The 72,089-nt window shown below is 42.5% G+C and overlaps 1 protein-coding gene and 1 non-coding gene across 6 annotated transcripts; one reads left to right on the top strand and one right to left on the bottom strand.

Moving 5' to 3' along the window:
• Positions 1-18,633: 18,633 nt before the first annotated feature.
• STIL (STIL centriolar assembly protein) lies at positions 18,634-69,069 on the bottom strand. 5 transcript variants are annotated; one of them, XM_056122396.1, is made up of 17 exons: positions 68,989-69,069; positions 67,658-67,765; positions 66,319-66,431; positions 65,936-66,123; positions 64,011-64,053; positions 63,806-63,869; positions 61,688-61,771; positions 60,035-60,121; positions 57,272-57,422; positions 48,761-48,870; positions 43,332-43,446; positions 42,187-43,131; positions 32,476-32,638; positions 30,883-31,114; positions 27,748-27,958; positions 25,302-25,549; positions 18,634-19,534 (listed from the first exon to the last, which is right to left on the bottom strand). In XM_056122396.1, exons 1-17 carry the CDS (start codon positions 69,030-69,032, stop codon positions 18,748-18,750), a joined length of 3,693 nt encoding a protein of 1,230 aa, XP_055978371.1. In that variant the 5' UTR covers positions 69,033-69,069; the 3' UTR covers positions 18,634-18,747. The 5 variants fall into 5 exon arrangements, with proteins under 5 accessions (XP_055978371.1, XP_055978372.1, XP_055978368.1 ...); XM_056122397.1 differs by having other exon boundaries at positions 27,748-27,925; XM_056122393.1 differs by having other exon boundaries at positions 63,806-64,053.
• LOC130031176 (small nucleolar RNA SNORA26) lies at positions 43,760-43,885 on the top strand. The gene has a single exon (XR_008793627.1). It is a non-coding gene; the product is annotated as a small nucleolar RNA SNORA26 (small nucleolar RNA).
• Positions 69,070-72,089: the final 3,020 nt, after the last annotated feature.

Raw genomic sequence — 72,089 nt, 5'->3', positions numbered from 1 at the left:
TTGATGTTGAACTTCAATTTCCTGCTGTAAAATGGAGAGAGAATACCTACCTCACAGAGTGATGGGGATTCAATAAAATGACCTTTAGAATGTGGCAGTGAAAATGAAAATTTGTAGAAACTCCCCTGCCCAGGATAACAGCATCTGCACCCACACTGACATTTTCGGTCCCCTCCCCTTTTCGCTATTCTGTCCTTTCCCTTTCGTTTCTTGTTGTAATGATGAGGGTCACAGAGTCAGTTATGGTTCTCTCCGGGTGTTGTACACCTGGTTGTTGTTCCCCAGAAGCTGCAGACTCTGGGGCCAGAGTGATGGTACAGTGAGTAGGGCATTTGCCTTGCACCCGGCCAACCTGAGTTCAATCCCTCGCATCTTGTATGGTACCCCAAGCACCGCCAGGAGTAATTTCTGAGTGCAGAGCCAGGAGTAATCCCTGAGCATCGCTGGGTGTGACGCGAAAAGAAAAAAAAACAGAAACTGCACACACAAAGGTGGTCCCAGAAATCCCACACAGCATGAGCATGCCAGGGATCAGACTCAGGCCTCGTGGCAGCCTCATGGCTCTACCACTGAGCTCCCCCCTGGCCCTCTCTATCTTTCTAGAGAAGGAAATGAAGAGAGGTCCATCTTGGTCAAGTTTTCCCATGGCCGGGAGGGAAAGTACCCACAGGTGAGTACTGAACCTCCTACCGGCTGTGTCTTTTAGCATCTCTGGTTGTGCCCCCTTTGGGGGCCTGAGAACTGGAGCATGTCTCATGTGTGATCACACACTGAGCCTAGTGAGTCCAGAGTGCGTCCCCACAGGGCTTCATCAGGATGACTCTGAAAGGAAGCTTAATTCAGCACAGCCTCTCCCTCCTGCTTTCCTTGGAGAAATTGCTCCCAGGTTTCTGATAGAGAATCCGATTTTTGGACCTGTTGCCTGGAGATCAGAGAGCCACCCATTGCTGGGCATGAACTCTGGGTCCCTTCAGTCCCATCTCTCACATAAGCCCTTGGCTGACTCCAGCTCTGAGCCACCCTTACCAAGTGACCCTCTGCCTTTGTGCTGTAGCCCTCACTGCTGTCTCTCCTCTCACAACAGCCATTTAAGACTCAACCTTTTCTGCCCCTTCTGCCCCAGGCTTGCTCATCACCAACACACCCCTCCACTGTCCTGGATGCCTTTGTTTGCTTTCATCACTTCATAGAAAGGGCGGGACGTCCTATGATTCAGAGCTAAGAACCTGGGCATGGGATTCTGGTAGCATGTCTGCCTTGCACGAGTGAGGCCATGAGTTTGATCCCCCATACTGCTCTATTTCTCTAAGTACAATCCCCCATTCTGTCCCTTGCAATGCAAACAACTGTGAGACATGTGCACCCCACACCCCCAGCCTCCAGAAAGGAAGGGAGGGAAGCAATTACATTAAAGCAATGAGATGACTGTGTAGCTCAGAGCCCTATCCTGCCAGGTACCTATTGCCCCATTGAACAGCCATTGTTATTCTTTGGGTCTCTAGGGAAATAAAAGGGTGACTGCTCCTGTATTTGGAGCCCAGCAAGAGAATGCTCCCTTGAGAAGTGGTGCCTTACTGAGGGCTGAGTAGAGGTGCCACTCTGGCTTCTTGACAGGGTCCAAAGATTGAAGTGGTTCTTCATGAAGGGGGACAGAAAATCTCTGACTAGGTAGGGCAGGTCTGTACAATGGGTAGGATGGGGGAAAACCGTTGTGTTTATTTGTTTGGGGGATAGCTATTAAACCACCAGGATCAATGGACATTTCTAGGAAGTTCTATGGATGCAAGTGAGAGTATAGGAAGGATGTGTAGAGACCAGTTCTGAGGCTAATGTGGTAGTCTAGAGAGGGCTTGTAGAAGAGAGGGCAAGAGGTGGTTGAAGGGAGACATGTATATTGAATATTAAAGCAGATCTGTAAGAATGGGGTTTGAGAAAGTGGGGGAGCAGGAGAAATCCAGGCTCCCCTAGTGTCTGGTCCTGGTGTTGGCAGGACAAGTGGTGTTTCTGGAGACGGCACCCAAGGAGGTGAAGAGAGAGGTTCAGCCTTGTTTGGAACTCCTTGAGGGCACCAGGGCTGCAGAAAGAGATGGCATAAGCAGACAGGGGTAGCACAGGCAAGAGGAAATGTCACAGGGGAGCAAGGATGGCACAGGTGAGGAGGGATGACACAGGTAAGCGGGGATGCGACTGGTGAGCAGGTATAGCACAGGCAAGTGGGGATGGCACAGGCAGGGCAGGGATGGCACAAGTAGGTGGGGATGGCACAGGTGAGTGGAGATGGCACAGGAGGATAGCCTGGGGGATAGGACGGTACAGGTGGGAAGGGATGGCATAGAGGAGGCACAGGGAGCAAGGAAGGCACCCAGGATGGGGATGGCACAGGGCAGATGGAGATGGCACAGAGGGGCGAGGATCACACAGATGAACAGAATTGGCACTGGGAAGCAGATGGCACAGGTGAGTGGGGATGGCACAGGTGAGCAGTGATGGCACAGGTGAGTAGGGATGGCACAGGCAGGCAGAGAGGGCACAGATAGGCAAGAATGGCCCAGGTGAGTGGAGATGGCACAGGTGGGTGAAGATGGCACAGCGAGTGGGATGGCATAGGGCGGGTGGGGGCTATGGTGCTATGTTAATGCCTCAGTCAGCCCTGGTGCAGCTGCAGCTCAGGGTCTCCGTCCCCACCCCCCTCCATTAGCGATTCTGAATCCTCCTGGACACTTTACCTGCCTCTGCCTCACCCCCACCCCGCGGGGAGCGGGCTTGTGACGTCTGCACCTCCCGGTCGCCAGTTTCCGACTGTCGGTGGAAAAACGGAAACTGCCAGAGCGGCGCCGCCCGAAATAGCATCTGGTGCCTGTTGGTCAGCGCGGTCCGAGCTGAGCTCCCGGAGCGGGTGACGCGGCCGCCAGGAAATGCCGCCCCTCCTCCAGTGCAGGGACGGGAAGCGGGGCTGGGGGCGCTGGGGCTCTCCTGGACCCTGCAGCCCCGCCCACTGTGTCTCCAGCCCACCCCAGGGGCTGCTTTCTCCCTACTCCCAAATTCGAGACTTTTTGTTATTTTTGGATTTCTGCCTCCCCTCTCTCTGGGCATCAGCTAACCCCTAAGCTTTCTTGACAACCCCCTTTGTCCTGGGAAGGTGGTATATGGTGCACCCCTATGTGACCCTGCTGGAGTCATCCAGTTAACCCTTACACCTCCAAGCAGGGAGCCCCAGACCTTCCCTTAGCAGGCAGCTAACTAGAGCCACTGAGAGAGGTGTCTATGGGCCTAGGGGACCAGGGTCAGTCTCTGGGTGGCCTGGTTCCTCACTTGCCAGTCACATAGTTTCAGGAAAGTTACTTCATCTCTGAATTTTATCTCCTCTGCAGAAGGGAGAGGGGATTGACCTTGCATTGGAGCATGGTATATGTTTTTCTTCTTTTTTTTTTTTTCGGGGGGGTCACACCCGGCAATACACAGAGGTTACTCCTGGCTCATGCACTCAGGAGTTACTCCTGGTGGTGCTCAAGGGACCCTATGGGATGCTGGGAATCAAACCAGGGTCGGCCGTGTGCCAGGCAAACGCCCTACCTGCTATGCTATGGCTCCTGCTATATATTCTTAAACCCATTTAAATTTGATAATAATAATCCCTGAATTTAAAGAGATGCCCATTTCCCCCTTTTATCATCCATATGACCACTGCCTCCATTTAGGGATTGGCCCCCTTCCCTGGGCCAAGCCATTCAGTTGGAGAAGGCCAAGTTTGGTAGGGGGTTACATTTTATAAAGGGATTACCTTCTGCACCTCAAAGAAAATGGTAACCAAAATACTAAGACACTCCCCCCACAAACCGGGAGACATTATTTGCACATCACTCACTGATAAAGGGATAATATCCCAAATATATAAAACAGTGATAGAAATATAGAAATAAGAGTTCGACCCCATCAAAAAATGGGGAGAAGATGAACAGAAACTCCCTCAAAGAAGACACATAAATGCCCAAAAAGCATATAAAAATGCTCTATATCACTAATCATCGGGGAGATGCAAATCAAAGTAACAATGAGATATCTCCTCACACCACAGAGACTGGTCCATATCACAAAGAACAACAACCACCAGTGCTGGTGTGGATGCGGGGAGAAAGGGACTCTCATCTACTCCTGGTGGAAATGTTGACTGGTCCAGCCTTTCTGGAAAGCAATATGGACATTCCGAAGAATATTAGGACCTGAGCTGCCATTTGACCCCACAAATCTACTTCTTGGAATATACTTCAAAAACAAAATGGAGAAAAGACATTTGCACACTATGTTCCTTGCAGCAGTATTCACAAGAGCCAGAGCCCAGGTGCCTAAGAGCAGATGCCTGGATAAAGAAACTACGGTGCATATACACAGTGGAATATGACTCAGTTATAAGAAAAGATGAAATCATGCAATTTTGCAGCTACATGGATGGATCTGGAGAATATCGTGTTGCGCTTAGTCAGAGGGAGAGACCAACAGAGAATGACCTCTCGTATGTGGAATATAAAGAAACAAAGTGGTGGAAAGCAAGTGTGCAAAGACAATGGAAATAAAGAACAGGAGAATTGGTAGGAAATATGCAGTTGGGGGGGCAGAGGAATAGGACAGGAAAAGGGTTACAGGTATGGTGGAGGGAAGTTCAACCAGAAGGAGGAGAAGTTGGTGCTGGTAGGTGGTAAAGTGTTATGCATAAAACACTATCAACAATAGTACTGCAGACACAGGGGCAAAAATCATATATATTTTTAAAAGGCATCTCATAGAGGCCGACTGGTGGGTGGAAGGCAAATGAGGGTGCAGGAAAGAGAATGGTGGCGAAGGATTGTGTTGAAACATCGTGTGCCTGAAACCTAACCAGGAATAACTTTTTAAGTCAAGAAGACTAAAAATATGTTTTAATTAGCCATTTGGGGTTTTTTGTTTGTTCTTAAAGAAGAAAATCAAACTTGGAAAGGGGGAGATTCCCCTTTCTACTTCCAAATTCCAGGACTGTCACACAGCTTGGCAACCATGAAGAAGCCCTCCCTCCAGGCCCGTGATCAGCAAACTGACCTGCAGCAGCAGGTGGGAATCAGGAGAAAGGCAAATTCACAGCCCCACCCAGCCTCCTACATCAGAAATAGCCAGGAAAGCTCAGAAATTTGTTTTGTTTGTTTTAAAATAAGGGCCACTCCTCGGTGAAGGAAATACAAAAATGGTTCAATCACTCTTTGGAGAAGTCTTTGGTTGTACGTTATAAACACAGTTCACACATATATACTTTCGTTTTCTGGGTCCCACCTTGGGGGCGCCACTCCCAACTCTATGTTCAGGGGACCAAGTGACACCCAGGATCAAACCTGTGCCTCCTGCAGGGTGCACTTAGCAGGAGAACTCTCTCCAGCCCCACACAAACGTACTTAACTGGAAAATATATCCACAGGAACTCCTGTGCACAAATCTTCTCGGCAACTTTGTTCACAGTAGCAAAAAACCAGAAACAATCTAAATGCTCAACAGGATCTGAGCGTAAACAAGTTGTGGTAGACTGAAGTGCTACTCTGCAACAAAATTTAAACAAGCTATTGATATATACAAGAATATCAAATAATCTCCAAAATGTGCCAAGTGAAATAGGCCAGGCACAAGGGTGCGGAACATCTGAATCCACTTAGCTGGAATTATAAAAAAGACAGAGCTGAAGAGAGATGGTACAGGGGATAAGCATCCTTCTACACAGCCAATACTAGCTCAATCCTCTGTACTGCATAATATCCCCCAAGCATTACTATGAGTGATCCCTGAGCAGAGTGAAGAGTAAGCTCTGAGCACCCAAGGATATGGTCCCCAAACAGAAAAAAATACAGAAACAAAGAAAGAGGAAGGGAGGGAGGGAAACTAATCCATATTGACGATGTTTCATCAGTGTGATAGGAGAGGAAAGACGTGAAGATGGTTGTAATTAACATGTCAAACTGTACACGTAAACTGGGTACTTTAGGGCTGAAAAGTGTATTGGGAACAAGGCACTAGGCTCAAATGCTCTCAACTCCAGTTCAATCCCTCGCACCCCATATCTTCCCCTGAGCCTGCCAGGTGTGATTCCTGGCAGTGCAGAGCCAGGAGTAAGCCCTGAGCACCACAAAAGCTGACAAATAAATGCAAATAATTAAGTTGAATACAAACAATTTTGGTGACTGGCTTTGAGTTTTGTCCAGGAAGTCTCCCCTGATCAATGCCACTCCAAACCTGTGTTCATCTTTCCTCTCCCCTCTTCTTGTCCTGATTAGCGCGCCCGGAGCTTTCCCTCACAGCTTAACTCTGGCTGTTCCAGGGCCAGGCCCAAGGAGCACTAGCAGACGTCTGGGGAAGAGAGAGGAACTGAGCTGACAGGGTTGGAAAGGTGACAGACGTTAGCCAGGAAGGAGTCACTTCTTCCTCTGACCCTCAGTTTCCCCATCTGCGCTAGGGCTGGGGTAAGGGAACCACAAGTCCATTCTCCCCTTTATCTCTTATCTCTACCCTGCTGCTCATCTCTACCATCTCTGTCTCAGGCTCTCTTTCTTCTTGCCTCTGGCCCTGTCAATCTGTCCCTGTTTTTAATCTCATTCTCATCGTTGCCTCCTTCCTCTTTTTGGATCTCTGCTCAGGCTCTCAGTAGGAAGTCCAGTTCCCCACAGGTACCCCGATGCACCAGAGGATCAGCTCTCTGGTCACATGTCTAACAATTTGTACTGATAGAGACTCATCAGCTCTATGGGGCAGTGACGAGTGGACAGGACAGTGAAGACGGAAAGGGGAGACTGAGTCTTTTTTTAAAGGCACCCCTCAGACCATGCGGATTTCTGGGTTCTGTCACACAACTGTGTGAGTAGGGGGGCTACTCATCCCCACGGCTCTGGTCCTGTGTGCCTGGCCCAGAGCACCCACCATAGCAGAGTGCCTGCTGCTGTGATCAGGATAGTCCCAAGCAAGTTAGATCACTTTCCTGGGACTCCATTTTGTCATTTCTAAAATGGGGGTAAAGAGACTGAGTGAGAGTACAGCAGTTAGGACATTTGCCTTGCATGTAGCTGACCTGGGTATGATCCTCAGCACCCCATATGATCCCCTGAGCCCTATCAGGAGAGATCCCTGAACACTGACCCAGAGTTAAGCCCTGAAGACTGCCAGGTGTGGTCCAAAAACCAAAATAATTTTATTAAAAAATCAAATAGGGGGGCTGGAGCGATAGCACAGCGGGTAGGACATTTGCCTTGCACGCAGCCAACATGGCCGACACAGGTTCGATTCCCAGCATCCCATATGGTCCCCTGAGCACCGCCAGGAGCAATTCCTGAGTGCATGAGCCAGGAGTAACCCCTGAGCATCGCCGGGTGTGACCCAAAAAGCAAAAAAAAAAAAAAATGAGAGACAGAGAGCCCAATGGACTGGAGAACACTCTTTGCATGTCTGGGTTTGATCCCGTTACTGCATGGTCTCCCAAGCGGGAATAACCCTAAACACTGAGACAGGAGTAGCCCATGTGCACTGTCATGTGTGGTCCCCAAACAAACAAACGAAAACACACACACAGATTGGAAAGATAATATGTTATTATACCATGTTTAGAAATACATATGGAGATATAAATACTCTGTCTGTAGATGGTAAAGGTAAAGGTAAAGGCCCTCCCGTTGATCGTCGATTTGCTCGAGCGGGCCCAGTAACGTCTCCATTGGAGACTTTGTTGTTACTGTGTCTGGCATATCGAATACTCTCGGTAGCTTGCCGGGCTCTCCGAGAGGGGCGGAGGAATCGAACTCGGGTCGGCCATGTTGGCCGCGTGTAAGGCGAACGCCCTACCCGCTGTGCTATTTGTATATCATTAATAGAAATTCTTATTTTTTAAGAGTTCTAGTCCACAGCCAGTCCTGTACTCAGGCTAACAGAAACTGAGGCAGAGGTAGACCCGAGAGTGACAGAATCACAATGCAGCTGCAAACAGGCTTGGCTGCAGGAGAAGAATGAGTACTCTGGGAACCAGAAGAGACTATGCGTGCGAGAGAGACAGAGACAGAGATAGACAGAGACAGAGAGGCAGAGATTCCAGTCTGGAAGGATCAAATGAGATGTTCTATTTTTTTTATTAAAACAATTTCCTTACTTAATGTCTGAACATTCTATTTTCTGGGTGTCAGGGCAGGGGACAAACATGACTGTTATTTATTCAAGGCGACTTCTGCCATCTCTGGTGCCAGAATCCAAACAGAGTGGGCCCCAGGAAAAGCAAGCATCTTATCCCTGCGTTAGCTCTCTGACTGCCTTTCGATTTCTGTTTACTTTTTATTGACCTTTTGGACTAGATGTTCTTCAGCATGGCCTTTGTCTTGGACTGTGAGGAGAGTGCAGGTGTCAGGAGAACAACGAAAGAAGGTGAAGGACACATGCAGAGGCAGTGAGAAGTCAGAGTGTGGCTCATGGGAGATGAGGGGAGCACGGGGTGCCAGGGCGCTTGGAAGCCCATGCCCTTCACTTCACTCATTTCACTCCACATTCACAGAGCATCTCCTTTGTCAGACAGCCTCAGTGTCTGGCCAGCAGAGGCCGGGAAGAACTGTCCTTTCTTGGCTCAGGTTCCCTTTACCAGCTCAGAACCCAGGTCCCTCATGAGCACACAGGACCAACTGCAGTTAACTCCATTTCCTGACATGCCAGTGGATGTGTGAGCCATGGCACTAGGAGTGCAGCTGGCAGGGGTGGCTTGGGGCCGAGCTCTGTGTTCAGGGATCACTCTTGGCAGATTCCGGGGACCAGAGACCAAATTGGGGTTGGCCATGTGTAAGGAAAGAGCCTTAATTCCTGTACTAACTCTTGGGCTCAGTCCCAATTTTCTTCCCCATGAAAATGAGGTGGAAGAGCTACTTCACATAGTTGTGAAGGAAAGCTTCCAAATGCCAGGAGCTGAGGCAGAGCAGGTGCATTCAGTGTCAACTCTCGTTCTCGGGTTGCCGTGCAGTCAGATTAGAGAGCAGATGTCGTGGTGGTGTCTGGTCATGCTGTGGGCTACGATGCAGCAAGTGAGAAGTTCTGGCGTTGTGGTGAGTCCCATCTGACCTTCAAAAATCTCTCTAAGAGGAGCCAAAGCAATTGTACAGAGGTTAGGGCATTTGCCTTGCACACGGCTGACCCGGGTTCAGTATTTTGCACACTATATGATTTCCTGAGCCCAGGAGTGATCCCTGAGTGCAGCGCCAGGAGCAAACCCTGTGCACTGTGCACTGCCTGGTGTGGCCCCAAAACAAAACTCAAGCAACAACAAAAGCCTCTCTAGGAACAATCCCATCTCTCATTCTTCAGCTCGTTCTCATTCTGCTTTTTGAACCCAGACTTGGCGTCTATGTCTTCATATGGTCACCGAGAGAGAGCTGAGCAGGACTCTGGTATATGTTAGGGGACAATGATTTCAAGCATAGGGATAAAGTGCTTTTTCACAATGGTGGGCTATTAGTATCTTCCCTTCATTGTGCATCCCAGAATCCAGCACAAGGCCCCAGAGAATGTGAGAATATTCCACTTACTGTGTCTCTGAAACACAACTGAACAACACGACCAAGCATCTCTGCCCTGGGTACATAGAACCAGCAAACATGCTGATTGTAAAATCCTGTAGGCTTACCAGAGGACTAGAGAGGGAGCCACGGAAAGTACCCAAGAGGATTCTTGAAGGGCTTCTTCCATAACAGGGAGAGGATCTGGGGTGGGGTGGGAGAGGCAGTCTTTCAGCTGGTATTCAAGGGTACCTGGGGTTCTGAATCCAGGGAATATATGGGGGTACAGGGAGCAATTATAGCAAAGCAGAAAGGCTGGAAAGTGTGTGCGTGCCTGTGAGTTTGTATGTGTGTGTGTGTGTGTGTGTGTGTGTGTGCGCGCGCGCATGTATGTACACCGAACACTGTCTTTCCCTTATAATTAATATGCAAGGGTAACCGGGAGGGAACTTGGCTTAGCAACCTGTTACCTAATTTACTGACTCAAATGCCAGGCAAACAGTGTGGTCTTTGTGGCTCAAAGTCAGGCTGCAGGGCCAGCTTGGTCCTTCGTGAACTGTGTGAACTGCAGCAAGCTTTTTCTCTTTGGGTTCTTGCATGTTCACTGGTACCATAAAGATGAAGTGATTTCTGAGGATCCTACATCCTGGAGCCCCTCAGATACCTAATGCTGTCTTTCTCTCCGTGTTTTTATTGGTCCCTCGTGCCCTCCTGATCCCAGACTCCCACAGAGAGGCAGGACACATCACTCTCCCCAAATCCATCCTTTTCCTGGACTTTAACCTCCGACCAGGAAGTGGGAAAACAGGATTTCCTTTGAGGATGTTCTCTGTGACCCAGACAGTTCCCGTTTGGGGAACTGAGAGGAGATAGGGAGCTTCACCCAGCATTCCCAGACCCAATACTCCCTTTTATGGGCTTGGTGGTTCCTTTATGCACATTGATTGGATTTTGAGCTCCACAGAAACAGGAGAATGTATGATTTAAACCTGATAAAGATACTCTGGCACCTCTTTGGGTGGATGGGGTGGGCCACACCCAGCAGTGCTCAGGGCTTACTTCTGCACTCTGCTCTGCTATCACTCCTGGTGAGACCCAAGGGAGCCATATTTGGTGCCAGGAATCAAATCCAGGAAGGCTGTGTGCAAGGCAAGGCCTTACTGATTGTACTATCTCCTCCTTTTGAAAAGGTACTCTTTGGAAAAGATATTGTTCAACATTTTGGTGGGAAAAGTGGAATTCTTTTTGGCTAAATTGTGAAATAGAATAAATAGAACAGGCAGGGGAATTTTTTTTTTTTTTAATATATGCCTGTGAACATCCTTCAAAACCCTTCAATGCCTACTCCACTGTCTCCTGCAAAGGCTTTTTTTCCCTTCTGTTCTGGCAAACAATGATGTGGACTTCTTTTGATCTCATTTCATACAGTCACAATGTGTCAGGAACACAGGGGCCAATACCTCAAGCACGTGACACTAAAGTCTAGTGCTAGAAAGTGATTTATCCAATGTCAGTGAAATTGGGGCAAAGTGATGGGAAGTATCTCATTGCTGCTGCTGATTTCCAATGCAGTGCTTTCTGGTTTGTTTTGTTTTCTGTCACACCCGGTGGTTCTCAAGGGTTACTCCTAGCTCTGCACTCAGGGGTCACTCTTGGTGGTGACTGGGGACCATGTGGAATGTTGGGATCAAACTCAGGTCAGCCACGTGCAAGGAAAACACCCTCCCCACTGTACTCTGGTCCCTCAGTACTCTTCTCTGTGTACATTTCCCCCTTTCTCTCTTCAGGTCTTCTGCCATCAGAGAGATCATCTTTCCACTTTCTTTTTGCTCCAGGTTCTGGAAAACTACACCTCCTTCTAGAAGACTGACAGAATAACCTTCCTCCTAACCTCTTTTAATGTGTTCTCACTTCCATTATTATTTGAGCTAGGGATGGGCTTGGTCACACCTAGCTGCTGGGCTAGATACTATAGATACTATGGGAGAACAATGGTTATCTATGTGTGTTCGTGGCTGAGTTTTACCTTATTCTGTACATCTTATAAGCCGTAAAAAGGCACTTAACTATGCCTGCATGACATACTTGAGTGGGATTTGGGTTGTGAAAATTATATATGGAAGAAAGTTGGAAAGTACTCTGCAAAGAACGAAGAAATGTGCAGCCCTAAGATACTATCATTGCATTTCTTTTTGCAGGGCTGGCGATGTGAGTCCGTGGGAAATGGACATGTAGAAAATCCGGGCTGGGTTCTCAAGTACCGCAAAAAACAAATTTTTTTTCACCCACTAAAGCTTCTTGATTAATCTAGGAGACTATAAAAAGTTCTGCCTCATGAGTAATGCCTAGAAAATAAGGGCACATAAAAATCTTTTGTTTCCCTAATTTCCTGGAGCCTTTGCTCTAGATTCTTAGTAGATTGCCACAATGTAAAATCACTGAAGAATAAATTTAACATTAACATAGTGGGGCTTGTCTTTATCAAGACCTGAGTTAAAAAAAAAAAAAAGCAGTCTCAGGCCAAAGAGAAAATAGAGTGAGTGAGATGCTTGCTTTGCAAGCAGACAATCTAGGCCTGATCCCCAACACCCCATATGTTTCCCCAAGCTCACCAGGAAGCAGTCCCTGAGCACAGAGTCAGAATTAAGCCCTGAGCATGGCCACGTATGGCCCAGAAAATTAAATAAATAAATAAGAGTAATTGGGTTGGAGCAATAGTATGAAAGGTAGGGCATTTGCTTTGCAAGTGGTCGACCCAGGTTCAATATCTGGCATCTTAATATGGTCTCCTGAGCACCTCCAGGAATGACTTCTGAGTGCACAACCAGGAGTTAGCTCTGAGCATCTTTGGGTGTGCCCTCCTGACCACCCCCCTCCCCCGCAAGTTTTTTGTCTTGGCTGCAGGGCAAAGGGAACACAGAGTAAAGCAGCTGGAGAACGTTTATTAAAAATTGTTGATCCAGCTCAACCTCTATTGTCGAAAGCGCTTCCTGAACTACTCAGGATTCAAAGTTGTGTTTCTCTGAAGCTGAAAGAGCTTGAGCTCGGAATATACTGGAGCTTGAACCTGTGACAGCAACTTACTCCTGGAACTTACTTCCCAAGTTTGTTCCTTGTTAGGAGGATGCCGACCAGCAGCTGGGGTCAGCCAGATGTCTGAAGTGGCCGAATGCTTAAGCATGTGAAGTGCTCTGCTCGGCGCCCTGGAAGAGCATGTGAGTCCTTACGAGATGGAAGCCATCGCGCTCACACTGCTGAGGCTGCTTCCAGGCTGAGTCACACGTTTTGGCTTTTCATCACACACTATTTAATAATGTGTGAGCATTTCCAGGGTGTACTCCTTTTCCTGTCTTACAGCTAGCAAAGGGCAAGGCTTGTATCGAATGTGTCCTCATCTGCATCTGTCACGCTGAATGGACACAGGGCAAAGGCACAGAACAGGTGAGTTTGAGGTTGTGTGAAGGGGCATTTGATGATGGCGGGGCATGGGGTCTACTGACCAGGACCCGGACTAATGGGTTTGATTCTTAGAAACTGGGCAGTACAACTCCACTGTTTCCTTATTCCATTTGAAGCAGTATACATATATCCCCTAACAGGCAGTGGGACTGGATGAGAGAAAAAAATATTTACAAAAGTATCATCAGTGATGGCAACCATTTCAAATCTTTTACCCTGATTCCCCCAGAAATAGGCATCTTTATTCTCCCTAAAAGCCACTATAGCAACAATTTTGCAATTAACTTTCCATTAGTAAAATAACTTCCCATAGTAAAATTCTCTTTAGAGAAATTTCTAGAGTAGTTTTCAGTGATGGTCACTGTTCTCTGGACATGTTAGGTAGAAAGACAAGTTAACTGAATTAATATGAAGTCTAAAGTCAGTCTCCAAAACAGCATGTCCCAGGGACCTTAACTTAGGTGTGATAACAGAAGTGAGGGAATGAATGTACCCGCAAATTTTAGGTTCAGCTTTTTTTTTTTTTTTTGGTGGGGGGTGGTGGGTGGGCGGTGCTGTACTTTGCTATGCTCATAGGCTGCTCCTGGTTCTGTGCTTGGGGAAACCATGTGTTGCTGGGGATGGAACCACGTTTTCCTGCAGGCAAAGATGTGCTTCAGAAGATAGAGCAATAATACAGTAGTAGAGGACTGGCCTTCTACATGGTTGACCTGGGTTTGATCCCCAGCACCCCAAAAAGTCCCTTCTGGACCACCAGGGGCAATTCCTGAGTGCAAAGCCAAGAATAATCCTGAGCATCACCAGGTGTGGCTTCAAACAAACAAAAACAAAAAGAGGATGTCCTCTAGACCTCAGTTCAGCTTGTTTCGAAATGTGAAAATTCCAGGTCCTTGTCCCTGAATATGTAACAAGCAAGTCTAATAAATATGCTAATTATTCTTTTGTTATAAGAAAAAATGTGATAGGAATAATAGTGTACGTGGCTATTTTCTGTTTTGTTTCGGAGGCCATCCCTGGCGGCACTTAGGGCTTATTTCTGGCTCTATGTTCAGGGATCAATCCTGGAGGTGCTTGGGGTACAATGTGTAGTGCCAGGGACTGAACACTGATTGGCTGCATGCAAGGCAAGCATCATGCCTGCTGTACTATCTCCAGGCTTATGATGCTAATTTTAATTGTCCCTGTGGTAAGCCTAATGACTTACAAGCTTCCCTCATCAAACACATACTTCTTGCAATCAAGAGCAGTAAAAAATGCCAGCTAAAATTTGTTTAAGTTAATAGTTCTACTTCTTTTGTCTATACTTTTAGTTTGGGGCTTCTTATGCCCCCATTCATGTTTATGATTTGAGAGCACTGTATTCGGAAGAAAATTAAAAAATATATTGGGAAGAAAATAGTTCAAGACTTCAAGGTTAAGCCAACCTCTCAAATAAATTGAGGAAAACAGGCAGAATTCTCCAGGATAAGGACCTGAGAAATGTCTTCAATTATTTGACTCCAGAGGCAAAGACAAACACAAATGTACTACATCGAATGGAAAAAATGTTGTATGATCAGAGATGGCACAGGGGTTAAGGCACTCGCCTTGCATGTGGCCAACCTAGGTTTAATTCCTGGAAATGCATTTGGACCCTTTAGAACTGCCAGAAGTGAACTTTGAGCACAGAGTCAGGAGTAAGCCCGGAGGTATGGCACAAAAAACAAAAGCAAAAACTTTGGTGTGGCAAAAGAAACTCGAGCTGAAATAAACACAACCTACTGACAGGAGAAAATATTCTCACACTACATCGATAAAGGGCTAATATCCAAAATATATAAAACACAAAGCACAACAAAACCCCAATGATCTCTTTAAAAATTGGGGAGAGGAGACACTTCCCCAAAGAAAACATGAAGGTTCAGGAAAGTAGTCATCACTGACAGGGAAATGCAAATCAAAATGAGAACGAGATACCAGTGAGAATGGCTCATACCACAATCACTGGAAACAATCAGAGTTAGTGGGGACCTGGGGGAAAAAGAAGACTTCGTTTACTGTCGGTGAGAACGTCATCTGGTTCAGCCTCTGTGTATTCTTCAAAAGAACAGAGCTCCCATGAGCCAGCTATTCCACTTCTTGGCATCAGAGACCCAAAACACAAAAACGTCAATTAAAAAAAATATATGCACACCCATGTTCATTGTAGCACTACTCCAATAGCTAGAAGATGGAAGCAATGCAAATGTTTAATAGGTGAGTGGACAAATGTTCAAAAGGTGAATGGTAGATATGCAATAAAATACTATGGAGTTTTAAGAAAAGACAAAAGCTTGGGGCTGGATAAATTGTACAGCTGGTAGGCATTTGCCTTGCACATGGCTGACCCAGATTAGATCCCTAGCATCCTGTAGGTCCCCAGAGCCCTGCCAGCAGAAACTCCTGAGCATTTTCTTGAACCAAGAAAGTCCTGACTATCACTGGGTGTGGCCCCCAGACAAACAAAAAAATGAAATCTTGCAGTTTTTTACAACAATGGACAGAACTAGAGAGCATCATGTTAAGTAAGTCAAAGGGGAAAGCTATTAGAGGCACAGAGAAACAAAACAAGGAATTAGCACTGAGTGTTGACAAATTCTTGACCTTGGATTACAAAACATTATTAAGCAGTGGGAGCAGAGGTGGAGGAAAGAAGAGCTGGATTAGAGATGATAAAGGGACCAAGTGGGGCCCTGGGCATTTAGGAATGGTGGGGTACAACAACTGTACATCAACGCCATAAACATTTACTATTGCAATCATGTTATATAAAATATAAAAAGTAAACTACAAAAAGTTTGAAGTCTTTCTTGAGCGATAGCACAGCGGGTAGGGCGTTTGCCTTGCACGTGGCCAATCTGGGTTGATTCCTCTGTCCGGCAAGCTCCCGAGAGTATCCCGCCTGCACGGCAGAGCCTGGCAAGCTCCCCATGGCGTATTTGATATGCCAAAAACAGTAACAAGTCTCCAATGGAGACGTTACTGGTGCCCGCGAGAGCAAATTGATGAACAGGAGGACAGTGCTATATACAGTGCTATTACTATTGGATATCTTTAATTTTCTCTATGGATCTTTTATCCTATAAACCTTCTAAGACCTTTGTGATATTTTGGTTACAGAGAACATTTCTTTTCGTTAGAGACAGCTCGATACACTGAAACACATGCTTACATATGTGGAAGGCCAGGCTTGATCCCTGGCACCATACATGATCTCCTGAGCACTACCAGGAGTGATTCTAAGCGATGAGCCAGGTGTACCCCCCCCCCAGGACCACTGGTATGACAAAAAACAAAAACAAAAAACGTATCTTTGTTACTTTTTAGCCTGTAACGGTGTCTTTTAAACCTATTGCAAAATTTTGCTGAAATAACACACTAGTAAGCTTTAAAAACAAAAACAAAGAAAAGCAATTCCAGAGTTCTCTGGATAATGGTGCAACAGACTGCCAGTCGCTTCACTAACGTTAGCTCAGTTTTCCAGAAATGTGCAACATACATTATGCCTCTGGGCGAAACCCCGGGGCTGTAAACAAGCACAGCCAAGTGCCATCAGCAACTCTGCTGCTTTCTTTATTTCAGTAACAGTTCACACGTGAACTATTTACTAGTTTATTTCTTATTACTAACTTGTTGTTACTGAAATAAACTACTAAAATAACTGAAGTATCAAATAATGCTTAAAGAAGCAAGGGAAGAGAGACTCATCATTCCCATTTATGGGTCTTCACTTGAACAGGACAGAGCAACGTTCCAGAGAATCAACATTCCCTGGCTCCTGAAAGCCATTACCATACATGGGCTTACCACAAGTTTTTTTTTATCAGTTTATGACCTCAGTGGCCCCAGCTGGGCTGCAAAGTGTTGAGAGAGCCAAAGCCTATTTCTTGACAGTTCATAGATTAAACTACGTTAATTTCACTTCAGAAGACTTTTCTCTCTCAAGAACTTGATTTATTTGTATTCAGAAATAACAATTTAAAACCAACATTTAATTCTTGAACCCAGCCGTAGAAAGCAAATCACTTCACAATGCTTTTTCAGCATGTCTGATTTGGGGGGGGGGGGTAAACTCTAAATAATAGTGGTGAATCTTTTATTGAAACAATGAATCTAATCAAAGCAGATAGTTAACTAGAATTCATCTGCCTCACAGGGACGGGGAGGGGTGGGGGGTGGGGTTTTATTGGGGTTCTTCATGGTAAAAAATAAGTATTGGTAAAGGGAAATGTGTTTGATATTTGCATGACTGAGACATAAACCTGAAAGCTTTGTAACCTTTCCCACAGTGATTCAATAAAAAAAAAAAAAAAAAAAGAAATAACAATTTAAAATTGCTAACAATTTTTAAAAGTTTCTACAAGAAGGTGGGAGTGGGAGGGAAACAACTACTAATACTCAACTGCTGCTGGGTCCTGCAGTGTTGGGGCCATCAAGGCATTCCTGAGAGTGCTTAAGATCCACCAGGATCACACCTGTAAGTGGTTGGGGGCCGCCAGGTTTATACCGGAATGGCTTGGGGGACCATGTGGTATCAGGGATTGAGTTGGTTGTCTATGCATGGAGGGGATACACTGTTGTCCACTGAGCATCTCACCAGCCCCTCCAAAAAATTACTTTCAAAAAAGGTAACTTTTATTGAGGCACTAGGATTTACAACACTAATACTGTTAGTCACACTTATAACGCATACGCCTAAAAATTTATTTTAAGTAGTAAAGAATATGCTCGCTCGGGATGTGAGATGCGTGCTGAAGGCAGACTACAGATCCAACACGATGGCCACTCAATACCTCTATTGCAAAACACAACACCCTAAAGGAAAGAGAGATCAAAAGGGAATGCCCTGCCACAGAGGTGGGCCGGGGTGGGGGGGAATGCGGTGGGGGAGCTGGAGGGCTACTGGGATCATTGGTGGTGGAGAATGGGCACTGGTGGAGGGATGGGGACTCGATCATTGTATAACTGAAACCCAAGCACGAAAGTTTATAAGTCTACAACTTATACCTCATGGTGTTTCACTAATAAAAAAAAATACATGTTACTGCAAAAAACAAGGGAAAAATCAAGCCAGACATTTTTATTAAGTTCTATTAAAATATCAAAACATCTGAAAAACTCAAGGTTTATAAAATACTCATACCCAATGATCTCCTTCTTCAGTGATAGCTAGAGCTATTATGTTGAACATGTCATAGTAACATCAACCCATCAGATTGTGAAAATTCACATCCACAGGCTTTCACTAACATGCATCTTAAGAAGACATATATACTTTGTATAAAAGATCTTTTTTTTTTAAAGTTCCTTTTAAATTCAATAAGTGATAATTTGATTTAGTCAGGGACATGATTACTATATTTCATGTTCTTTTAGTGATAGTGGGATACATATAGAAATAAAACAAGCTAGGACGATTTACTTTTCAAAACGTACAGTATAAAAAAAAAGGAGCAGTCTGATCAGATTTATATACTGTGTTGACATAAATAACTGATCCCAGGGTTTGCTCTTTCAAAGAAGGTCCCAGTGGGTCTGCTGGGTCCTACGTGGTCACAGAACTTTGTCCTCATAAGAGTCACACAGCACACATAACCAGACAGCTTGCTGAGCTTGGTATTGGCTGTGACCAAGAGACAGTTCCTTGAATGACTGGGAAATCCAAACTACCCAAAGCCTCTGGCTTCCCTGAGTACGTTCATGAGACACCCTGTCCTCTGATCTGAAGGGCTGGGTTAAGTGCTTAAAATAATTTGGGCAACTGTCTGAGACGCTTTACATCTAAGAACGTGCCTACTGAATTCATACTGTTCATGTTCTTCAAAGTGTCGGAAGGCTTCAAATTTTCAGGAAAAATGGGAACGTCCCTTTCATTTTCTTTTTCAGGATGCTGGGTAAACTCTGCTTTCCCAGTTCGGAGGTTCACAGCAGGGCTAGGGTGTAGGTTCTTCAGTAAGAAATCTGGGTTTTCATTCCATTGCTGTGCAGCTTTGGGCTGAATGACATCGTTTGTAATATTTCTCAAAACAGGCGCGTCTGTGTGGGTCCACACAGGTTCAGAGTTGTGGCAGTTCACTTCACAGGGCTTCCCAGGAGATTCTCTCTGATCTCCAAGGTGTTCAGGTACGGATGTAAAGTTCTGATTCAACAGATGGTCACTTCTGTCCCCTGTATTGTTCAGTATCTCCTCTTCATCTTCACTATTATCACTGCTTTGTAGGAGTCCATATCTCTTCATATATTTCTTAGTTGCAAATGACATGTTGCTTGGTGAAATTAAACTAAGCCCCACTGTGCTTCTGTCTGTATTGATATGCACAAGGCCGAAAGATGAGTCACAGTTGTTTTGGTTTGATCGAGCCAGAGACAGCTGTGACAGCTGACTTTCGTTTAAGTATTTCAGAGCTATAGCATTTGCCTCCATGCTCAAATCCACACCACTGGGGTTTAAGCCACTCATGCCAACATTAGCAAATGACATGTAGTTTAATCCAGAGATCACTGCCTCAGGGCTGATACGTGCCAACACGCTGAAAGACACAAAGGGGAAGGCGATCACTTATCTTACTGAATACTGTTATTATTACCTGCATTCCATTCTATGAAAGTAACAAAGGACTTCAACTTTAAGCTCACAGTGATTTTCATTTGAGTGCTCAAATATTTAAGCACTTATGATCCAGATAAATATAACCTAGAAAAAAATCCATGATTCAAAGACTAAAAGTAGGCACAAATTTATTTTCCAAGTGTACACAAGTCAAGATTTAAAAATAAAACATAAAGTCCCATATTGTTTTATTTTGTGTTGGGGCCACACCTAGCAGTGTTCAGGAGTAACTCCTGGCTCTGTGCTGAGGAATTACTCTGGGTGAGGTTCAGGGGAACATATGGGTTCCAGAAATCAAGCCCGGGCTGGCCACATGCAACGTGCTGTACTATTTTTTCCAGCCCCATAATGTAAAAGCCACTAAATATTAGTATAGCAAAACAAAAATAAGATCAGATAACACTGGAGGTTTTGATGGAATGTTCAGAATACTACCTTGTTCATAGTTGAAGAAGATTCCATGGTAATGAATGAATATCCAGTTTCCAAATGTGGATATGGATGCATTTGTGTGTCAACTTGTTTTCTTTCATTATATACAACCTTCAGCTCATTTTGGCCCCTCTCGGAGAGTCCGGCAAGCTACCGAGAGTATTCGATATGCCAAACACAGTAACAACAAAGTCTCCAATGGAGACGTTACTGGGCCCGCTCGAGCAAATCGACGATCAACGGGAGGGCCTTTACTTTACTTACTTTATTATCTCAATAACATTAAGAGACTTGCCTTTTCCTATTTATCATATATACTAAGTAATAGGTGCTAATTATTATAAAAAGTTATTATTTTTAATGTATCAGCTATTCTGCTAAAAGCTAATTTAATCCCTGCAGACACCTTTGCTCAGGGAGGTTTGTCTTTCCTATCAATCATGTTAACTTTTTCCTGCTATCATTTCCTACTTTCTGCTTAGCACTAATAGCTATCTACATACTTAACTCACATTTCTTATTTACTGTCCACTCCCGCATAAAAGATCCAGGATACAGAAATTTTGTGTTTTTTCCCTCAGTGTAGTGTTCCTGGCACCTAGAACAGTGCCCAGCATCTTGTAGGCACTCAGTAAATATTCACTGAATAAATACAAGAGGTAGATACTTTTTTTAATGTAGACTTGAGAAAACTGAGGAGTAAGGATGTTTAACTTCCCTAAAACTAAACAATTAGGAAGAGACCAAAGTCTATCTCACTTCCTGAGTCGCCAAAGTCACTATTATTTCATGAAACTGTGAAAGGGAATTCTGCACTTAAAAGCATTTCAATTTCTTAAAAATGAGTCTTTTGTATGTTTGTTATGCTAAATACTATATTCTAGTAAAAGAATATATGATTTTCCAAATCATTCAATGAAGAAATCCAGTCAGCTGTTATCTGCACTCCAACCCCCACAAAATCTAAAAAACTATATTTTCATTCACATAAGCACCTGCAATTTTGGAGAGGCTATTTCCAACCATTAGTATTCCCTGAAATAAGTAATGCCATCACAAAACAGTGAAACAGAGTATTGAATAATGCTGGTCCTCATAAATTCTTGGGAACTCTTTGTCAACCTTCTTGATACTTAATATTTTAGAGACAATCTCAAGATAGAAGAAATTCATTCAGACATTATTCTTTTGTAATAAACTCATAGTCGTATCTTCTGAACAGTATTTTTCTTTGATTCCTCAAAATTATAGGTTCTATTCAATCAGAAAACTTGTACAGATTACAACATGTAAGTAGATATATGTATATACATTTATCTGTAGAATATTATCATGAAAATGGAAAAGCAAACAAAAACTTTCATGAGAAATGTTATTTAGGGAGGCTGGAGCAATAGTATCGGGGGTAGGCATTCGCCTTGCACATGGCTGACCTGGGTTTGATCCCTGGCATCATATATGGTTCCCTGATTCCCATCATTACACCCTTCGATAATTCCAAAGTGCAGAGCCAGGAGTAACCGGGTGTTCCCCACCCCCCAAAAAAGTTATTTAGAAAAAGTAGGTCTAATTGAACAAGATTTTTTTAATAGAATGGTTAAAGGACCTACATAAATTCATTAAGTAGATATTATCAGTTTAGAAGCTTATTTAAGTTTTACTGCCTAACACATCCTGCTAATTCCAATTTGGGGACTGAGGGAAGCATCATTACTTTGAAAATAAAATCAATAATACTCAGAACCAGTGAATATAAACACTAGAGTAATTAAGATGAAAAGCAAAAGGCCATTCCACTAATCAAATTCTAAAAGCCCTGAGCACAATAAACTGTGCTAGACTCTCATTAGATGTGCAGTCTAAAAAGGAGGCCATTTATGCGTTGCAAGAGGGTCACATCAAGACTAAGAGGAGTGCGAGAATCATTCCTGCTTCAAGATGAAAGCCCACCCTGCTTCTTGTCCTGACTAGCTACTTAATCCCCAACTCAGCCCAGACAGGGTTTGGAACTCTCTTTCAGATGGTCTTTTCAATAAGCAGTGCAAGGAAGCCACCTGAGAGACTGCTGAACTGTTTCAGATTCAAAAGGTTACTCTCATTTCGAATACTGGAGTGTTTGCTCCCAGAGCTCACCCCACTACCTCTGGCTTCTCGTAATCTCTAGGGATGTCTGGGACCTTCTTTCTTGCTCTGCTGCCATTAACGCCCCTAAATCTCTGCAATGTTCTCGAGTAGGAAAGCTGAAAAGAAATCTTTTCTCTCCTCTCCCTCAGATACTTTTCTGATGGGACTGGATTCCAAACTAAAAGATAAAATGTTTTTCACATAGATACAATCTGTATAGCAGATTTATAAACTTAGAAAATAGCATGGGTAACAAGAATAATATTTGTTTTTGGGGGAGTTGGGGTCACATCTGGTGATGCTCAGGGTTACTCTTGGCTCCACACTCAGGAATCACACTGGTGAGCTCAGAGGACCATATGAGATGCTGGGGACTGAATTGGAGTCAGCCATGTGCAAGGCAAGTGCCTTACCTGCTAGAGGGCACTTACCTACTATCTCTGGCCCTTACAAGGATTATAAAGAACACTGAACTACAGTTTGTAACACAATTTCTATAAGAAAATGTGTCCTAATTTCTGAGCACTGCCTAATAGTAGGAATTTGTTCAATCAGCAAATTGAAGACCTATTAAGTGAGGCAGAGATGTAGGAATGCAGATACATAAAGTCCCACTTGCTGAGGCTACCACACTAACATGTACATCTATTAAGAACAGGTATTATGAAATCAAAGACCATTATTCTGGTAAGGAGTACAGGCAGCTTTAACAAAGGAGGTCATCTATAATTTTAGCTTTGAAAGATAAAGATTCTAACAAGACAAATAGTTAAAAAACAAAATAACAGCACAGTACCTAGCAAATGTCTATAGTGAGTAGGCTTGTTGAGAATAATAGGAGATGAAAGTGAAAAACTAAGTTTGGAGCTGGAGAGAGTACACTGAATAAGGCCTTGCACACAACTAACGAGGGCTCAATCACCGGCATCACATACAGTCCCCTCAGCATAGTCAGAAGTGATTCCTGAACACAGAGGAAGGAATAAGCCCTGAACACAGGTGGCTGTGGCCTGAGTGGTCTCCCCCACCCCCCACTAAAAAAATAAATAACACAACCAAAAAACTCCTAAGTTTAAGGCAAATCATGGAACAATGTGAACAGATTATGTGGGCTTCAGATAGGCTGAGGACAGAACACTACAAACATAAGATGAAGATTAGTGACAGAACATCTGGCTTCATATTGGAGAAATAATTTCAATTTTAATCACAATAACATAGAACTTATTAATATCCAATAAAATATGAATGAAATATTTTAAGGTATTTTTTAAACCTAAGTGGAGACTTTTAAATATTGCAATTTTAATAAAGGACAACTATTACGTAGCACTAAATTACATAGGCACCTCTATGTGCTTCTGCAGCAGACTTTGTTATTCCTTTCCATAGGTTTCAGAAATATTCCAATCAACTATCTGCATATTTCTCCCTAAATCTAAGCTCTATGAGAGCAAAACTATTTTTACTATGGCATCTTCAATACCACGTGATTTCTCATGGTTAGCTCAGAACAGAAACTTAGTATCCACGTTAGATAAACATATTTTTGACCCTGCCAACAATTAGGAATTTTTCCTACAAAGATACTTGTACAAGTTCTGTAGAATGATGCCCACTTAGCATTGCTTGAGACAGGAAATAAGATAGTCAGTCTAAACATCCACTGACAAAGGACCGAGGTTCACTATATTACAGTGTATGGATACAACTGAGTATTTATTATGCAGAATAAGAACTGAGTGTAACTATTAACATCTCTAAGGCAGAACTAAACAAAAACATCCTCTAAATTGTAACATTATCAAATACATAATATACTTGAGCTAGCACAAATTTCCAAAATAAAAAATAAAGGTACAAAAAATAACCTCGAGGGAGTGAAACTGAAGAGTCTGGGAAGCGGAGGTTTTTGCATCTTATTTGACATTCTTGCATACTATTTTATTTTTTAAAAACAATCATGAGGCTTCTTTAGTAATCAAAAAATAATAAAAAACCTTAACAGAAAACATGCTACCTGATTAATATAATTTCCAAATTTTATTCTTTTTGAAAACAAGCCATATACTTTAGTATATAAGTATATAAGTTCATTTTTTAATGAAGAATCTGAACAGCTGAGTAGAGACAACTGGACCAACCAACAAGGATTTTTCAACTACCCTCTTCAAAATACATTCCTGAGGGGCTGAAGAGAGCACAGCGGGTAGGGTGTTTGCCTTGCACTCGGCTGACCCGGGTTCAATTCCCAACAACCCATATGGTCCCCTAAGTATCACCAGGAGTAATTTCTGAGTGCATGAGCCAGAAGTAACCCCTGCGCATCACCTGGTGCGTGCGACCCACAAAGCAAAATAAATAAATAAATAAATAAATTCCTGGGGGGAGGGAAAAAAAAGACTATTTTTCCCTCTTAGATGACATAAATGTACATGCTGCATATCCAGCAATTAGGACAGAACTTCCGGACTTTTTTTTGGTTATTGTTGTTTTGAGGCCACTCCTAGTGATGTTCAGGGGTTACTCCTGCTCTGCATTCAGAATTACTCTTGGTGGTGCTCAGAGGACCAGACGGGATACCTCAAATAGAACCTGGGTCAGCCGTGTGAAAGGAAGATGTTCTACCCGTTGGCCCCCAGAACTTTGACTTTCAAAACACCAGAAATGACTTTCTTTCTTTTCCATGGCTCCCAGAACATTTCATTGGCATCTATATCCAGGAGAAAACACACAATAACTCTCACACATAGTCTCTTTCCTATATAAAGAAAGAATTTAAAGGACAGAGCTAGAAATACTCTCTTGTTCTCACTCCCACACTAGACCTGAAAAGAGATGAATCAACTGAATTGATTGGCAAGCTTATACCCGCTCTCAGGAGACTACACCTAAAATGTATCCATCTTTTATTTTTAAGTTTATTATGTTATTATTATAGTTATGTTTTGGGACACACCTGGCAGCGCTTGGAGCTCACTCCTGGCTCTGCACTAAGGGATCACTCCTGGCAGGTTCAGGGACAATATGGGATGCTTAAGACCAAACGTGGGTTGGGTGTGTGCAAGGAGCCCATGCCTGCTATACTCTCTCTGGCCCCGATTTGTCTTTTGAAAGAAATTTAAGGTTACCTGGCATGATCTACTTTATGCGCATTTTTCTTCACTTTAGTGGGAGAATCAATTTTTACTCCGAGGCTTCTCAATTGCTTAAGAGTTGCATTAAGAACACAATCTTTGTCCACCAGTCCTGAATCATTTTTTTTCTTCTTTGTATGACAAACATTTTGGGTTCTGGTGCATTCATGGCTGATAATAACAGCTTTAGAAGATGGCTGCTCATTTTCTTTGGAGGAGTTTAATAAGTGGTTCACTTGCCCCTGACAAAAAGAACACATTCAGAGAGTTACTATTAATCAATCTATTAATCAATTAATAAAAACAATTAATCAATTAATAAAAAATAAATCAATTAATATTAATAAAAACAATCCTAGGAGACAAAAATATGAATAGCATATGTAAGACCAAAAATAAAAAAATCAAACCGCATGTTATAAACCTTAACAAAATATCAGGTACATTTGCAAATATTAAGAAGCTAATGCAAAGCTCATCCGAACAAAACCTTTCACCAGACTCTAGAGGAAACTTGGAATGTTTTTTTAGAACTTGTTCTTTTCCTGTTTGTTTTTGGACCATATCTGGTGGTGCCCTAGGGCTATTCTTGCCTCTATGCTCTGGGATTGTTCTTGGAGATACTCAGGGAACCATGCGGTACTAGGGATCAAGTGTGGGCCTTCTACATGCAACATATACACTTTGATAAACTGAGCACTCTGGCCTCAGTGTATTTTCATTTTTATTTATTCTAATGTTTAGTTTTTGGGCCATATCTGGTGGTGACTTCAAGGGCTCAGGGGACCACATGTGGTGAGGGTAGTCAAGCCCATCAGGGCTGCAGATGCACGCAAGGCAAGCACCTTATCTCTCTGACCCAAATGCATTCATTTTATTTTTAATTAAACAAAGCAGTTTTATTTATTAATTTTTAAAAAGAACAACAACAAGAAGATATGCTTTAAATGGAATGACAGATAAATGCATTCATTTTAAAACCAAGAGATTTTACATCGTTTGGGTAGTATTTCTAGTGTTTTCAATAATTTTTGGTAAGCTATACACAAAATTTCTAAATGGTGCTTTTATCTGAAAATGATGTTTCAGAGTTACAAATTAGTTCCTTATGCTGTTTTCAGAAGTTGCCTTTCATTAATCACTTGGAAAGCGTTGCCCTGTGACTGTCTTCCCGACACTCAAGCACCGTGAGCACGCGCAGAGGCCGGCACCAGTCAAGATCCAGCAAGTAAGCAACAATATGTGTTTAATGGTGAATAAATATTGCTCTATGAAGTATGTTCAGTTAGCTTTCAATTATATATATGAAGCTGTCCAACATTCTTAAGTTTATATTTGGATAGAAGATACATCAGGGTCATTTGACCTCTAAGTTCTAAGCTTCATTCTCACCTTTTCAAGATGACCTTTTCCCTAGAATTATCTCTTTCAATCCTGTTGTCGCTGCTTAAAGGGATTCCCAGAGTGTCCTATAATTGTTACTGGTGCTGGGACTGAGAAGACAGTGCAGCGAGCAGGGCGTTTATCTCCGGAATCCCGTACCATTCTCTGAGCCCCACCAGGAGTGATTGTTTTGTTGGCTTTCTGGGGAGTCTCACCTGGAGATGCTCAGGAGTTACTCCTAATGGTGTTTGGGGGACCATCTGGAATGCCAGGGATCGAACCTGGCTCAGCTGCATGAAGGGAAAAGCCCTATTCTCCTTCCTATTACTCCAGCCTCACGAGAAATAATTCTTGAGCAGAGAGTCAGGAGAAACCCCTGCGCATGACTGGTGTAGTGCAAAAATAAAAATCGAACAAAAAAAATGTCGCTGGTGTTTAAGTGCTCTCCCCCCTTAGGAGACAGAAAAATGATATTCATCTTTATAGTTTTCACATTAGTTTATTTTCTTAGACTAAACTTAGATTTTTATTTAATAAAAACCAGCATATCTAAATATCATAAAAATGTATCATAAATATTCCTTTCTAATTTTCATAAATACTTTCTCATATACTGCTATCTCATTTTTGAACTTCTAGAAACATGATCCTTCTTTCTGGTACTAAATTTTGTTTGCATATGGTACAAGAAGATATTTTATATAGTGGGGTGCGGAGGCTAGGTCTCTCCTGCTGGTTCTCTGGGGAATATGCTGTGCTGGGGACTGAACCTTGGTTGACTGCATGCAAGGTAAAAGCCTTACCCACTGTACTATTCGCTCAGCGCCCCAAGCAGGATATATTTTTAAAATAAAGTTTTCCTCCTGATTAATTAACTGATGATTGGCATGCTTACTGTAAATTACTATATTTAGATTATCATAATTTATGAAAAGTTAAATTAATGACATCAATTTGCGGGAAAATTTTGTTTACGTCAAGGTGCCAATTTGCTTAAAAGCTTATGCCCCAACTAAATGAACACCTCACAAAGAATGAAACACTTCAGTTTTCTTACCAATAAATCCTGGTATATTTTCGGGCTGTCTAAAGTTTGATGAGGCAAAGTCTGCTTAACTTGATCAGTGTTTGGTTCCCTGGTTGTTACAGGATTGTTATTGGCGCCCTCTATCGTTCCATCCTCCAAGCACATGCTCACACTCTCAGGCAGGGTATGTGGAAAGAACACTGGTACACTGGGTTCTTTCCTCGCAACTGGAGAAGAGCTACTTGAAATAATATACACATCAAGTGTTAGTTATTAAGGTGTCTTGAACATAGTTGAAGCACAGTAACATTTGAAAAAAAAAGGTAACATTCAAATCACAGCGTTATGGTTTGTATTTTAGCTTTAAGAGATTCTATATAGGGGCTGGAGCAACAGCACAGAGGGTAGGGCGTTTGCCTTGCAAGCGGCTGACCCGGGTTCGATTCCCAGCATCCCATATGGTCCCCTGAGCACCGGACAGGAGTAAATCCTGAGTGCATGAGCCAGGAGTAGCCCCTGTGCATTGCCGGGTATGACCCCCCCGCGCCCCCCCAAAAAAGCAATAAATAAATAAATAAATAAATAGTTTCTATATAAACTTCAAAAAGCTACACACAAACTGGATGATGACACATTTCAAGTTATGTGCAGTATTTTTAGACAACTTTCTTTTTTTTTTGTTTTTGGGTCACACTTGGCGATGCTCAGGGGTTACTCATGGCTCTGCACTCAGGAATTAGTCCTGACGGTGTACAGAGGTGCACAGGGAACCATATGGGATGCAGGATCAGACCAGGTCAGCCGCATGCAAGGCAAGTGATCTTCCACTTTATTCCAGAACTATATTCCAGTTCCTTCTATCTCCTCCCTCCTTCCCTCCCTCCCTCCCTTCCTTCAAGCAGCTACTCTCAAGAAAGCATGGTCTACAAGGTGGTTATGCTTATCCTATTATCACCAGTGGAACTCTGGCGCCACAAATAGCCAGGGACAGAACTCAGCCTTGCACATGTGCTCTTTCGTTAGAGCTGACACCTAGCCCAAAAAAAACTTTCCATGGTAGCTGGAAAACAATAGACTTTCCCTTCAGTTTGTTACAATGTACATTTTTAGAATAGCTAAACATATTAAGTTTTAAAATATAGTTGAGATTCCTGTCAAAAAAGCTCCTATGTTACCATTTATAGTCACCTTTATACCTAGTTATATTTATTACACAAGAAACACAGTCAAATTTGCTCATCTGTGCTAAATACAGAGAAGGTAAACTAAAAAAAAGGTAAATTAGTAACTTAAGAGTTTATCTTAAGGAGATGGGTAGAAAAGGAAGAAATGTGGGTAAATTTGGGTGAAGAGTAAGAGGGATAAGAAGAGAGTAAGCTTTTTAAAAAATATCTGCTTAAAAAAATAAATATACACACACATGGGTCTGGAGCAATAGCACAGCAGGTAAGGCATTTGCCTTGCAGGCAGCTGACCTGGTCGGCCCAGGTTCAATTCCTCCGCCCTTCTTAGAGAGCCTGGCAAGCTACCCCTGAGGTATTCGATATACCAAACACAGTAACAAGTCTCACAGTGGAGACGTTACTGGTGTCTGCTCAAGCAAATCGATGAACAACGGGAGGACAGTGCTCCCGTGCTACACACACATAAATACACACTCACAGCTATACCTGTATTATTTTTTGAAAGATTTTTTCTGGTACACTTTTAACTTTTTATTAAAAATGCGTTAACAGTTGGCTGTGCTCAGGGCTTACTCCTGGAGTGACCCCCAGGTTTCCTTCTTAGGAATGCTCACATCACCCCCAAATAAATAAAAGTTTGCTTTCTCTAACTACAATGTTATTTTTCTGAATCCATAAAGATAGGGCTGGGGAGACAGTTCAAGGGGCTCCAGCATATACTCTGCATGCAGGAAGCCTGGGTTTGAGCGCTAGCAACAAAGTGCCTCCCTAAGCCACTTTTGGTAAAACCCTAGAAGGCTGTGTTCTCTCAACTCCTCTTTTTGTGTCACACCTGCCAGTGTTCAGGGCTTACTCCTGGCTCAATGCTCAGTTACTCCCGGTGGTGCCTGGGGGACCATATGTGGAACCAGAGTTTAAACTAGCATCATCTGCCTGCAAGGAAAACACCCTTAATGCCTGTGCTATCTCTGCACCCTCTCTACTAGATCCCTGTGAGACAAAGAAAATTTTCCTTTTCCCAAATGTCACATGTTTTTATTTATAATAGTTATCTACATATTGTATCTAAAGAAAATGTCTTATTCACCTGGGCCTTGGTTTCTTCAACTATAGAATAGGAGAAACAACTTATCTATTTCCCTAGGTAGAAAGGTTTAAAGGAGATTCAGTGTCTGGCACAGGCTGTAGAATGGATGTTTTCTTCGGCTACCAGTTCCCCAAACAGCAGAATTTTCTTTCTTTTTTGACTTTTTTACTTTCTTTTTTTCTTTCTTCTTTTACTGAATCACTGTGAGATACACACAGTCACACACCTAATCATGACTGGGTTTCAGTCACACAGTGTTTGGACACCTATCCCTTCACCAGCGTACATTTCCCACACCAATCAGATAGGCTATTTTCAACTGATACGAGTAATTATACTTTCATGAAAACACCAAACCTCTCAAGTCTAAAAGCAGAAACCCAATCTGTAGAGCCTCCATCTCCAGCTAGACCTAGAATCATCAGAATTTCTAGGCCAGGCCGTATCACTACAGTAGGGTGCTTGCCTTGCACATGACGAACCAATCTCTGGCACCCCATATGGTTCCCTGAGCACTGACAGGAGCAATCCCTGAGCACTGAGCCAAGAGAAGGCCCTGACTACTGCCGAGTGTGGCCTGCCTCCCTGCAAAAAGAATTTACATGATCAAGTATCAGTATATGTATTTTTAAAATTTTCTTCAGCTGTTGATTCAACAATGGTCATACATCCAATGATTAACATCTGGGAAAGAATGTCAGAAATCTCTAGAAAATTCAGAATTGTAAAATACTTAGAAATTATAGTAGAAAAGAACCTAATCAAAATACTATTTAGGAAAAATACATATAGTTTCTAAGTGAGAACACACACACACACACGCAGACACACACACACACACACACACCCCTAAAAAAGGAAAATGAAGTAGCAAGAATGGTAACAAAGCCTTACTTGGATACAGAAACTGGCTGATTAAATTCTTCTTCCACAGCAATGTTACTCTCTTCAAAAGTGGGAATATCAACTGCCTTTAAAGAAGAAGCACTACCAGGAGGAATTGTGGCTTCATTATTAATATCAACAGAAAAATTCATGTCCTCACTAGAAATCTTGGTATCATCTTGCTTTAACTGAGATTCAGGCTCTTGATTATCCCCTGCAGCATTCCAGAACAAGCTGGCCCCTGGAAGTTAAATAATTTAACACAATGAAACAAATATCCAACTATAGAAATAATTACCTGACAAATCCTTTTTTGGGTTAGACTAACTATGTTAACACAATCATCTCTGAAATGCCAACGAAGAGGTAAGTGAAAGGTGAAAAGTCAGAAAAGTAGGGTACCAAGAAAAATAAAAGTAGGGCACAGAGGAAAAGGGGATGTTCTAGCTAGATCCCCAAACAATGCATTTCATATAAAAAGCTTCTGAGTACAATCTGGGAGTTACGTAGGCCTTGAAAGCTACTGAAAAGCAGTTGAAACTATTTTCTCAAACCCAGCAGATCCAGAATGAACTCGTCCCATTCTCCTCTGCTTCTCTAACTTGACTCCTGTTCATTACTGACCCGTCCCTTTCTCACCTAGGATTAGTCCTAGACTCATTTTTAATTTCATCTGTAATACATTTCATTCTGGAATAATTTCAGTTCCTAGTACTTTGTACTCAGTTTACCTTGATTGCATTATCATCTTACATTATCATGATGAAGTTTTGAAATCAAGAAGAGTCAAGCAAACTGATATGTTATTATTAAAAGTCTAGATAATTGGAATTTCACCATTTTCCCCACTATCCTTTTCTGCCCAGGACATCACACTGCATCAAACTGGAGTTGCTTTTCAATTCTCCCCCTTTCTCAGCTGTCATATTCAATAAATTATCAAATCTACCAATAACTCCCTGCAGAGACTCCTCTTCTTTCTTATTACCACTACCCTAAGGATTAGACATCACACCAGGTCCTGGGAACCCAAAGGTATCTGAGAAGACACTCAAAAGTATCAGTGTGGGAGAGAGCGATCATTTGACTATGCCATTTACATTATTAACTGATCTTGTGTAAGGCCTTAAGTATTGTTTATCAAATGAAATAAACATTCCTTTCTAAGGGACATATTAAAAAATAGAGTCCCACCCCTCCCCCCTTTTTTGGGTATTAAGCCCATACTATATCCTTCATCCAGTCTGTTCTGCCACTTTTCAATTCTACCCACTAAAATCCCACATACCCTTTAAGGCCCAGAATAGTGCCTAACTGAAACCTTCCCAATCCCTCAGACCAGATTTTTTTTTTTTTATTAAAATTGGGTTCAGGCTGGGAAATTGCCAAAGCAAATAGCATTTTATGTGATATGGTCTCATATTAATTTTCAGGTATGAACAAAGTTTTAGTTTATAAAGAGTAAAATTGTAAACAAATTATATTCCCATCACCTTGGTCTTGTTTCTACTGAGACCATACACCAATTTCAATGTAAACTTTTAAAAAGATATGAAAAGCAGTAATAAAAAAATTCCTTATACGTAAAAAGAATGGAATTACCTGTGCTCACAGCAATGCTTACACTTTTTCTCATGTGCAAACCAGGAGACTGCGCTTCCATGGAAACCAACTCCATCTGCCCAGCAGACTGCATTGTGTCTTCAACAGTGGTTGTCTTAGGGGAACAGGGCTGCAGAGACTGTGCTTCCAGTAAACGCTGAATCTGTATCAATTAAAAACATATTTTAAGCTGACAATAAAGTAATCAACAAAACTGGCAGCAGAGTTTAACAATGGATTATAATACCCAGTTACAATGAACTGACTTTTAATTACATTTTCTTGTATTTCAAGCAGACTTATTCAGTGTAAAAAATCATTTAGCGTCATTGAGAGGCACTTCGGACTAAGTGCGAATTTAAAAATAAAAACATACAGGTGGTTTAGATTAACATTCTGAATTTACACTCACGTAGTGAAACCTGAACACTAATACTTGAGGTAAACATTTTATTTGTATTTCATTTACAAGTGAAAAGAAGGTATTCTTTGAAGTAAGAAGGAATGCTTTGACTCCACATGCCAAATGCCAAACACTTTCTTTTTTTCAACACAACACTTTTTAATCAAGGTTAATCAGAAATGTTCATGTTTCACTGTGCTGAACTATATAGCCAAAACGTTCTGAGTGCTTTTTGTTATACAATAGGATAGTAGGCTTTTATGGATGATTTTTACAAAACCACGAAGAGTATACTACTAAACATGTTTATAGATGAGAAAACTTGGAAGTTTTAAAAACAAAATTGTGAGGCCAGAGAGATAGTACAGGAGTTAAGGTGGCTGGTTCTACATGCAGCCAACCCTAGTTCGAACTATCTATGGGCCCTGAGCAACCACCAGGAGTGACTCCCAAGCACAGAGCCAGGAGTAGTGAGAGTGTGTACAAGGTTCTTGCCTTGTACACAGATGACCCTGGTTTGAGCCCTGGCACCACATAGTTTCCCAAGTATCATTAGCAACGATTCCTGAGCTCAGAGAATTGAGCCAGGTGTAGCCTAAAAACCAAAAAAAAAATTTTAAAAAGTGAGAATTCACATACAAAGAAATTCATCCTTTCATAAAAGAGGGTGGAATGTATGGCCTGGGGCATATAGGCCCATGAAATTAGGTGGTCTCACCTTGATACATGATGGGAGAACACATATACTTCTCACTGGCTACCTAAGACCCATCTGCTTGCTTGTAGGTTACAGCCCATGCATGAGAGCACAAACATCCCAATGGCCCTTGCAGGAAAAAAAAGGTTTCCCACCTCTACTTTATGGTATACAATTGATTGGCTTTTAATAATAAATTCATAAAATTTGTAATCATCACAACTATCAAATTCTGGAAGATTTTCATTAACCCCCGCAAAAAATCCTGTTCCCATAAGGAGTTACTCTCCACTGTGCCTCTCCCCAGCTCTTGGAAAGATCTAATCTACTTTCTATAGATCTGCCTATTCTATGTTTTCTATAATGGGAACCATGCATTATATGATCTTGTTTCTTGCTTCTTTAACCTGGCACAAAGTTAAAGAAACACAATGTTTTCAAAGTTCAACCATGCTAAGCTGTAACATCTATCAGTACACTCATGTGTGATTTAATGACGGTGAGAATTCTAAAATTTTGGTCCTTAAACAACTTTGTTGTGCAAATGTTCAAAGAAAACAGTAACACACAAATATACTTTATTACTTTTGATGGTTGACTGACAATCCATTATATAGATCTGTCATGCTAGTTATCCATTCAACAGATGATGAGAATCTAGACTGCTTTTACTTTTGGTTTTTATAATAATAAAGTTGACATGACTATATTAGAGTTTTTGTGTAAAAGTATTGTATAATTCCTTTTGGGTAGACATGAGGAGTGGAGGAAATCTTCCTTTTTTGAAGCACTGCTTTTTTTTTTTTTTTTTTTTACTTTTTGGGTCACACCCGGTGATGCATGGGTGTTATACTTGGCTCTGCACTCAGGAATTACCCCTGACGGTGCTCAGGGGGCCATATGGGATGCTGGGAATCGAATCTGGGTTGGCCGCGTGCAAGGCAAACACCCTACCCACTGTGCTATTGCTCTAGCCCAAGCACGGTTATTTTTTATTTTCCTATATAGGACTGTATTCAATTCATCTCATTAATTTTAAGGAAATAACATGATAATGAAAGTATTATCAATAAAATAAAATGGGCATATAACCTGTGCTAATAATACAAAACAGTGCATATAGTGCACTTATAGTGGCTTGATTGTAGGCTTTGATAACTTGTGGATTAGTTAAAATTCTACTGTAATGTCTATTGGAAAAGGTATTTAAGTACTATGAGCTTTAATATCACCCAAATCTAAGGTGAGAATTTAAAGGATTTTTTTAGTGGAGTTCATGCCCAATTCAATCAGCTTAATCAATGGCTGAATAAATAGCAGTACTCCTATAGTATATATAAAAAAAGACATTTTAAAATGTTTTCATTTGTTGAACATTTACTTGAAGTGTTCAAAAAACTTGAAACTACAAATTTAATCCCAGCATGACAGTTCACCCCACCCAAGAACTGCTGGGTGAGTCCCTGATGGCCCCCAGCATTGTCATATCTGAGCAAATCCATCAGGCTTGCACCACTGGGACAAGTATGACCAAAAGTGGGCTTCTGGGTATCCAAGAACAATAAGAACAATGGGGATATTTCCTATATTAAAACCAAAAATCAAAATACCAGGAGCCAAGGAGCTAGTACAGGGAACAGGATGCTTGCCTTGTACGTGGTCAAATCGGTTCAATCACCGGCACCATGTACAGTCCGCCAAGCACTACCAGGAGTGATTCCTGAGCACAGAGCCAGGAGTAAACCCTGAGCACAGCTTGGTGTGGCCAAAAATAAATAAATAAATAAATAAATAAAACAAAAGGTAAAGGTAAAGGTCCTCCCGTTGATCGTCGATTTGCTCGAGCGGGCCCAGTAACATCTCCATTGGAGACTTTTGTTGTTACTGTGTCTGGCATATCGAATACTCTCGGTAGCTTGCCGGGCTCTCCGAGAGGGGTGGAGGAATCGAACTCGGGTCGGCCATGTTGGCCGCGTGTAAGGCGAACGCCCTACCCGCTGTGCTATAAATAAAACAAAACAAAGGAAAAATCCTCCCAAAGCAAACATTTTTCTCAGTTGTCCTATCAAAAGCATTTTTAAGTAGAATTTGAAAAATGTCATAATCTTTGCAGAATGTAAACATCTAAGAACTCTAATAAATTCTACTAACATGTTAAAAAACTTACACATATGTTTAAAAACTTAAACTAATTATGCATACATTTCATAATAAAATAGGGTGGTGGAAAAATATATAAGAAAAGATACACTGGAGATCCATCTCCTAGAAAGCCGGTTTTCTCCCCTGATCTGCGCGGGACGGGCACGGAGGCCCAGCTCTGGGCAACAAAGCTGAACGGCTCCAATTCCAACCAGGTACAGCCCACCCCCAAGGGCCTGGGACCCTCTCTGGGCATGCGCAGCTAGATCCATCTCCTAGAAAGCCGGTTTTCTCCCCTGATCTGCGCGGGACGGGCACAGAGGCCCAGCTCTGGGCAACAAAGCTGAATGGCTCCTCATTCCAACCAGGTGACGTTCCCAACTCCTCACCTAGTGCCAGGAACTCTTTCCGGAGCCGCGGCCGCTAGTGCAGCTGCGAAATATTTTCCCACTACATATGCCATAGGAACCATAAGCTACCTTCTTAGATGGAAACTTCTCTAATTTAGCTCAGCCACTAGAAACACAGTAGCCAATAACTAATAAGCCTATCTTAACTCACACTGCATATCAAGCAGAATAACAACAGTGAACGTGAAGGACTAAACCACACTTGTCACAATGGTAAAGTAACGCAAAAGCCCACCAAACTTTCTTATTGAAGAGTCTAGCCCAGATGACACCAACAGTACTGTAGTGGTAGACAACCTCTCTGACAAGGAATTCAGAAGGGAGCTACTTACGATGCTTAGGGAACTAAAAGAAACAATGGAAAGCAATGCCAATAGAAGACAAGAGGATTTGAAGGCAGAAATGAGGAAAATGCAATCAGAAATGTCAGACCTGAAAAATCTCGTAGGCGAATTGAAAAACTCAGTGGAAGGCCTCAGCAGCAGAGTAAGAGCTGCTGAGAACAGAATCAGTGAGCTCGAAGATGAAGTTCAGAGACTCGCCAGAAAAGAGCAGAAAATGGAAAAGAGACTCACAATTCGGGAACAGATGGCAAGAGAATATCGTGATGAAGCCAGGAGGGGTAACATAAGAATTATTGGAGTCCCAGAGGTACAGGAAGAAAACCTTGATGAAGAAGAAACTGTCAAAGACATCATTGCTACAAAGTTTCCAGAGCTGAAGAAAACTTGTGACCACATTCAGGAGGCCCGAAGGGTACCAGCTAGAAGAAATCTGAATAAAAATACCCCAAGACACATTCTGATCAAAATGACCAAAACCTTAGACAGAGACAAAATTCTGATTGCAGCAAGATCGAAGAAAGAAATCTCTTACAAAGGAGCATCCTTAAAATTCACAGCTGATTTTTCTGATGAAACCCTCATGGCCCGAAAACAGTGGTGGGACATAGTGAAAAAACTCAATGAAATAAATGCCTCACCAAAAATACTTTACCCAGCGAGATTCTCATTCATAATAGAAGGAACAACACACAGTTTCAGACAAACAACAGCTCAGGAACTTCATAGACTCAAAACCATGGTTACAAGAACAACTAAATGGGTTACTTTAAGGCAAGAAAGGCCCCTCAAATACACCAAATTTCAACAGAACAATGGTACAAAATCCCATAACAATAATCTCCCTCAATGTCAATGGGATAAACGCGCCAATTAAAAGACATAGAGTGGCAGGATGGATTAGAAAATTGAACTCAACATTCTGCTGCCTGCAAGAAACACATCTCAATAGTCAAAGCAAACACAGACTCAGAGTCAAAGGCTGGAAAACAATCCGACAGGAAAACAGCTCCCATAAAAAAGCTGGGGTAGCCATCCTAATATCAGACCACATCGATTTCAGAGTGAAGAAGGTCATAAGAGACAGTGAAGGACATTTCTTATTGATCAAAGGATCTGTACAACAGGAAGAACTTACAATAATAAATGTATATGTACCTAATGAGAGACCAGCAAAGTACTTAAAACAACTACTCATAGATTTGGAAAAAGATATCAATAGCAACACAATACTAGTGGGAGACTTCAACACCGCTTTGTCACCTCTTGATAGATCAACCAGACTCAAGCTTAGCAAGGACATACTTCATTTGAGGGAAACAATGGAAGAAAGGGACTTAGTAGATATATACAGGACACTTCATCCACAAAAAGCTGAATACACATTCTTCTCAAGCGTACATGGAACATTCTCCAAGATAGACCACATGCTGAGCCACAAAACATGCCTCCATAAAATTAAGAAGGTAGAGATTGTATCAACAATCTTCTCAGACCATAATGCGCTGAAATTAGAAGTAAATCACACACAAAAACAGAAAACTAAATCAAACACCTGGAAATTAAACAGTGCACTATTGAACAACGAGTGGATTAGACAGGAAATCAAAAGATTCCTAGAAACGAATGAAAATGAGAACACGAGTTACCAAAACTTATGGGACACAGCAAAAGCTGTGTTAAGAGGAAAGTTTATAGCTCTACAAGCATTCCTCAGGAAGGAGGAGCGAGCACACATAAGTAACCTAACCTCACAGCTTAAGAGCTTGGAGAAGGACCAAAAAAAGGAGCACAACCCGAACAGGAGAATGGAAATAATAAAACTCAGAGTAGAGATTAATGAGATGGAAACCCAAAAAACAATCCGAAAGATCAATGAAACCAAGAGCTGGTTCTTCGAGAAAATTAACAAGATTGATAAGCCTCTAGCAAAACTCACAAAGAAAGGGAGAGAGAAAACCCTAATAAACCGAATCAGAAATGAAAAGGGGGTCATTACAACAGAAACTACAGAAATTCAAAGGATCCTCAGGGAATACTTTGAGAAGCTTTATGCCACGGAACATCAAAACCTCGAGGAAATGGATAAATTCCTAGACTCCTACAGACTCCCAAGGCTGAACCAAGAAGACCTGGAATACCTGAACAGACCTATCACCATCAAGTAAATTGAAATGGTAATAAAAAGTCTCCCCAAGCACAAAAGTCCTGGCCCGGATGGATTCACTAGTGAATTCTTCCAAATCTTTAAAGAGGACTTACTCCCAATCCTCTTTAAGCTTTTCCACGAAATTGAAATATCAAAAACACTTCCGAACAGTTTCTACGAAGCAAATATCACACTGATACCAAAAGCAGACAGAGATACCACAAAGAAAGAGAATTACAGACCGATATCCCTGATGAACACAGATGCAAAGATCCCCAACAAACTACTAGCAAATAGAATCCAACTACTCATCAAAAAGATCATATACCATGACCAAGTCGGATTCATCCCAGGGATGCAAGGATGGTTTAACATTCGAAATCAATCAACATAATCCATCATATCAACAAAAGAAAAGATAAAAAGCATATGATTATATCAATAGATGCAGAGAAAGCATTTGACAAGATCCAGCACCCCTTTATGATGAAAACCCTAGCCAAAATGGGTATAGAGGGGACCTTCCTCAACATAATTAAAGCCATCTACCACAAGCCTACAGCAAGCATCATCCTCAATGGGGAAAAACTGAGAGCCTTCCCTCTAAGATCAGGGACGAGACAAGGATGCCCCTCTCTCCACTGCTGTTCAATATAGTCCTGGAAGTACTTGCAATAGCAATTAGGCAAGAAAAAGATATTAAGGGCATTCAGGTAGGAAAGGTAAAAATCAAGCTCTCACTATTCGCAGATGATATGATACTCTACTTAGAGAACCCAATAACCTCCACCAAAAAACTCCTAGAAACAATAGACTCGTATAGTAAAGTTGCAGGTTATAAAATCAATACCCAAAAGTCCATGGCTTTCCTATACGCAAACAGTGAGAGAGAAGAAAGCAACATGAAAAAAACAATCCCGTTCACAATTGTGCCCCAGAAAATCAAGTACTTAGGAATCAGCTTAACTAAGGAAGTAAAGGACCTGTACAAAGAAAACTACAAAACGCTACTTCAGGAAATAAAAGAGGACATGAGGAAATGCAAAGATATCCCCTGCTCATGGGTCAGGAGACTTAACATTGTCAAAATGGCAATACTACCGAAAGCATTGTATAAATTCAATGCAATCCCTATAAGGATACCCATGACATTCTTCAAAGAAATGGAGCAAACACTCCTGAAATTTATATGGAACAATAAGCCCCCACGAATACCTAAAGCAATTCTTGGGAAAAAGAAAATGGGAGGAATCAACCTCCCGAACTTCAAACTGTACTACAAAGCAGTAATAATTAAAACAGCATGGTACTGGAACAAAGGCAGAACTGCAGACCAATGGAACAGGGTTGAATACACTGACATCTCTCCTCAATCATATGATCATCTAATCTTTGATAAAGGTGCAAGTAATGTGAAGTGGAGTAAGGAAAGCCTCTTTAACAAATTGTGCTGGCATCACTGGACAGCTACATGCAAAAAAATAGGCTCAGAACTCTGCCTAACACCATGTACAAAAGTAAGATCAAAATGGATTAAAGACCTCAACACCAGACCAGATACCATAAGATACACTGAAGACAAAGTTGGCAAAACCCTCCATGACATTGAAGCTAATGGTATCTTCAAAGATGCCACGCCACTGGCCGAGCAAGTGAAAACAGAGATAGATAAATGGGACTATCTTAAACTAAGAAGCTTCTGTACCTCCAAAGAAACAGTGACCAAAATACAAAGACAGTCTACAGAATGGGAAAGGATATTCTCCGAATACATATCTGACAAGGGGTTGATATCCAGGATATACAAAATACTGGTTAAAATCCACAAGAAGAAAACATCCAATCCCATCCAAAAATGGGGCAATGAAATGAACAGAAACTTTCTCAAAGAAGAAATCCGAATGGCAAAAAAGCACATGAGAAAATGCTCTACATCATTAATCATCAGGGAGATGCAGATCAAAACCACCATGAGATACCATCTCACACCTCAGAGACTGGCCCACATTCAAAAGAACAAAAGCAACTGATGCTGGCGCGGATGTGGCGAGAAAGGGACACTCCTTCACTGTTGGTGGGAATGTCGACTGGTTCAGCCCTTCTGGAAAACAGTATGGACGATTCTCAAAAAATTAGAAATTGAGCTCCCATTTGACCCAGCAATACCACTCCTGGGAATATATCCCAGAGAGGCAAAAATGTATAGTCGAAGTGACATCTGCACTTGTTTGTTCATTGCAGCACTCTTTACAATAGCCAGAAACTGGAAGAAACCTGAATGCCCAAGAACAGATGACTGGTTAAAGAAACTTTGGTACATCTACACAATGGAGTACTATGTAGCTGTTAGAAAAGATGAAGTCATGAAATTTACATACAAGTGGTACAACATGGAAAGTATCATGCTAAGCGAAATGAGTCAGAAAGAGAGGGATAGACATAGAAATATTGCATTCATCTGGGGGATATAAAGTAACAAAATAAGAGATTAATACCCAAGAATAGCTGAGATCAGCACCAGGAGGATTACTCCATAACTTAGAGGCCAGCCGGGTATTCTAGGGGAAAGGGCAGTTCAGATAGAGAAGGGAGCACCAAATAAAGGATGTTTGGAGGATCCTCCCAGGAGGGGAGATGCATGTCGAAAGTAGACTATGGACTGAACATCTTTGCCACTCAATGCCTCTTTTGCAGACCACAACACCCAAAAGGAGAGAGAGAACACAGGGGATTGCCCTGCCACAGAGACAGGGGGGATGGGGGATGGGGGTGGGAGGGATATTATCCATGGTGGTGGAAAATGGGCACTGGTGGAGGGATGGGTATCTGATCATTGTATAATCGAAACCCAAGCACAAAAAATAGTAAATCTACAACTGTACCTCATGGTGTTTCACTAATAAAAAAAAAAGAAAGAAAAAAAAATTTAAAAAAAAAAAAAGAAAAGATACACTGGCTCAAAAGAGTAGTATACCTACTATGGAGCTGACAAATTTAACTTGTAGCAGAATCCACTGCGCTGTGTATTTACTTGTATATAAAGATTGAGTAACTTACACAGAATTTATTAGAGGCTAGCAAATGAAAGAAGAATGCAGTTTTGTTGTAAGTCAGAATGTGCAACAAGACAGAGAAGGCTTGGTTTTACACTTCACTGGTCTGGTTTTATCCAAACTAGCAATGTGTCACTGGATAAATTATTTTGCCTCTCAAATTCTTATTTTACTTTTGTGTAAAACAAGAAATAAAATTCAGTTTCGTTCTTTTTGGGGGGAGGGGAGCCAATTTGGGTCACACCCAACAGTGCTCAGGGGTTACTCCTGGCTCTGTATTTAGGAACTACTCCTGTTGGTGCTCAGAGGGGACCATAGGGGATGCTGGGGATCAAACCCAGGACGGTCAAGTGCAAGGCAAGCACCCTATCCAATGTCCATCTTTCCGGCCCTAGAATTCAGTTTTTAACACTCCTTCCAGTTCTGACATTTTGCATAAATTAAAATTACTAAAGATATTTTCTAAGAAATTGTAACAGCAAGACTTTAACAGAATGAAGAAAACTCGGAGCAAACCTGTGCCTGAAGTAGCCTCAGCTGTCTGTCTTGTTCTGTCAGGAACCTGTAAGCATCAGGAGACAGTCCCATCATGCCATCGTCGGACCCAGTCTTGGGTGTCTGCATGCACACTGCACAAGGTCGAGGGTTACATGAATCCACATGCGAAGGCAATCTTGCCATGGGAGATGGTTCTACACTGCTGTGGGGAGAAGCACCCACGAGTCCCTGAGGTCTCAAGGCCATAGGACTGCTAGAACAGCAAGCATTACAGTACAGAGCTGGACATCCACTTGAATGAAATAATGAGTGCTTCTGAAGAACTTCAGGACGAAGGTCTTGAACAGATGCCACGGTGTTCATTCCTTGCCAAGAATTTATTGGGGAATATTGAATGTGGCCATGACGCTGACAACAACTGCAAACGTTTGTGGGATAGTAAGACAGCGGTGGGGGAGTAGGTACCTGCAGTTCCGCCGGTCTTCCAGAGTTATGAGTTGAAAAAACCAAACTGTGTGGGAGGGATTGTGGGGCGAGAGAAGATGGGCTGGAACTTACAGTGGAAGGTCTGGCAGGAAACTCTTCTTTGTGTGTACTTCCAGCAGAACCTGTCTGAAGCTTTGCAGCTGTGTCAGCAGACGGCCGCACGCCACTCGGGCATCGGGGCTTCCCTTTCTTACAGGCAGACAGCTCTTGCACTCTGCTGTATGTGGAGACAGCAGTGCTTTGGCTCAATGGACTCAGTAGCCCTCTCAAGGAAGGTGCTCCAGCTTCGGCTTGAGGGCTCTGTTTCTCGTTGTATAGACAGGGTTGTGATGGCTCGAAGTTTTCAGTGTGGTGAACCAATGACGGAGGATTTTCAGTGGGCAACACCTTCAATGGCTTAGGCGGAGGGCACTGTTCTACGAAATCGCCATCCAGCACAAGTGAAAGTTCAGGAACTAAAGGCTGGATTTTAGAAACCTGTAAGTATGAAACAAGTGGAAGAGGCAAAACACTTTTTAGAAGACACGCTTCACTTTGCGTGGAGATATTCCTCATATTTAGTATCAGAGAGTATTTATTTGTGGGGCTAGAGCGAGTGAAAGTACATCTGGTAGGGCATTTGTCTTATATGTTCAATCACTGGCATTACATACAGCTCTCTCTAAGATCAACGATACCTTCTGATTCACTGGATGAGGACGAGGAATTGGTCTTGGAGAAAAATCTTCATCTTCAACACCAGAGTCATGATCACTTATTGGCATTTTCCCTGGAGACAACTTTTGGGAAGACCTAAAGAGTAGTAGGGAGACAAAAAGTCTTTAATAATTTAGTTCATTCTTTCTTCTTTTAAATGGTAGCTGTAATACGCTACCAAAATATCTAGATCATTTGTCCTGGTATCCAACAACCACAACTTATTTTATTTTTTAAGCCAAAGAGCTGTCCAAAGAAGCTGGTCCAGTCAAACTCACACTGAATAAACTACCTTCTTTCATATCCATACTTAATGAAACTACCCTCACTGCCTAATTGTGGTACATTTAAAAGTTATTCTGAATGTCAAAATAAATCAAGACTGTCACTGAGCCACTCTCTCCTGTCTGTGCCCTCTTAAGGCTGATAGTGCTTTCAGAGGTTAACACAGAAAGGTAAAGTAGTCTCCAAAAAACCCAGAGAGGAGATTGTACAAACTCCTCCTTGGACTTGGATCCTGTCTGGAGCCACAGCCCTCCTCTCTGCACCAACCCTCCCGCTCTCCCCCAACCCCACCAAAAAAAAAAGAAGAACATCACTGAGCATCTTCTGAAAAAACACCATGGGGAATTTATTAAAAATAAATAAGACACAGGACCAGCCATCAGAAAATTTACAATCTGGCAAAAAAATATACTCACTGTGTTAAACAGTATATTTAAAAGGAAAATCAAGTAAAGAATTACATTTTTCTATGACTTTGTTATCTGTGATGGAAAAATTATCTTGGACACCACCTCCCATTGACATTTAATTATCACAGTCATTGTTACAGGTGACATGGCCTAGGAGAACATAGTCAAGTTTCAAAAGCTGAAAACAGTTTAAGACTAGAATTTAAAGTAAATGCATCAAAAGGAAGGGTTACAGAAGAACAATGAAGGGCCAGAAGCTAAGAGAGCTGAGACATTAGTGGCATCCCTGAGGGAGTCCTAGCCTCTCTCTAGATGGAAGAATAAAAGAACCCACAGGTAGGTCGGAAGATGTCCACAGAAAGACCTCTACTCTAAACCCTGTCTAGCTGGAAAGAACACAGTGGTATTGCCATTCCACAGCCCTGCAAAGAACTAGTCCAAATGTCTAAAAGATGTGTTTAAGCAGAAAGGTATGTTATAGTCAAGCAAAGTTCTCCCTTCAGAGAACGATATGGAGAATACAGAATTACCCAAGTACCTCTGTGCAGGATTAACATGACAAATAGAACTGGTGACCTGAAGAGGGTGAGGAGGTCACAGAATAAACATACTGCCAAAGCCCTGCTGCAAATGAAGAGCAAATGGCAGTACGGACAGATAACAATCACGTCATCCTGAATCAGCAGAACTTGCTCAGAATTAGATATAACCCCAGAAAAAAAGAGTATTAAACAGAAACTGAATTGGCGAGGTTTGGATCCTTTACCAGCTTAATGAGTAGGTACTAAAAACAGGAATTGGGGGTGGGAGAGAGAGTACAGTGGTCAAGGTGCTAGTCCTGCAGTACCCAGATTCAATCCCAGGCACCATATATGGTCCACTCAGCATCACCAGCAGCGATTTCAGAACACAGAATTAGAAGTAAGCCCTCTAAAGTGTTGGGGAGAGTGGTACATGATACTGGGGACTGTACTTGGGGTCCTAAACATGCAAGGCACATGCTCCAGTCTTTTGTGCTATTTTTCCTGACCCATATTATATTGTTTTAAATTCAACAAATTTGTGGTGACTTATTTTAGCACCACAGTAAACCAATGGTCATAATTTCCATTTTACAAGTGGGATACTGGAGTTAAAAAGCAGGGTTTGCACAATGAGATACCATCTCACACCTCAGAGACTGGCCCAAATTCAAAAGAACAAAAGCAACCGATGCTGGCGTGGATGTGGCGAGAAAGGGACACTCCTTCACTGTTGGTGGGAATGTCGACTAGATCAGCCCTTCTGGGAAACAGTATGGACGTTTCTCAAAAAATTAGAAATTGAGCTCCCATTTGACCCAGCAATACCACTCCTGGGAATATATCCCAGAGAGGCAAAAATGTATAGTCGAAGTGACATCTGCACTTGTTTGTTCATTGCAGCACTCTTTACAATAGCCAGAAACTGGAAGAAACCTGAATGCCCAAGAACAGATGACTGGTTAAAGAAACTTTGGTACATCTACACAATGGAGTACTATGTAGCTCTTAGAAAAGATGAAGTCATGAAATTTACATACAAGTGGTACAATATGGAAAGTATCATGCTAAGCGAAATGAGTCAGAAAGAGAGGGATAGACATAGAAAGATTGCATTCATCTGGGGGATATAAAGTAACAAAATAAGAGATTAATACCCAAGAATAGCTGAGATCAGCACCAGGAGGATTACTCCATAACTTAGAGGCCAGCCGGGTATCCTAGAGGAAAGGGCAGTTCAGATAGAGAAGGGAGCACCAAATAAAGGAGGTTTGGAGGATCCTCCCAGGAGGGGAGATGCATGTGGAAAGTAGACTATGGACTGAACATGTTTGCCACTCAATGCCTCTTTTGCAGACCACAACACCCAAAAGGAGAGAGAGAACACAGGGGATTGCCCTGCCACAGAGACAGGGGGGATGGGGGGATGGGGGTGGGAGGGATATTATCCATGGTGGTGGAAAATGGGCACTGGTGGAGGGATGGGTATCTGATCATTGTATAATTGAAACCAAAGCACAAAAAATTGTAAATCTACAACTTTAAAAAAAATAAAATAAAATAAAGGGGAAAAAAAAAAAAAAGCAGGGTTTGAACACACAAAAATATACCATCACCTGACTTCTCAATTATGGTATCATGCACCATCTATAAACAATTGACATCTATCTTAAACTGATAGTAAATTTTTTAAAATTTTTATTAGTGAAACACCGTGAGGTACAGTTGTAGACTTACAAATTTTTGTGCTTGGGTTTCATTATACAATGATCGAGTCCCCCATCCCTCCACCAGTGCCCATTCTCCACCACCACTGATCCCAGTATCCCTCCTACCTACCATCAACCCCATCCCGCCCTGCCTCTGTGGCATGGCATTCCCTTTTGTTCTCTCTCCTTTTGGGTGCTGTGGTTTGCAAAAGAGGCATTGAGTGGCAATCATGTTCGGGCTATAGTCTACTTTCAGCATGCCTCTCCCATCCTGGGAGGATCCTCCCAACACCCTTTATTTGGTGCTCCCCTCTCTATCTGAGCTGCCCTTTCCCCTAGAATACCCAGCTGGCCTCTAAGTTATGGAGTAATCCTCCTGGTGCTGATCTCAGCTATTCTTGGGTATTAATCTCATATTTTGTTACTTTATATCCCCCAGATGAATGCAATATTTCTATGTCTATCCCTCTCTTTCTGACTCATTTCGCTTAGCCTGATACTTTCCATGTTGTACCACTTGTATGTAAATTTCATGACTTCATCTTTTCTAACAGCTACATAGTACTCCATTGTGTAGATGTACCAAAGTTTCTTTAACCAATCATCTGTTCTCGGGCACTCAGGGTTTTTCCAGATTCTGGCTATTGTAAAGAGTGCTGCAATGAACAAACAAGTGCAGATGTCACTTTGACTATACTTTTTTGCCTCTCTGAGATATATTCCCAGGAGTGGTATTGCTGGGTCAAATGGGAGCTCAATTTCTAATTTTTTGAGAATCATCCATACTGTTTTCCAAAAGGGCTGAACCAGTCGGCATTCCTACCAGCAGTGAAGGAGGGTCCCTTTCTCGCCATATAGTAGCACTGTAGCACTGTCCTCCCATTGTTCATCAATGTGTTCAAGCGGGCACCAGTAATGTCTCTATTGGGAGATTTGTTGTTACTATTTTAGGCATATCGAATACGCCACGGGGAGCTTGCCAGGCTCTGCCATGAGGGCAGGATACTCTCGGTAGCTTACCGGGCTCTCCGAGAGGGACAGAGGTATCAAACTTGGGTGGCCACATGCAAGGCAAACGCCCTACCCACTGTGCTATTGCTCCAGCCCAGTAGAATATATAGACCAATGATGGATATTGAATGTTCTCACCTTATATGAGGAGTCCATTAGCCTTTGTTATACTTGCCAAATATTTAACAATTTAAACTCAGAGTTACTTTAAGGCGTCCTGTGATATTTGTTAGTGGGAAAAGGAATGCCTTACATGTATGAAGTCTCTGGTTTGTTTGGTCTCTGTCATAGCAAAAGAAATAATAATGCTTCTTTGTTCTTTGACTCTGCAGTTCAGAAACTATTGTAACTTTTAAGTTGCCTTAGCAGTTGGCTTATAATTTTTTTTTCTACTTTCAGACTACTACTTTTACCTGTCTTTGGGCCCCTCTAATACTTTGTGTTTAGTATCTTTCATGTAAAACAAGATGTTATAAAGATAGCACAGCGGTAGGGCGTTTGCCTTGCAGCCAGCTGGCTGAGCCGGGTTCGATTCCTCTGCCCCTCTCGGAGAGCCCGGCAAGCTACCAAGAGTATCTCGCTGGCACGGCAGAGCCTGGCAAGCTCCCCGTGACGTATTCGATATGCCAAACACAGTAACAACAAAGTCTCCAATGGAGACGTTACTGGGCCCGCTCGAGCAAATCGATGATCAACGGGAGGCCTTTATGTTAGATTATTGAGAAAATTGCTTTTTTTTTAATTTAGCAACATTCATTCATTTGTCCTTAACACTTGATTCTACTGTAGAAATTTACTATAAGTTTGACAAAAGAACAAAAGCAACCGGTGTTGGTGCGGAATTCTATCCTATGCCTGCATTTGTTTTATTTAGGAGTTGTTTGTTTTTTTGGGCTGGAGCAATAGCACAGCGGGTAGGGCGTTCGCCTTACACGTGGCCAACATGGCCGACCCGAGTTCGATTCCTCCGCCCCTCTCGGAGAGCCCGGCAAGCTACCGAGAGTATTCGATATGCCAGACACAGTAACAACAAAGTCTCCAATGGAGACGTTACTGGGCCCGCTCGAGCAAATCGACGATCAACGGGAGGGCCTTTACCTTTGTTTTTTTGATGTTTTTGTTTGTTTGGTGGCCACACCTGGCAGTGTGCAAAGACTATTACCAGTGCACTGCTGCAGAGTGTTCCTGGAGGTGTTTGCAAGGCGTTGCAGGGCTGGGGATTGAACCAGGCCTCCCACATGCGAAGTATACACACTAGTCATTTGCAATATCTCCTTAGCTCCCTGCATATGAAATTACTACCAACAGATTCCAAGCACATTACTCGGCTCACACGAGAACGGGCAGGGTAGATAAAGGATGTGAAAGGTTGACTTTAAGCATCAACTTGATTAGGCCACAGTGCTAGTTGAAACAGCTCACCAAAATTAATGAAAGTATCAAATAAGCATGTAATACTAAAGTTATTTGTTACCTCTTGATTGGAAAATTCTTGAAAACTTTGTTGAAAAACTCTCTTTCGGCATTTTGGCTCTCGGCACTCAGTTCAAACTTGATTAGATTTTTGTCAGAAGGTTCAACGTTCTGAAATAAAGTTGGTATGTTGAAATTTGACTTGAATTTAAAAAATTATTTATAAGAAAAGTAGCTCTAAAACACTAGAGGACTGGAGCGATAGCACAGCGGGTAGGGCGTTCGCCTTACAAGCGGCCAACATGGCCGACCCGAGTTCGATTCCTCCGCCCCTCTCGGAGAGCCCGGCAAGCTACCGAGAGTATTCAATATGCCAGACACAGTAACAACAAAGTCTCCAGTGGAGGAAGATTTATGTAATTTTAATCTTTTATTTTATTGGCGTTGGGCCACATCCAACTGCTCAGGACCTACTCCTGGCTCGCACTCAGGGAATCACTCCTGAAGGAGCGAGGGGGACCACATGGGATGAAAGGGGTTGAACCTGGGTTGGCTGCATGCAAGACGCACCCTACCCACTGGACCTATAATCTTCCTTTAAAAAAAAAATTTTTTTTTAATTGAGATATACTTGACATATAACATTAATTTCAAGTGTACAATAATTTGTTATCTGTATACAATGCCTGGCAAGCTACCCGTGACGTATTCGATATGCCAAACACAGTAACAACAAAGTCTCCAATGGAGACGTTACAGGGCCCACTCGAGCAAATCGATGAACAACGGGAGGACAGAGACAGTATACAATGCAAAATGTTCAATGATTTCTAATTAATATATTCATCATCAAACAATTACAAATTATTTTAGTGATAAGAACTTTGAAAACCCATTCTCATAATTAGTTACTTTCAATATAGAACACATTACCATATATAACAGTCCATGCTACATATTTTATCCCCAGGGCTTGTTTTTTGACCCTCTTCCCCAAAACCATTCATTTTTTTTCTGTATCTACAAGTACAATTCATCTCTTGGTATCATTCCAGGACTGGAAAATTTGTTCCAGACCAACGCTCACTCCATATCAAAATCTGTATGTACTTGTCGCTTATGAAATGTCATACTTATTTACAAGGAACCCACACATATTCTCCATGGAAATGCCCAATACAATGTAGCTGGTGTTACAGCATTGTTCTACTGTTTTATGTGACTTTTCACTACATTGTTCAGGAATCAATGCAAGAAAAAATAGTACGTGTTTCATACAATCACAGGCCTAACAACATAGCATGCATTTTCAATCTGATGTTGACTGAATCCCCAGATGCAAAATCCATAGATATAGGGTGTCAACTGTACAACTTTTTATTAAAGATTCTAAATTATATCAGTTTCATCTTTCTGTTTGACTTATTTCACTTAACCCAAAGGCCCTCAAGATTTACTGTGTTGCATACAGTTAAGATTGTCTTTTCGGCTGAATAATATTCTTTGTGTGTATACATAATGTGCATGCATATGCATATAACTCATTTTATTAGTTTGAATTACCGCAATTTTTTAAAAAATTATTTTTTTTTTATTTTGGGGTCACACCCAGAGATGCTCATGGGTTACTCCTGGCTCTGCACTCTCCTGGCAGTGTTCGGGGTAATATATGTGGGATGCTATGCAAGGAAAATGTCCTATCCATTGTACTACCACTCTGGCCCCTGAATTATCGCAATTTTTTAAAAACTGAAGGTCTGGTGTAATGCTTCATGTAGGAAAGCAGAGCTATTTTTCTAATAGCATATACTTACTATTGCCTGTGTCACATTTTATAGCTATATTCCATTTATTTACTTATTTTTTTTGTTTGCTTTTTGGGCTATACCTGGAGATGCTGAGGCCTAACTCCTGACAAGCATAGGGGACCGTACGGGGTGCTGGAGACAGAAGCCAAGTCAACTGTGTGCAATGCAAACGTCCTACTCACTGTACTACCTCTCTAGTCCTGTTCTCACAATATTTCAAACTTTATTATTGTTGTGTCTATTAAGGTGATCTGTAAAAAGGGATCTGTGGTGTGATTACACTGTAATTACACTAATGTTGAAATTATTTTGGGGTGTCACAAACATGGCCATATAAGAAGGGAAAAGTAACAGATAAATGCTATGTTCTTCCCAAAATACAATATTGAAATTGAGCCAGTAAATAATCCTACAATGGCCTTTTAAGTTTTCAGTTGGAACACATCTCTCACTTGAAATCCAAAGCTAGAAATAAGCTTTGAGGAAGGCATATTGAAAGCTGAGATAGACCAAAAGTAAGCCTGGTGTTACCAAAAATAACCAAAAATGTCAGTCAAGTTGTGAATGCAAAGGACAAGTTCTTTGGAAAAAAAAAAAAAGGACAAGTTCTTAAAGGAAATTAAAAGTGCTACTCCAGTGAATATATGAATGATAAATAAGCAAAACAGACTTACTACTGATACAAAGTTTTAGTGGTCTAGACAAAAGATCAAATCAGCCACGACATTCCTCCCTCTCCAATTTTTGGTGAAGCAAGAGTTTTTATTAAAACTTAGACAGATGTGAGGGAAGAAAAACAGAGACGTGTTCAAGAGAGAACACTACAGATTATCAATGTGCATGAAATAGCCTTAAATTAGGAAAGACATCCTTAAGGATTTTCCTAACTAGAGATGAGTTCATCTTTAGTTTCAAAGGACAGGGTCTCCGTTAGGGGATAATGTAGATGAGCACGAGTAGAAACCAGTGCTATTTTACATTCTAAAAACCCAATGCCCTTAAAGAGTTATGCTAACCCTATCTTGGCTAGCTCTGTGAGTACAGTAACAATGCCCAGAAGAGGACAGTGCATCTGTTTACAACATAGCTAACTCAGCATTTTAAGCAGACTATAAAGACCTGTAACTGTATCACCTGTATCACTTGCCATGCCATTGGTCATCGATTTGCTCCGGCGGGTGCCAGTAATGTCTCCATTCGTCCCTGTGGTATGCTAGTGTAGCCCAATGGTGTCTGCTCGCTCCAGGAATACGAAGAGTCTTAAGCCGTTTGTTCAGGGTCTTGACGAAGAAGTTCGACTATCTCGTAGGTGGGCAGCCAGGCGTTCTTTTGACGTCCTGTGAAATCCAGTCAGTAAAGGCTCTAGTCCAGCAGTCGTCTCCAAATCGCATTATGTGTCCAGTCCATCTGATTTTCGACACCTTGGCAAATGAGGCAGTGTCCCTGATCCTCGATCATCAAGGGAGGTCAGAACTCCGGATTCCTTCTCTCACTTGAGTGAAGTGTGATACTGCAAGCATAGCTCTTTCGATTGCTCTTTGGGAGACCCGAATAGTGTTCTCATCCTGTTTTCGTAGGACCCAGGTCTCTGAAGCGTATGTTAGTAAAGGAAGAACGGTGGAGTCGAAAAGATGTGCCCAGAGCTGGAGGTTCTTTGTCCTCTTAACAACTTCTTCCACGCTCTTGAAGGCATTCCACGCCACTCTCTTCCTCTTGCACAGTTCTGGCGCCAAGTCGTTTGTCATGTTGAGTTCTCGATCCAGGTACACATAACTGCTGCATTAGGAGATGTTCGTTCCGTTGAGAGCAAATGGAATATCAAATATAGTTAGTTTCTCATGACCATTGTCTTTGTGAGATTCAGCTGCAGTCCAACCTTTTCACACTCATGGTCGAAGCTGGCCAGCATTCGTGCTGCTTGGCTAATATTTGGTGTTATTAGAACGATGTCATCATGCGAAGTGGAGGTAGTGTAATTGCCGACCATCTATCTTCATTCCCATTCCAGTTGTCGCATGACGTTCTTGAGGATGGCACTAAAGAGTTTTGGTGAAATGGTATCACCCTGCCAAACCCCTCTCTTGACATGGATGACTACTTCTTTGTAGAATGGTGAGATCCTGGTGGTGAATCCGTAATACAGCTTGTGGAGGATCCTGATGTACTGAGTATAAATGCCCTGTCTGGCCAGGGCTTTGATGACCACTTCAGTCTCAACAGAATTAAAGGCCTTTAAATCAATGAACGTTAGACAGAGTAGCATCTTGAACTCTCGCAAAACCTCAATGAGCTTCATCACTGTGCGGATATGGTCGATTGTGCTGAATCCTTTGCAGAACCCGGCTTGCTCACATGGTTGTCCTTCATCTAGTGTTCTGCCAATCCTATTCAGGATGATTCAAGCAAACAACTTGTAGACGATGGACACTAGGCATATTGGGCAATAGTTGCCAATGTCGTGGATGTCTCCCTTCTTGTACAACAGAACAGTCCTGCTGGTTTTCCATTGGGACAGAACCTTGCATTCAGGCAGGTAGTGTGTGAAGAGCCAAACCTGTGTATTGAGTATTTGTGGCAGATTCTGCAGGTGTTCGGATCTGACCTTATCTGGACTGGATGCTATATGCTTCTTTACCAATGAAACGGCGTGTTGGACATCAGAAGGGAAAACGCTGGTAGGTTTATTAAAAAGATACACCTAGCACTTACCCACCCAAGAACTCATTGAGATTACAATGAGATAAATATTTTCATGCCTTCTAATTCTTTCTGTAGCCTAGGGATCAGACAGTTATTTCAACTTTCAAGCTTATTATGTAGAAACACATATCCTGGGTCTGGAGAGATGGTATAGTGGATAGGGCACTTGCCTGAAAGCGGCCAACCCAGATTCGATCCCTGGCATCCCCCATGGTTCCTCAAGCACCACCAGGAGTAATTCCTGAGTGTGGAGCTAGGAGCTAGGGGTAACCCCAAAGTGTTCTCCGAATGTTTTAAATAACACTATTGTTTCAAGGATCTACTTTTCTATTTAAAAAGAAAAAACCCTTAGATTTTTGTTTGCTCTTTGGGGTTACACCTGGTGGTGCTGGGGGTTCTATCTAGCTCAGTGTTTGGGGCACCGCACAATGCCAGGAACTGGGTCTGACGTTCCTAGACGCAAACCACGCTCTCTAGCCCACTGAACTACCCCCCCAGCCCCCTTCATTACTGTAAGGTCTGTTTTTAGAGTAATAATCTACTCTGTTAAGATTACAGACAGCAGTTTAATGTGTGAGAAACGATTTGCTATTAGAGTTTATTTTAAAAATTTGTCAGATCGGGGCTGGGAGGTAGTACGGGGGTAGGGTGTTTGCCTTGCATGCAGACGACCCGGGTTTGATTCCCAGCATCCCATATGGTCCCCTGAGCACTGCCAGGAGGAATTTCTGAGTGCAGAGCCAGGAGTCACCCCTGTGCATCGCCAGGTGTGACCCAAAAAGTTAAAATAAAATAAAATGTAATAAAAATTTGTAAGGTCAAGGAAAACACTAAAATCACAAATTATCTCTCAATACAAAATAACTGTAGCACTGTAGCACTGTCCTCCCGTTGTTCATCGATTTGCTCGAGCGGGCCCAGTAACGTCTCCATTGTGAGACTTCTTACAGTTTCTGGCATATCTAATACATCATGGGTAGCTGCCCAGGCTTTGCCGTGTGGGCAAGATACTCTCAGTAGCTTGTCGGGCTCTCCAAGAGGGGTGGAGGAATCAAACCCCAGTTGGCTGCGTGCAAGGCAAACGCCCTACCCACTGTGCTATCGCTCCAGTCCATATATACTATGAATAGGTTAATTCCATTTGTTTTTGTTTGCCTACAGTTTCTTTTCTTCTCTTTAATTTTGTTTTAGCCACCATGATTTACAATACTATTAATGGTAGGATTTGATGTATACAACACTGCAACACCATATCTCCACCAAAGTGACATATACAAATACTTAATATATTCTTCAATACCTGAACGAGGTATTTGATGGAGAGCCTCTTATCCAGAGTCACATTTTGCTTCTGAACAAGTGGTCTGAATTTCGCAAAACAGCAGGTAATGTGCTTGCCGTACATGCAGCTGCTCCTGCTCAATCCCTGGTACTGCAGATGTTCCTCTAAGCCCCGCTAAGAGTGATCCTTGAGGCAGAGCCAGTAGTGTGCCCTGAACACAGCCTGGTGTGGCCCAACACACACACACACACACACACACACACACACACACACACACACACACACGCGCGCGCGCACAGGGTAGCTCAAAGGGTGTAAGTGCACATCAAGTGTCTCGCATGTAGTAGCAGGTCCTGAATTTAATCCCCAGGACCACATAGTCCTCTGCCTGGAGAGGCTTTTGAGCACCATGTCAGATGTTGCTCTTAGCACTGCTGGTTGTACCCCATCACCAAAATTTAAATTTACAAATACAATTAACCACAAACGAAGTTAACTTTCAACAAGTCTAAGTATACACAGTTTAACAATTTATTATTTTAGGGGGTAAAGACCACTGATAAAGGCCAGGTCGACATGCAACTCTAAATCATCATTAATGATGGGGGTATGGTGCTGCCAACAGGTCAACCTGTACCTTCAGGGCTAGTGCATCAGCAGCCTGACGGTGCCTTCAGGCTTCCTGACACCCCAAATTTACTGCTGTGCCTTTGGCCAGACCCCAACAACTTGGGACCAAGTTTACCAAGATATTGAATGGCCAAAAGTTAGGTATGTGGGAGCCATGTCCACAAACCACCTCCAGTTCAGCTATGCAAGCTCATTTGTTGGCCTTATTTCAGAGACCCACAGATAAACCTCGAAAGAGATTAAAAGCCACAGTTAAGCTCAGAACTGTGCATGGCTGAACAGACCGGAGGGGGGCAGGTTGGCCTATGCCTGCCCAAGCAGAGCCACCAGTAGCCGCTTGCTTCAACAATCCAAAATCGCCCCCAGACTCCCAGTCTGACTCCACTGTCTCAGGATGGACTTCAGCAAGATATAATCTGCTGAAAATTCAGGTATGCGGGTTTTGTGACTGAAATTTCCAGGCTTTCATGGAGTTGAGGTGGGCTACCTTCCCTCTCTCCCCAATATACATGGAAGCACTTGTAGTCACCCCCACAAATCAATTTCAGCACCACCCTGTAAATTCTCTTACTGGCGTTGCTTCAGAGACCCATAAATAAATCTCAAAAAAGAGATCAAAAGCCAGAGACACAGCAGCGAATCCCAGAAGACATCACAGAGCCAGAGATCTCTCTGGGCCCCATCACTTGATCACTTGACATCCCCTTACTCATCAATTTGCTCGAGCGGGTGCCAGTAACGTCTCCATTCGCCCCTGTTGCGTGCTAGTGTAGCCCAATGGAGTCTGCTCATTCTAGGAACATGAAAAGCCTCAAGTCGATCATTCAGGGTCTTGACGAAGAAGTCTGACCATTTCGGAGGTGGGCGGCCACGTGATCTTTTGACGTCCCGTGGAATCCAATCGGCAATGGCTCTAGTCCAGCGGTTGTCTCCAAATCTCATGACATGTCTAGCCCATCTGATTTTCGACACCTTGGCAAACGAGACAGCATCCCTGATTCCTGATCGTCAACGGAGGTCAGAACTCCAGATTTTTTCTCTCATTTGAGTGAAGTGTGATACTCCAAGCACAGCTCTTTCGATTCCTCTTTGCGAGACCCATTCTCATCCTGTTTTCGACGCTCTTGAAGGCGTTTCAAGCCGCTCTCTTCCTCCTGCCAGGTCATTCGTCATGTTGACTTCTCAACCTAGGTACACATAACTGTTGCATTCGGAGATGGTCGTTCCCTTGAGAGTGAATGGAATGTCAGGAACAAGACTATTTCTCATAAACATTGTCTTGGTGAGATTCAGCTGTAGTCCGACCATTCCAGACTCACAGTCAAAGTCGGCCAGCATTTGTGCCACTTGGCTAATATTTGGTGTTATTAGAACAATGTCATCAGCAAAGAGGAGGTGGTGTAGTTGCCGTCTATCTTCACTTCCATTCCTTCCCATTCCAGTCATCGCATGACATTCCCTGGGCCCCATACCAAGCCAATTTCACCAAGGAACCCCAGATAGAGCAGGTGCTCTCTCCGCGCCTACTCCAGAGGGAATCCTGGCGACCAAGAGCTTCCACAAGCAAGGCCCAGGTATGCAGGTTCCAGGACTACACCTCCATGCTGCATGGTGGCAGAGGTGCCGAGCTGTACCTCTCTGGCTCCCCACCTGCTTGTCAGCCTGGTTGTCACACCCACAGTGTGCCTCCAGGAGCCATCTTAAGGGCACCAACAGCCCTGGTCCAGAGAAGCCCAACTGAATCCCAAAATGGATTAGTGCCCTACAGAAATGTCTCTAGAACTCAACCATCTTCAAGCTAGTAATCCAGAAGTGCACGGCCGTGGCACCCATGATATTAAAAATGTCAACCCCTTGACAATAAATGATCCAGCAGCTGCCCCTAGCAGACAGGCTTGAATGGTGGTGGGAAAATTTGAGCAGAAACAATGCTCAAAAGTAGGAAGCGAGTACTGGGGAAATTGTCTGCCATGGAGGTAGGGTGAGGACTGGGATGGGGAGCCGGGGGTTTATACTGGGGCCACTGGTGACGGAATGGATGCTCAATCATTGTACAGCTGAATCTCAAAAATTAAAGCTTTGTAACTGTATCTCACGGTGATTCAATTAAAAAAAATCAAATCATTAATGCAGCAGTACTCAAATCACTTACTTTGAAAAAATGTAATGTTTCCTTGCCGTTTAGAAGCTGGAACTGAAGTTCAGGAAATCTGTCATCACAGTGCAGGCATTCATAAAACTCAGGATCCTTATGTGTCATAGAATACAGAACTATAATGAAATTTCCAGATTCTGAAAAAACTCTGAACAACAAAAAAATTAAAATTTATTGAGAATAACATAAGCATATTCAAAGTACTCTGAAGTACTCAAATTACGGCTCTTGGTCTTCTTAGTAAACAATTCAACTCTTGGGAAAGAAATGAGACTGTAAGATTTTAGTAGTTGTTTTTGTTGGGATGTGGTAGAGGGGTTATAGCCTTCTTAGAAGCATCTGGGGCCTAGGGAATCACTCCAGAAGATACTGGGTATTGCAGTGCATGTCTGACAGTTCGTTGCTCAGCCCATGCCTGTTAGTACTGGGGACCACAAAGGCTAGTCTGATCCTCTGGGAGAACGAAGTGTCGGGGATCATACTTCAGGCATACTAGGTATGTGCTCCAGTTTGTGAAGCTATTCCTTAGCTCTATTCTTTTTTGGGGTGAAAGGGGTGGAAGCGGGGGTTTTAGGGCCATACCTGGTGATGCTCAGCAGTTACTGCTATCTCTACACTCAGGAATTACTCCTGGCAGAGCTTGGGACCCTATGGGATGCTGGGGATCAAACCCAGGTCGGCCACAAGCAAGGCAAGCACCCTTCCTGCTGTATTCTCTCTCTAGCCCTCATTCTGCTGTTTCAATGCAGTTTGTTGAAAATGGTTTCTTCACCCAGTAGGTATCTCTATTCTGTGGGTCTACTGTTTTAATTTTTTCCAAATTCCATACAACCTTTGGCTACCATAGCTTTATAAGTTTTAAAATTCAGGTATGTAAACCTTTCAGATATTCCTTTTACAATTTTGTGTTCTATTGCACAGTGGGTAGGGTGTTCGCCTTACAAGCGGCCAACATGGCCGACCCGAGTTCGATTCCTCCGCCCCTCTCGGAGAGCCCGGCAAGCTACCGAGAGTATTCGATATGCCAGACACAGTAACAACAAAGTCTCCAATGGAGACGTTACTGGGCCCGCTCGAGCAAATCGACGATCAACGGGAGGGCCTTTACCTTTACCTTTACCTATTTTCTTTGGAGGGCTGGAGCGATAGCACAGCTGGTAGGGTGTTTGCCTTGCACATGGCCAACCCGGGGTTTGATTCCTCCGCCCCTCTCAGAGAGTCCAGCAAGCTACCTAGAGTATCCTGCCCGCATGGCAAAGCCTGGCAAGCTACCAGTGACGTATCTGATATGCCAAAAACAGTAACAAGCCTCACAATGGAGATGTTACTGGTGCCCACTCGAGCAAATCGATGAACAACAGGACAGTGCTACCATGCTATTTTCTTTGGAGTGGGGGCAAGGGGGAGGTATGTATACCTGACTTTGCTCAGGGGTTACTCATTAACTCCTGTACTGTAATTACCCCCAATTTTTTGGTTTTGTGACATCATACCATGTAGGGCACAGGGCTAATTTCTGGCTCTGTGCACAGGGATCATTCCAAGCAGTGCTTGAAAGGACCATATGTGGTGCCGAAGATTCAAACCAGGACAGGTCACATGAAATGAACACCATATACATCTCTCAACTGTTCCTTTCAATAACTTGTATAATATAATTACCCAAGATAAAAATAAACCTTGACATTTTCATTTAATGGCAAAGCTAAGTGGTAAACAGTGGTATCACATATAAAATAATAAGACTAAATTAGGTTAAGAATAGCACAGCAGTAGGGTGTTCGCCTTACAAGCGGCCAACATGGCGACCCGAGTTCGATTCCTCTGCCCCTCTCGAAGAGCCCGGCAAGCTACCGAGAGTATCTCGCCCGCACAGCAGAGCCTGGCAAGCTACCCGTGATGTATTTTGGTATGCCAAACACAGTAACAACAAGTCTCATGATGGAGGCGTTACTGGGCCCGCTCGAGCAAATCGATGAACAACAGGAGGACCGTGACCGTGACCGATTAGTTCCAATGCCATGATTTAATTCAGGAAGATTAAGCATCTTTTTTGCCTTACATGTTTCTAAAAATATTATTGTTGCATTGTGTAACTTAAAACATTTATAACAAATTCAAGTCATCACACTGAAAACTAATTTTGTTTACATTTTATTAATTAATTTTGTTTCTGGTTTGGGGGCCATACCTCGTAATGCTCAGGGTTTACTCCTGATTTTACACTCAGGGAAAACTACTGGTGGGCTCAGGAGACTATATGGGATACTGGGGATCAAACCCAGGTCCACTGTGTGCAAGGCAAATGCCCTGCCCTATTCTATCTGGTCCCCTATAAATTTTTTTTTTATTACAGGGGTTATACCCAACAGTGCTTACACTATCAGGCAGCACACAGAGATCAAACTCAGGGCCTAGCACCTGCTAGGAATGTGCTCTGGCACTTGAGCTATTTCCCAGTGCGTCTTCGTTTGTAAAATAGTATGTATACCTGAGTAGATACAATAAAATATTTTCTTACACTGCTGCAAAACTTTATCTTCTATATTATAGTTCCATGGTTAGGGAAATTAATTCCTTCCTATTTCTAAACACAGTGACAGCTCACTTTTTTTTTTTTTATTATATTCAAACTTAATAGAAGAAGAATTTTCTTAACTTGCTTGGTTTTCTGACTTAGGTATATTCTAAATCAATCCTAAATGAGTACAATGAAGTATGAAAGGAGAAAAAATAAAATACAGAAAAAACTTCACTTGCCTGTCCTGAATAGAAGAACGGAACATGTAGCGCAAGCAGCAAGCCCATACTTGAGGACTATAGATATGTATGATCCCCGACAGCCAACTTCAAGAAAAAAGATAAGTGAAAAACTAGTCATTCACAAACCAATACTTTATATCATACTCTTTCTAAGGTAATATGGCAGAGATTTTTGGCATTCATCAGCAACACTGGAAGAAAGGGAGGGAGGGAAAGACGGAGGACTGATTTTAAACAGTGTTATTCTGAGCCCTTTTTTGCAAGGGGGTATGTCTCCCAAGAAATACCTTGGGGGCCTGGGGGACCCTTCTGGGTATTCTCTGATGAGCCTTCAATTCTGAGAGGGCCTGAGGATGCAGTGCTGCTCCTGGTGTTGCTGGGAGACCATGTGGTGTCAGGGATCAAACTAAGGTTGGCTACATTCACGGCAAGCATATAGCCTCTGTACTATATTTTGGGCCTCTTTTTAAGGATGCCTTAAGCAGTCTGGGAGACGGTTCAAAGGGCTGAAGCATATGCTTTACACGCAGGAAGCCAAGGTTGAAAGTTTGGCACTCCCCAGAGCACCAAGCAGGGAATAGCTCCCAGGCACGATCAGGTATGGCCCTCCCACCTAAAAAAAATCAAAGGAACCTGAGATATAGTACAGTCAGTAAGTCACTTGCCTTGCTTACGGCTGACAAGTGTTCAATCCCCAGCACCCTACATGGTCCACAGCCCCTGCTAGGAGCAAACCCTGAGCACCGCATATGTATCCCCAAAACCAAAAATATAAAAACAACCAAAATACAAAAAGAAGAAAAACATAAAAAAAAAAAAGATGGCTGGAGAGATACTACAGCAGGTAAGGTGCCAGCCTTGCATGCGGTTGACCCAGGTTCAATCCTAGTACCCCACAGCACCACCAGGAGTGATCCCTAAGTGCAGTCAGGAGCAACCACTGAGCATTGCTGGGTTACTCTCCTGAACTCTTTATTCAAAAACAAAACAAAAATATAAAAAGAAAACAAGAGTTCCCTCAAGGATAGGAGATCCTGACAGATAAAGAATGAGGACTTGGGGCTGGGGCAATAGCACAGCAGGTAGGGCATTTGCCTTGCATGCAGCCAATCCGGGTTCGATTCCCAGCATCCCAAATGGTCCCCTGAGCACCACTAGGAGTAATTCCTGAGTGCAGAGTCCGGAGTAACCCCTGTGCATCGTCAGATGTGACCCAAAAAGAAAAAAAAAAAAAGGAGCAGTCTAGGGCTTCAACTTAGACCAGAAAAATTCAATTTTTTGTTTTATAAACTAGTGTCTTTGAACATCAAGTTAAATTTTGCTTTAACCGATTTTGCTATTAAAATAAGTTCAGAATGGGCTGGAGCATTGGTACAGCAGGTAGGATGCGTGCCTTGCATGCAGCAGACCCAGATTTGTTCCATGGCATCCACGTGGTTCTGACGCCAAGCCCTGCTTAGGAGTAATCCCCAAGAAAGAGGCAGGAGGAAGCCTTAAGCACAGAAGGTTTGGCCCAAAAACCAAAAGATAATCTCAGGAATCACTGGCCTTTGTTGCTATAATTGAAGTACTACATATTCACGCCAAGCTAACTGACATATTTATATACAAATGTGAGTAGAAGATTACCACAAATAATGCAACACTTACATTCCCACTAATGGTAGAGAAGAAACTTTGGGATCAGATTCCAGCAAAAGTAGCAACTTGCGAGTTTCATTCATGGTAAGATATCTAAAGGGAAGGTATGCATATAAAAACAAGTCAAAGTGTGCTCATTTTACTGAAGCAAGACAATGAGTGTTGCAGCAGCATATTTTGGGCTGTGCAGATGATTCAAATGAACATTTTAATTCACACTCAGGTATACAGAATAGGTCAAGGCATGGAAAAAGATTTCAGTAAGACAAAGAGGTTTACAGTATTCATTATTTTGATATTTCAATTTATTAAAATGGGCACTGGGTCTACAGAGGTAACTCAGAGGGTCGGAGCACATGCTTAGCACGAGGCGCTCAGGTTCAATACCCAACACCATATGCCGCTCACCCCACCCCCAAACCATCTAAGCCGAGCCCTGAGCACTCTAGGGTGTGGCCCCATAAAAACAAATAAAATGGGCACTAAGTCGATAGTCTCTTAAAAAAAAGCTTTTGATTTATTTTAAGGAGCGTTTAGAAGTGGAAGAGGGGCTGCAGTGATAGTACAGCAATTAGGGCCCACAGCTGACGGGGGTCCGATCACCAGCATCCCATACGCTCCCCTAAGTCTGCCAGAGTAATCAATCCCCAAGTGCAGAGCCAGGAGTAAGCCCGGAGAACAGCTGGGTGTGGTCCCAAAATTTGAAAAATAAAACCTAGGGACTGGAGCAATAGCACAGCAGGTAAGGTGTTTGCCTTGCACGTGGCCAACCCAGGTTCGGTTCCCAGCATCCCATATGGTCCCCTGAGCACTGCCAGGAGTAATTCCTGAGTGCAGAGCCAGGAGGAACCCCTGTGCATTATCAGGTGAGACTCAAAAAGCAAAAAACAAACAAATAATAAAAAATAAAACCTAAATAAGTAGAAGTACAGGGTCTGGAGACAGGGCTCAAAGAAGCAGAACTCAGACCTAACATGGACAAGGCCCTGAGCTGGGCCCTAGCACCACATGCCACACTGCAAGCTCTACCAGTGCAGAACGGGCATGGCTCTGGTGGCCCTCACCTCCCACCATGTCAAGCCTCACTAGAAATGGCTGACAGGTTCCCCAATTTCTGACTGTGATCCTCTGCTCAGCATGTAAGACTCAAAAATGCCAGAGATTATACAGCGCGAACAGGGCACTTGTCTCGAATGTGCCAATCCAGGTTTGATCCTAGCACTGCCTAAGGTCTCTGAGCCAAAAGTGATCTTTGAGCAGTCGGGTGTGGCCCCAAAACAAAAACGAACAAAAAAGATTCGATCTAGGCTCTATTTCACTATTTCAGAGACCGACAGATTCTCTTTTTCATATCCTCTTCTAAAGAGGCACTTTTCAGAGGACAAAACTTGGAATTGAATGTGCCCTGGCAAGCATTTTCGGCTCTAGAGACCTAACAGGAACTAGGGTGGAGTCAGCAGGAAAGGAAGCCAGAAGAAACTGCATACACTTTAAAGAGGGGGCCTACATTGTCTAACGTGGTTCAGTAAACAATGCATAAAGACAGTGGATAAGGAAGCAGCCCCACTGATGAACAGAACCGGCACCCAGAGCAGTTTGGTTTGTACTCCCTAAGGAAATTCTAAGTGGTCATAGAAGTCAGCAGAGGCTCCCGCTCCAAGTCTGTGAGGAAACTCCACCCACAAATGTTTAGCAATTTGATATGCAAAGGCATTATCCAGTGCTATAAATTTTTATTTAATTACCTCCTTTTATCTGCAATGCTCATTATTCACAATTAAAATTGCCTACATACTATAAATAAATTCTTCAGCTTCTGTTAGGCTCAAAATCAAGAAAAAAAAAGGACAAAGACCTAAAACCTAGGAAAAATATGACAGAGAGAATATAATCAACTTCAATATAATTTTATACTAATTTTTCTTGGGGTGGACACAACTCTAAGAAAGAAAATTATATTGACTTAAAGTACTTTCACTTTTCACTTTTCCTGGTTGTCTTACCAACATAGATTTCTGGTATGCAACTGAATACGCAATTCTTTCATGTTGTGATGAGAATATATTCATGTAACTATTATTTTAAATGTTGGATCAATGGATTGAAAGATAACAATCATTTACTTACCCATGCTTATAGGTACCTTGAACTTGAGAAATATTCAGCTCGCTGCCCAAGTTCCTTGCCAGAGCTGTTGGAATAATGGGGATGGGCTTGACAGGTGTGCATCTGAAGCCATTTGCGATAGTCACTGCTGCACAATTCAAGTCATAATCCACACAGTCCAAACTCTCTGCCGAAGTGATATGGGCTCTTAGGGAAAGCAGCTTACCACACTCCAAGGAATCTTTGCTACACACATGGTGCTGCAGAGCCTGAGGAGTCAACAGCACACATTTATTGTAAAACTTGGAAATTGGTTCGTTGCTCTCAAGGTTTTTTGTATTGGTGCATAACTAAAGAATTCAAATGTTTTGGGGCGGGGCAATGAGCACGGGAGGGGAGGTGCACTGCTTGTTCTGCATGTAGCTGACCCAGGTTCAAACCTCAACACCCCATGTGATCCCCTAAGCACGACCAGGAGTGATCCCTGCGCACAGAGGACGTAAATAAATGTTTCTAATTTGCAATGCTGATTCTTTCATTTCTTCCATGAGACCAAAAGATTAAAGGAACAATTAAATCCAAGCTAATAAGTTATTATATCAAGCTCCATGGTACATTTCTAAGATGATGATGTAGCATTCCAATTCTTATTGGGCAACGTCACTTGCTATAAACATCCAGAACATTGCAGGAGGGAGTCAGGGGGAATGGATATTAACTCAAACTCAGTCTCAGAGAATCTGAATCCATTGCTCTTTGGTTCCTTCTCTTTACTCCACACCACTCTCCTTCCATAGCTGCTTATGCCCACAATGTTCTTCAAGTCTCACTGCCATTGCTCTACCACAGACTAATGCATCTCTCCATATAAATACACTGCACTACTGCAATGGGTTAACTAAACTCTCTGATTTCAGTTGGGTTTATCAGATTATCCCTGATTTAATAGTATTTCATCTTTCTAGAAACTCTCAGTATTTATATAGGCCCATACGACAAAGTACAAATTCCTTAGGCTGACAGACAAAATATATATGTATATATTTATATATATAAAATCTGGTCAAACTTTTTCTCCACAAACCCAGCAAAAACATACATCCTCAGTGTCACCCTGAACATATTTCGCAGTCTCTTAACCACTTCTGAAATGCTACCCCTATGATCCAACACCTAGGATTCCTGCTCTTAGAAATGACATTTAATTGTATTTTAAGTTAATGGGCAATTAGAAGTTATACTTATTAAATTTGGGTTTGCTAGAATATAATAGTACATGGTTTGACACTTGTGTTGAAGAATAATTATACCTGAAACTAATAGAATGCTATATGCCAATTATAACATTTTAAAAATCTGCCATATGGGTACCATGCTAAGTACAATAAGTCAGGTGGACAAAAACAAATACTTCACTCATGTGTGGTAAATAAAGAAACAAAAGAGACCATGTCCAGTGAAAACCAATCCCCAATAACAGAACTGAGGCTACCAAAGGAGACTATGGGGAGAGCAGAGAAGGGTCCTGTGGATAGTGGTGGGGTATGGTGAGGAACACTACCCTCCAAACATATAAACATTTTCAGCAAGTAAACCAATGCTGGAGACCCACTGTAGTTACTGCATTAACATACACCTCAGAGATCCTGGGCCCTACGCAAACAGGATGAGAATGTGATTCGGGTCTCCCAAAGAGGAATCGAAAGAGCTGTGCTTGGAGTATGACGTTTCACTCAAATGAGAGAAAGAATCCGGAGTTCTGACCTCAGTTGGCGGTCAAGAATCAGGGACACTGTCTCGTTTGCCAAGGCGTCGAAAATCAGATGGGCTGGACACATAATGAGATTTGGAGACGACCGCTGGACTAGAGTCATTACTGACTGGATTCCATGGGACGACAAAAGACCGCGTAGCTGCCTACCTATCGGATGGTCAGACTTCTTTGTCAAGACCCTGAAAGATCGGTTTGAGGCTCTTTGTGTTCTTAGAATGAGCAGACGCCATTGGGCTACACTAGCACGTGACAGGGACAAATGGAGACATTACTGGCACCCGCTGGAGCAAATCAATGATAAACGGGAAGTCAAGTGAAATGATCAAGTGAAACCAATGCCACCTCAACTTTTTAAAAAGGAATTAAAAAAATCACACCTTAAAAGTTGAAATGAAGTCATCTGCATTATGAACTATTGTTTCTTTTGAACTCGGTCCTTGAATTTGAACTTTACATGGAATCACAAAATCCCCAGGAAGAGAAGCAGTAGGCTTTCTTTCTAAGCATTCAGGTACTTCTCGACCAGGGTCAAAGCGATCTACTGTCAATGTCACACCTTCTTCATCTGAAGAACAAAAATGGTAATTATTACACGACTTAAAATGTGATATACAGGGGGAAAATAAATTTTTATCAGTAAATCAATAAACAAGTCCCCTTATAATCATAAAACAACTTATTTATATTAATAAATTCTATCATAAATCACTAAGCTGAAATTCTATTATAACCATAAAAATAACTTTTTAAAGTATATTACCTTCATTTACTGTGAAAGACCCAAGTAAAAAGCATGGCAAGTTGTTTTTATTCTGCTTTGCATGACGACAAGCAAGTCGGATGACCTTTTCAGTTACTATGAGTTTTGGTTTTCTGAAAAATAATAAGTCTTGTGGTGAGTCTAATATCCTAAAAAAAACCCTCCTTCACTGAAATGTGGTCTAAAGTCTAATATGCATCTTTAAAAGTATACAGGAAGAGGGGCCAGAAAGTTGGCTCGGACTGGAGCACATGCGTTATGAATGACTTTCCCAGATTCTAGGCCCAGCCTTGAATGGTGCCCTAGGGCCACTGGGAATGACCCCACACACCATGGTAGGAGAAGCCCTGAGCATTGCTGGATATGGCCCCCAAACATACAAAAACAACATATATAAGCCAGAGAGATAGCAGACTGGGACCTGAGTTTGAACCTGGCACCCCAAGACATCCCCAATATTGCTGTGGTGCTCTTTAGTACTATTGGGCTCAAGTTGTTCAGCCTTGGGCTTGAACCAGTAGGCTCGGTTGGTCGGGTATTGCCAGGAGTGGCCCTGTGCCCTTCTCAAGCATTGCTTGGGAGACCAACCTCCATCTAAAAATAAGTGTACAGAAGATCTCTAAAGGGTCAAAAGGAAGGAGTAGGAAAGGTTGCCTGTAAACCAAAATGCCAGTAGTATTACTTCTCAAGGCATTTGCTCAAATTTTATGAACCACAATAAGATTCAAGAAACTATAAGGCCATGAGGCAGAAGAGATGGTACAGGGGGTAAGGCAACATGAGACATGATGAAAAGCCTTTCAAGTTCTTATTGTCCTTTTTTAATTCCTATCATTCTTAAGTAAAGGCCCTCCCGTTGATCATCGATTTGCTCGAGCGGGCCCAGTAACGTCTCCATTGGAGACTTTGTTGTTACTGTGTCTGGCATATCGAATACGTCACAGGGAGCTTGCCAGGCTCTGCCATGTGGGTGGGATATTCTCGGTAGCTTGCCGGGCTCTCCGAGAGGGGCGGAGGAATCGAACTCGGGTCGGCCATGTTGGCTGCATGCAAGGCAAACGCCCTACCGCTGTGCTATCGCTCCAGCCCCTATCATTCTTAGAACTTACAAATATTCTTACAAACCCATTTGTAGAATACTTTAGCCGCAAAACTAGCTACTTTTTTAAAGCACTGAAAACACAGATTTAAGACAGAACAGAAGGGTTCATTTTGTCTGAGTGGAGCCTCCAAATAGGGGAAAAAAAATTGATCACACATATGAAAATCAATTTTGCTTTATACATCCTACTGATTCCATTTTATACTGATGTGATTTGAAGAGAGAAACTCCTCATACCTGCAGTTATTAAGATGTATGTAGATGAAATCTCCTATTGGGATTGGATTCCAGAGAGCACGTTTTGATGGAGGAAAGTGGAAAGGTACCATCCTGCTTGAAGGGAACCTTAAAAATATTTAATAAAAAACAAACAGTAGAAGTTTTTAAGAAACAATCTAACCTTAAATGAGGAGCTTTCCAGACTACTTTTTGTATGTGTAAAAGAGCTGAAATATTGCTAAAAGTTTAAAAAATTAATAAAAGCATGGGGCCGTAAGATAGCTCACATGGCCTGCCTGTGGGAAACACAGGTTTGATGCCCATATGTGCAACAGGGTCTTCCAAAGAACATAGTTAACAAATTTTCAAAGAAAAAGAGGTAGCTTAAGACAGAACAGAAGGGCCAAAACTGAGTGAATGGAATATGATAGCCTCTTCGGGCTGTGTTTCCCATTGTCTTCATCAAGAACATCTGTCACAAAGAAAAACAACAGCGATATAGAGGTAATTATGGATGCAATTTAGTTTAGTAGGGGAAAAAGAAAGTCACAAAAGCATTAATTGTTCTTCCCTAGGGGTAAAAAGAACAAATGAACTGAATTGCCAAACAACTCAAGCCAGTCTACCTGTCCCCATAACAGTGACACACGGACAGGTGGCAAACTCCCCCTTTCTGTTCTATTTGAGTGAGAAAAGGCTGAGGGACATTTATGAAAATTCAGTATGTTCAATATGATATGTTTCCCTTTAAAGAATTAGAGTTTAGAAGAGGGTAAGATTCCAACCGTTTTCCTTTAATCAGGCAGGGAATTTTAGCCTAAGTGTTTGGGGATTATTCCCCATATTTAATAAAAGAATCTTCTGTGAAAAACAAGGGAATAAGGGATGAAGAGATTGACAGACACTTTTATATACTGAGTGACTATTATGTACCAGATTCCTTAACAGTTTTATTTAAGCCTACATAAAAAACTCATTTTGTTTGCTCTTTCAAGCCTGTGTTCTCCCTTGAACATGTAATTCTCTCTCTTTCTGCTTTTTCCCATTCTGGGGAAGTCTGTGTTCTCCCTTGAACACATATGTATTCCTCTTTTTCTCCCCTCATGTCTTTCTAAGTAAATTTTGTTCAATAAAAACTATCTTGCTTCACATAGTAATCTTTTTTAGAGATTACTAGCCCTAATTTACAGATTAACTTTTATCAAGTTCTCCTACCTAGTAATTAGTAGACCTGATATATGAACACAGGTTTTTCTGATTTTAAACATTATTATTTTTCTTCTATTATAATATATCTTCCCAAGTTACATGAAAAACTAAAAAAAAAAAATTGAAAGATATATCTATACCTGTTATTCACCTGGGCCCCTGCAAAAGGATAAGTAGACTCCATGATTGTTGGCAATGATTTATTCAAAATCAAATGCACAATAACCTAAAGAAGTAAAGATAAATTAATGAGTAATAAAACAAAAAAATATGATTTAATCATGTATTAATAAAATTATAGGCAAAATTAGTTCACTTACACAAAATGTCATCTTATGTACAGAAGATAAAATGTTTAGAAATTGTGATCATTTTTATGTTTTATAGTTATTTAACTACATATTAATATTGGGGGCTAGAGATAGTACAGTGGATAGGGCTGCTTGCCTTGAACAAGGCCAATCTGATTCTATCCCCAGCATCCCATAGGGTCCCCCTGAGCACCACCAGAAGTAATTTCTGTGTGTAAGGAGTAAGCCCTGAGCATTTTGGGGTGTGACCAAAACACACACACACACACACACACACACACACACACACACATACACATACACACTTATTCTGGGCAGTAAAGCCTACCAACTTATCCATTCATTTGGGAAATCATAGAGATTTTCCCCCCAAGATCTTATTTTTTGGGGGAGGGAGTAGGGAGGTGGTCACACGTAGTATTGGCTAGAGTTTATTCTGATGGTGCTCAGGGCACTGTATGTTGTGCCAGAGATGCAACAGGGGTCAGTCACATGTAAGACAAGCATCTCACTTCCTATACTATCTCTCCAGCATCCAAGATCTTTTGGGGTCCACACCCAGAGATGCTCTGGGGTTACTCCTGGCTTAGGGGACCATGTGGGATGCCAGGAATCAAACCTGGGTGAGTTGCATATAAAGCAAATGCCCTACCTCCTAAACAGAGAGGTACTATCACTCCAGCCCTCCAAGATCTTTTTTATCAACTAACTGAATCAGGTAGGTTGGGAAGTATCAAATATATGATGTTGTAACATAGCACTGTAGCACTGTCATTCCGTTGTTCATCAATTTGTTTGAGTGGGCACCAGTAATGTCTCCATTGTGAGACTTGTTACTGTTTTTTGGCATATTGAATTCGCCACGGGTAGCTTGCCAGGCTTTGCCGTGCGGGCGGGATACTCTCTGTAGCTTGCCGGGCTCTCTGAGAGGGGCAGAGGAATTGAACCCTGGTTGGCTGCGTGCAAGGCAAATGCCCTACCTGCTTGTGCTAACACTCCAGCCAGTGATTTGATTTCACAATAGGTCCAGTAAATAGCTGAATTTGTTCCTATTTGCTTCATTATGTTCTTCTGAGTATTCTGAGACTCTGTTAAAATGGATAGGAATAAATAGGATAGTATAGCAGGTAGGCATTTGTTTTGCATGCGGCCAACCGGGGTTCAATCCCAGGCATCGCATATGGTCCCCCTAGCACTGCCAGGAATAATTCCTGAGTGCAAAGTCAGGAGTAACACCTGAGCATCGCTCGGTGTGGCCCAAAGAAGCAAAAAAAAAAAAAAAAAATCTTTGAAGGCCGGAGAGATAATACAGCAGCAAAGGCTTTTGCTTTGCAGACAGCCAACCAAGGTTCAATCCCTGGTATCCCATATGGTCCCATGAGAACCACCAGGAGTAACCCCTGAGCACCACCAAAAAATAAACATGAAAAATGATAACAAAAATAAAAAGTCCTTAAAGATATCTGGACCTCAACACAGCTTCTACTCAGGGCTGGAACTCTAAAGTTCTTGCCATGAATAACATCATATAGACTGATAGCAGTTCTTGCAAGTATATAAGGTGCCTTTTTCTTCATTAAAGAGAAAAGTTTTAAATCCGCATTTGGCTTTTTAACTTTTTTTTTTTTCGTTTTGGGAGCCACACTCAGCAGCTGTGCTCATGTTTTAATCCTTGCCCTATGTTCAGGGATCACAACTGACAGGGCTTAGGATATCATTTGAGGTGCTGGAGATGAAACCCTGGTTAGCTGTATCTCTCCAGCTCCTTGTTCTTCTTTCATATACATTATACAAATCAATTCATTTCTCATTTTAAGACAGTGCGTAAGTGACTAATTACTTTGACTTAAGACACACAGATGGAATCAAAGCTGAGACCAGAGGTAAGTACAGAGGGGTGAAGATGTACGCAGCCTGTCTTTCATGCAGTCAATCCCTGGCTGGCACAGGTCCCCTGGAGAAAGGCTAGAAGTGATCTCTGGGCACTCTGGGCCAAAGTAAGCCTTAAATAACAAACGAATTAAATGAAAGCCAGTGACACTAAAAATCACGTTAACACACCTATTCCTAGAATTCTTCCCTGAAAAAGGCATCCAACGGCAGCAAAAGGAAATCAAGACATCTTTGCCTCGTTTTCCTGCATATAAACTGTCCACAACCTTAGTTCCCACATATAAATAATTTCGGCTCTCGCCAGATGTGCTGTTAGAAGGGCAGTTCTACCAAAATTGGATCAAATTATCCTGCTTGGAAAATTGGTGGCTATTTTTTAGATATCAAGGATGTTCACACTCTAATCCGATCTTACTTATTACAACCTTATCCTTTATCCATTCACTCGACATCCCAAGCAATGGGAACTAACGCCTGCAGGTCCTCGAGCTGTGAGTTTGTTCTTGCTGTTGTTTCCAGGGTCCGGGAGAGGTTGCGGTGGGGAACTAACGGTCCCGTTGTGTTTGTTTTGCAGTTCCAGGGTGTGGGGCATTCAAGACCGCACCCCCGCCCCGAGACCGTCTCTGCACAGAACCCGCCACCCTCGATTCAGCTTACGCCCGAGTGAACCGCGTCATCCTAGAGCACTCCAACGACGGTTTCATCATGAGACCCTCCCCAAGTCACCAGGGTGCAATTCCTACCGCCCGATCTCACACTTTGCACACAGTGCTTGCAAGGAGACCACGAACTCCGAAACAAAGCCGCCTCCTTCCTGGGCAGCCGCCGGGCGAGGCCTCGGAGCCGCCCGCGAGGGCTCGCAGGACTCCAGTCCTCGGAAACGGCCGCAGCCCAGCAGCTCCGGGGCCCGTAGGCGACTGCGGACTTGGGCCACAGACCGTCGGGCGACCCGGAGACCCGTGGCCCCCTTCAGCACTGCCCCCAGCCCCCTTCGCATCACAGCGCCCAGGCTCCCTCCCGGCGGGCCCGACGCCCCC

The sequence above is a fragment of the Sorex fumeus genome, unplaced genomic scaffold (genome assembly GCF_029834395.1).
Source record: "Sorex fumeus unplaced genomic scaffold, SorFum_2.1 ptg000045l, whole genome shotgun sequence".
Taxonomy (NCBI): Eukaryota; Metazoa; Chordata; class Mammalia; order Eulipotyphla; family Soricidae; genus Sorex; species Sorex fumeus.
Note: the sequence above shows the minus strand (reverse complement) of the source record. Positions and strands in the feature narration are given on the sequence as shown.

What these genes read in the sequence shown, in the direction of transcription:
- STIL (XM_056122393.1), bottom strand. Translation starts at nt 69,032, where the DNA reads ATGGAGTCTACTTATCCTTTTGCAGGGGCCCAGGTGAATAACAG. An exon ending in GGGGCCCAGGTGAATAACAG is followed by an intron (nt 67,766 to 68,988) that starts GTATAGATATAT and finishes AATATTTTTAAG; the next exon opens with GTTCCCTTCAAGCAGGATGG. An exon ending in TGAGGCTACTTCAGGCACAG is followed by an intron (nt 32,639 to 42,186) that starts GTTTGCTCCGAG and finishes TAATTGATACAG; the next exon opens with ATTCAGCGTTTACTGGAAGC.